The following is a 71,549-nucleotide window of genomic DNA, read 5'->3' as shown; positions in this document are numbered from 1 at the left end:
TCGATGTAGGTGCATCTAGGGCCGTATGCGCGTTGCATCGGTGTATTCAAACAGACGCAGCAATTTAGACGGCTCGAATCTTCGAGCTTCGAGACTCGAGCGTTAAGGAATCTAACATCGAGTAATTCGAACCCAGAGGGTTCTCGCGTTCACGGTTCCTTCGAAGCTCGAGATCCGGAGCTCGTTTCAACGCGAGCCTGATTCAAATAGCTGCGAATTTTCCACGTATTTCGAGCTCGGATTTACGTACGCGGAGATCGACGAAAGATCGCACGACTATCACCAGACAATTAAAATCAAACCTTCGTCGTAAATCTCTTTCGCATTTTCCATCGACTTTCGCGTACCTCGAAAACATTCCGTGTTGATAAAAAACAAAAAAGGGTTGCAACAACCGTGAGCTTCGTCCCGGACAAACTCTCGTCCCTTTCGTGTCTCCCGGCGAATTGTTTTCATCGTGCAAACGATGTTTTATTTAACTGAATGATATTTAATCGAAAACCTGCAGCAGAATTTCAAACGCGACACCCTCCGCTGGATACGTTTCACAAATAATTCCAATTTCGCTTGAACAACGCGCGAAAATAATAATGCGTTCCCGGTAAATTAAATGTAAACCGAGTTACCCCATCCCTGACCCGATACGGCCGTCGATTTTTAATACGAGAGTTTTCCTTTTTTTTTTTTGTTTTTTTTTCCTTTCGGAAAACCAGTTTCACGATCCCAGTTGTAACTTTTCGAGCGGCCATTACACCTGCTGAAATATGAACTTCGTGTAAAAATAGGTCGATACTTGGACGAGTGTTAGCTGAACCGTGGGTAGGGGCATCAATTGCGAAAAATCGCGACGGATAAATAAAATGCGAATTTTCCGGGTTGCTCGCACGATGACCGCGACGAATCGCGATCCGCGCGATTCTCGTTTATTCGTTTACATTTATTCGATCGTGTCGCGACACGGCTCGGGTCACGTTTCCTTCGCGTGTAAATAAATTTAATAAACGCGACGGAGAGGAAGGGGCGGCCGCGTTCAGCGTCGTCCCTGGAGATTACGGGGCCCGTTATTCCGATACGATTAAAAAGTTTTTCAGCCGTTGGTCGCCACGGTGTACGACGTACTTTGAAAACCGTGATTTTTCGGGTAACTACGTTTCGCGGCACGCTCCAATTCCCTTCAGATAGTTCGCGACTTAAATTCAGCTGTGAGAGCAGCTCGAAAAGTATCCGCGTCGATGGAAGAACGAACGATCGGTACAATTGCACCGGTTTGCCCTTTTTTCTTTTTTCTTACGAAACGCGGAAGTAAGTAACGATAAACACGAAGCAAGCGCACCGTTCGCCCGTTGGTGTTAAGGTAGGTGGCGATGATACTCGCGAGTGAGAATCCTAAAGGGGTTCAATGGGGGAATCTGCCTGCAAGTTGCAGGGGTATTGCGTCGTTTGCTCGTCGATGGCACTTCGTGCATGGAAATCCACCCTTCTACCGTCCACGGTCTCGCTTTCGTTCGAATATACCGATCGTTGGCCGATTCCTCGCGCGTCCTCGTCGCTCGGAACACGGTGAACGCGAAATCGGGACCAACGAACGTTAACCGTGTAACGTGATTTTTCAGAGGTTGTAACGCGGGTTTTAATTTCAAATTCCCACCCCCCTCAGGGCGGGGTGGTTGCGTCCGTATATAAATGATGCAATTGCCTTCGGTGCAGACGGGCGAAAATAAATTACGTTCACCCTAGCCGACAGAATCCAGCGCGTGCAGGTTGGGAACGATCGTGCAAATTTATTTGCGCGAACCAACACGAAAGAGTGAGCCAACCGACCTTCCCTCGTACCGAACGCCCGACAATAAAGGGATCACTCGGCTCGGGTTAAGACGATTTATCGTCTAGGTAAGTTCGCCATATTCCATCAAAAAAGGAAACCGGTGGAGGGGAGAGGGAAAAAAAGGAACCATCGCGTATTCGCCGCTACAGGCTGTAAAGGAGGGCCTCGTGCGAGAGGGTGCAGATAAAGTCAATAATTTCTCGACTTTGACGCGCGACTTATTGCCTCGGTCGTCGTGGTATCGCCAGACTCCGGACGATCTATTTGTCATGAATTTATGCGTGAAATTTCGTGCGTTTCCAGTCCCGTGTAAATCGTGTTTCGTTCGATTCGTGTTCCCTCGAGGGGGAACGCCGCGTCTCCAAAGAGGAAGATCACGCTTCGGAATTTTTTCCAACGATACGGAACCTCTCACGTGAACGTTCCCTTGCATAAAATTACAGAGCACGGGATTGCGTACAGAGTGTGCGTCGCGCGATTCGGACGGTTTTGCGTTTCACGGTGAGTAGAAAATAATTGTACTGGGAGGTGTCGATCGGTAGTGTAACCTTTATTTTTCGACGATTCTGTATTTCTTTTCTCGGATCGATTCCTCGAGACTTTCGTACCAAATTCGAGACACAAACCGTCCTAATTCCTAACTTAGGAAAAGCATCGAGTTCTCGTACCGTGACATTGAAATTTCATAATCGTACGATAACGGAGCGGAGTTCTGAATTTAGAATTTTTTCGAAAGTGGACGAACCTCGCTCGATTCGAGTTCCGAAATCGATGCTTAAAATATTACACCCGCTTGCCGGATTCATGGAATTTCTATCGAAGAGGGACTCCGTTGTGCTAAAATTGAAATACGAAACGATCGAGAATTCAATTTAGTGTCGCTCGACGTGTCTACTTGCCAAACATAGATACACGTCGGAAGAAAACAGAACGGAACATGTTTCACGTAGATTCTATCGTATGATGTGTATCGATGGATTTTATTTTATTTGAATTGTGTAGACACACGCGTCAATATCGTTCGTCACTTTTTCTACAGAATTCATACGTAGGTAGAATTTATCGCACGGAGAGAATTTTAACAGGGTTCCCTCTTGTTGAGCGATAAATCTACGATGACCATCGATCAGGGAAAGTCAATCAACCAGTAGCTCCGCGCCGGGGTTATATAAAAACAAACGGCGGTGTAAGATTTATTGTGCGTCTATCTCGAGTGTCAATCGTGTAAATTGCAATCGACATAATGTAGAACGATGCCTACGGTTGCAACGGATGATTCTTGCTCGTTCTTTGGTAAAGTCTATGAACCAATGGAGAAGATAAAATCGTAATTGCGTTAAATAAGTATCGAGGTAATGCGAAATATAATATATGCGAAGACGAACGTTTCCATTGAATTTTTATTCCAAAGAGTGATCGTTATTAACGTTTACGTATGCTCCGAATGTTATCATTACAATCCGCATTTATTTACGCAATACAAATCGTTGATTAATCTACAGAAATGAATTTTGATCGGGAATCGAAGTAAAGTATCGTTACTGATATGTTTCTTAAATATGTGATACGGTCTATTCATTCGTTATAACGTTATTATTAATTACGGGACTTTTGCAACAAACTGTCAAAAGAATTTCACCAAGACGAACATCCACAATAACAGAGCTCAATTGTAGATTATTTAAATTCAAATTTAAATCGATTTTACTAAAGATAATATCTTCTTTAACAAAACGAACAATACCACCTCCTTTGTTTTTAACTCTATTAAATCCAACTACATTGAAATCTGTTAATAAAAAACAACTTTTGCATTTCAACCATGTCCTTCAAGTAGTGGTAACATGATATTCATGAAAGTGCAACTGTAAATCCAACTTATTTTTATACTTCTACAATTCTATTGTAAAACTAAAAAAATATTATTTTTTCATTTACTAGGTAGTGAAGATAATACTTGTTTCGACATCTAACGACCCAAGTAAAAATTATTCCTCGACAAACTTGGACGATTCGCTACGGATGGCGCCACATGTATTATATGTGCACAAAATTATTTTATTAAATAATTTTATAAACAATTGTTAGAAATTTTCTGTACATATATAATAATATATAATAAAGTCTCCTACAAAGATCAGAATTCTGTTTCCTTTGTACAAGGATAGACAAATTTGAAATTCCACAATAGATTCTTCTGTAGGTGCTCACGAAGATAAATCTCATGTTTAGCAAAGTAATTAATCATATTTTTTTTATCGATATTTCACAATATCTCGATGTTTATTTATCATAATTATTAACAATCGTGGTAGGACCATTCTTTAAACAATTATCAACAATGCCCTGGTATAAATAATGGCATAAAATATCATTTAGTTCAAGTATTCTTTGTCCACGAAGGAATTTTTCGTTCGGAACCAACTGACATTCTCAAGGCTACACGTATTGATTATCGATTCACAAGTATACATTGCAATGATTTTTCTATCTAAAAATGCGATTTTTTGAATTGCGGCCCTTTTAAGTAAAAAACACAACTCTTACGCGTATTGTGTATATTATAAAAATTAAATAAAAGTTAAATTAATGCACCTAATGAACAATTATTACTTTCCACGCTTTAAAACATTAAGACACACGTTTTTACGTCGATTCTCGATCGAAATCAATTTCGACAAGTTACTTAATAATTTTTAATGCATAAATAAAATACACATTGTCCGATTGATATTGGGAACATGCGTAAATGTTAATAACAATCGCGGAAATGAATAAACATTCAACGATATCGTTCGCCTTCATAGATTTCGCAATATCTCGACGTTTATTTATCATAATTATTAACAATCGTGGTAGGACCATTCTTTGAACAATTATCAATAATGTCCTCGTATAAATAATGGCATAAAATATCATTTAGTTGAAGTATTCTTTGTCCACGAAGGAATTTTTCGTTGGGAACCAACTGACATTCTCAAGGCTACATGTATCGATTATCGATTCACAAGTATTCGTTGCAATGATTTTTCTATTTATGAAAGCGATTTATTGAATTGCGACACTTTTAACTAAAAAACACAACTCTTACGCGTATTGTGTATATTATAAAAATTAAATAAAAGTTAAATTAATGCACCTAATGAACAATTATTACTTTCCACGCTTTAAAACATTAAGACACACGTTTTTACGTCGATTCTCGATCGAAAATAATTTCGACAAGTTACTTAATAATTTTTAATGCATAAATAAGATGCACATTGTTCGATTAATTTTGGAAACATGCGTAAATATTAATAACAATCGCGGAAATGAACAAACATTCAACGATATCGTTCGCCTTCACAGATTTTGCAATATCTCGACGTTTATTCATCCTAATTATTAACAATCGTTATAGGACCATTGTTTAAACAATTATCAACAATGTTCTGGTATAAATAATGGCATAAAATATCATTTAGTTGAAGTATTCTTTGTCCACGAAGGAATTTTTCGTTGGGAACCAACTGACATTCTCAAGGCTACATGTATCGATTATCGATTCACAAGTATTCGTTGCAATGATTTTTCTATTTATGAAAGCGATTTATTGAATTGCGACGCTTTTAACTAAAAAACACAACTCTTACGCGTATTGTGTATATTATAAAAATTAAATAAAAGTTAAATTAATGCACCTAATGAACAATTATTACTTTCCACGCTTTAAAACATTAAGACACACGTTTTTACGTCGATTCTCGATCGAAATCAATTTCGACAAGTTACTTAATAATTTTTAATGCATAAATAAGATACACATTGTCCGATTGATATTGGGAACATGCGTAAATGTTAATAACAATCGCGGAAATGAATAAACATTCAACGATATCGTTCGCCTTCATAGATTTCGCAATATCTCGACGTTTATTTATCATAATTATTAACAATCGTGGTAGGACCATTCTTTGAACAATTATCAATAATGTCCTCGTATAAATAATGGCATAAAATATCATTTAGTTCAAGTATTCTTTGTCCACGAAGGAATTTTTCGTTGGGAACCAACTGACATTCTCAAGGCTACATGTATCGATTATCGATTCACAAGTATTCGTTGCAATGATTTTTCTATTTATGAAAGCGATTTATTGAATTGCGGCGCTTTTAACTAAAAAACACAACTCTTACGCGTATTGTGTATATTATAACAATTAAATAAAAGTTAAATTAATGCACCTAATGAACAATTATTACTTTCCACGCTTTAAAACATTAAGACACACGTTTTTACGTCGATTCTCGATCGAAAATAATTTCGACAAGTTACTTAATAATTTTTAATGCATAAATAAGATGCACATTGTTCGATTGATATTGGAAACATGCGTAAATATTAATAACAATCGCGGAAATGAACAAACATTCAACGATATCGTTCGCCTTCACAGATTTTGCAATATCTCGACGTTTATTCATCCTAATTATTAACAATCGTTATAGGACCATTGTTTAAACAATTATCAACAATGTCCTGGTATAAATAATGGCATAAAATATCATTTAGTTGAAGTATTCTTTGTCCACGAAGGAATTTTTCGTTGGGAACCAACTGACATTCTCAAGGCTACATGTATCGATTATCGATTCACAAGTATTCGTTGCAATGATTTTTCTATTTATGAAAGCGATTTATTGAATTGCGGCGCTTTTAACTAAAAAACAGAACTCTTACGCGTATTGTGTATATTATAACAATTAAATAAAAGTTAAATTAATGCACCTAATGAACAATTATTACTTTCCACGCTTTAAAACATTAAGACACATGTTTTTACGTCGATTCTCGATCGAAATCAATTTCAACAAGTTACTTAATAATTTTTAATGCATAAATAAGATGCACATTGTTCGATTAATATTGAGAACATGTATAAATGTTAGTAACGATCGTGGAAATGAATAAACATTCACTGAAACCGTTCGTCTTCGCAGATTTCGCAATATATTGACGTTTATTTATCATAATTATTAACAACCGTCGTAGGACCGTAGATTATACAATTATTAACAATGTTCTAGTATAAATAATGGCTGAAAAGCCATCAATTCGTTGCAATATTCGATTAAATTCGAACAAAGACAATCGAAGTAACGGTAAGAAACTGAGTGACCTTGTGGTGGGTATATAAGGAGCCCCCCGGTTGTTTAAAATTTCATTGTTCCTGGAGCCTCCGAGGTGGACGGACGTCTTCGTTTTAGGTTCACGGAAGGGGGACCCCCCACCCTGGTAACCGGTACTGACTACCGATAGGCGGTGGTCAGTACTGGCGACCTACTCTCTTAATGCTTTCTTTTTTTTTTTTTTTTTATTTTTCCCTTTGTTTAATTTATTTTATTTGTTCTCTGATTTTAATTTCTACTTGTTTTTCCATATATATTTTTTTCCACTAACCAACTTCATTTCTATCTTCTATCGTGTCTTGACTTTAGGTTTCTCTTAGGTTTTTCTCGTCGCAACCGGGGATCTTTAGGAGGACCCCTCACTCGTGGGATCTTTCGTTAAGCTTAGACTAAGTTAGTTTTAAGGCCACCATGTACGAATATCTGTGATCTGCCGAGCAATTATCCAATCTTTAGCTTCTTTTTGCTCGCTTGCTCGTTTCTCAGTCCGGCCACCTCTGCTTGTTGCATAAGCAAGTGACCGGCCGTGGAGGTGGACCGAACGCTCGATCGCCGTCTCTTCTGGTGCGTCCGCTTTGAGAGAGAAAATGCTGCGAACACAGGGGCAGGTGTTCGCACCGGTCCCTGCGGAAGCCCTTGTTCCACAAGACCCTCTCTTCGTCATCCTCCGTGAGTCAGGTCCACGCTCTGCGTGGCTCCTGGCTGCGGAGTTGGGAGAAACGGGGCACTCCTCTAGAGGAGTGGACGGCGTCGCGCATTTCCTTGAGAATCTGGCCCACTGAGGGGAAACGGGACCGACCTAGTAGGAACAACTCCACGGTTCGCGTCGCGTATTTCCCAATTTTGCCTCATTTTACCATAACGTAATTGCTCGGCAGAATTAAACGAGGTGATCGAAGGAACATTGATTCCTTCTATCTCTGCAGTTAGAATAAGTTAGTTTTAAGGCTGTGCTCTGCCAAGCAATTATCCAATCTTTAGCTCAATTTTGCTCGCTTGCTCGTTTCTCAGTCCGGTCACCACTGCTTTTTGTAAAAGCAAGTGGCCGGCCGTGTAGGTGGTCCGAACGGTCTATCGCCGTCTCTTCCGGTGTGTCTGCTTCCATAGGGGACACGTTGCGAGCACAGGAGCAGGCATTTTTGCCGGTCCCTGCGAAAGCCGCCAAAATAAGACCCTCTCGTCGTAAAGATGGAGAAACGGGGCACTCCTCTAGGGGAGTGGATGGCGTCGCTCGTTTTCTATGGAATCGGACCCACTGAAGAGAAACGGGATAGACCTAGTAGGATCAACCGCACGGTTCGTGTCGCGTCTTTCACAATTTTGCCTAATTTTTCCATAATGTAATTGCTCGGCAGAACTAAACGAGGAGATCGAAGGAACATCGATTCCTTCTATCTCTGGAGTTTAGTAATTTCGTTTGTACCGCGTATCGAGGGAGATCGATGGAACTTTGATTCCATCTATCTCTCTCCGGGTCTCCGCTCGCAACAACCTCCACGTGGTGAGACCTGGTAATCGGTATTACTCGCGGTGAACGATAAGTATTCGTCGCGGGTAGTACCGAGCTAATTGGTTGCGAATTCAGAATAGTTAGATAGTATATAAAGAAAAATTGAATTCTTCGTTACAAAACATTGTTGTAACGCCCATAAAGAAATTAATACTTTTATCGAATTTAAGCATACGAATGTCAGTCTAATGCATTTCGATAAGTTCATTGAGTATAACATGAGCTCCACTTATTCCCATACATTGCTCTCATTCCCTCCACCTGAACCTGAATACTAAATCAAAAGACGAGGTTTGCAAGTTCAAGCTTGCGGAACTCTTTGAAAATTACGTCATTTTGAAATCTCTACCGAAAAATGAATACCTCCTCGTCGATAATGTTCTCCTGATACCAGACTCTCAAATTCAGTCAAAAATTTTAGAAAATGTTCAATTTTGGGACTCTTGGTATCAGGAGCATATAATATGCGAGGACGTGACACGATTTCGCGAATTCTTGGAAATTACGTCAATTTCCAAGAATTTCCATAAATTGAGATTTTGCGGAATTTTCGAACGAACCTCTGAACTTTTGCTCGAATTGTTCGAGGTCACTGGATTGTCCCAGTATAAGTAATAGCCTAAAATATTATAAATTAAATTATTTTTATGCTTTGTACTCCTGCACACAATTAGGAGTCAAAAATTAATTTATTATGCTTATATCTTTTTTCTCATTATTTAATAGAAATTTATAATTTTTTATCCTAACATTGTAACAAGCTTTCTAAGTTGAACTATTGAAATAAAATTTATTCCTCATTATTAAGGGAAAATTACATTTTGATATTGACATTATAATACATGTTAAAAGTACAACTCGAGTTAAAAGGTTTCGTTTTCTTAAAGAATATGTTATTTATTGGACTTCATTGTTTATTGGATACATCGATTGAATAATTGTTTAATTCTTGTTTTATCGACAGTACACGTAGTCATGGCACGTGTTGAATAATGAAGTCAAAATATGATGTATTACTTTGCTAAACGTACAATTTATTTTCGTGATCACCTGCAGAATAATCTATCGTGGAACTTTAAATTTGTCTATCGTTTTACAAAGAAAACGTAATTTTAACGACAAAAATGTAATTTAGAAGTTGAAGATTTTACACGTATGGTGCGCTTAATCAGAATAAAATAAATGTTAAATTAACGTGTCTAGTAAACAATTATTATTCTCCACGTTTTAAAATTTTAAGAAACATGTCAAAAACCAGCTTTCACTTGGAATCTCGACCAAAATTAATTTGTATAGGTAAATTAATCATTTATAGTGCATAGAATGGATGCGTATCGTAACATTAACATTCGGAACATGCAAAAAGGTTAAGAACAATTGCGGCAATAAACAAACATTCACCGAAACCATTTGCCTCCGCAGATTTCGCAATATCTTGATGTTTATGTATCGTAATTATTTACAACCGTCGTAGGACCACAGCTTCAACAATTATTAACATTGTCCTACTATAAATAATGGCTTAAAATATCATTTCGTTGAAGTATTCTTCGTTCGCGTTGTAATTGTTGTCAATGAGATCCAACCGACATTGTCAAGGCTACACATGTCGATTATCGATTTACAAGTGTTCATTACGATAATTTTTCTATCTAGAAAAGCAATTTATTGAATTTCGACGCTTTTTAGTTAAAAATACAACTTCTACGCGTATTGTGTTAATTATAAGAATTAAACAAATGTTGAATTAATGTATCGAATAAACAATTGCTACTTTCCATGCTTTAAAACTTTACGAAACACGTTTTATTATGAATCTCGATCAAAATCAATTTCTATAAGTTACTTAATCATTTGTGATGCACAAATAAGATGCACATTGTACGATTAATATTGGGGACACGCGTAAATGTTAATAACAATCGCGGAATTAAACAATCATTCACCGAAACAGTTCCCCTTAGCAGATTTCGCAATATCTTGACGTTTATTTATCATAATTATTAACAACCGTCGTTGGACCGTAGATTAAACAATTGTTAATAATGTTCCGGTACAAATAATAGCTAAAAAGCTATAAATTTATTGAAATATTCGTTAGATGGAGCAATGACAATCGAAGTAACCGTGCGATAAAATAAATGAATATTTCTCTACATATCGGAATTATAGTTTGCATGTATGCAAATATATTTTGAACCCGCAATTACAAATCCCTGTAACGTGGTAATTACATGGATTGCCATCTGTTGGAGAAAGGGTTAAACTACACTTAAGGTGTGAAAACACCTGGCGGAGAAACGCCCAAGTTTGTCGAAGAATTGTTTTGACCTTCATCAATAGATGGCTCCACAAGCATTATCTATCGACATTACAGATAAGTATCTGCTTTCGAATAATATTCCCTACCGTTCGATAAAATAAATAAATATTTCTTTACGTTTCGAAATTATAGTTCGTATGTATGCAAATATATTCTGAATGCGCAATTTCAAATATTTGTGACGTGGTAATAACATGGGTTGCCATCAATTGTTGAACGGGTTAAACTACACTTGAGGTATGATAACCCTTGGCGGAGAAACGCTCAGGTTTTTTGCGTTACCATTATGCTTATGGTGCCATCTATTGATGAAGATCAAAACAATTCTGCGACAAACTTGAGCGTTTCTCCGCCAGGTGTTTTCACCCCTTAAGTATAGTTTAACCCCTTCTCCAATAGATGGCAATCCATTTAAATACACGTCACAAATGTTTGGAAGCGCGCGTGCAGAATATATTTATCGATATTTACCGATACCACATATAAGTAATTCCATTTGTATGTTATTCCCAACCGTGCGATCGAATATGTAAATATTTCTGTACAAAATTTGATATGTATCATCTTTCGAATAAAGGTAAAATTAAACGATATCAGCGTAATGTAATTTCCCTGCATTCCAACCTTCCTTTATACATTTAAGGAAATCTTTAATACCTCGAAATCAAGGCTAGACATATCGATTATCGACTCACATGTCTTTATCGCGATAGTTTTTCTATCTAGAAAAGCGATTAATAGAATTTCAGCACTTTTGAGTAAAAAATGCAAATTCCACGCGTATTATGAAAATTATAAGAATTAAACAAACTTTAAATTCATGTCCCAAATAGACAATGATTACTTTTCATGCTTTAAAACTTTATGAAATACGTTTTAACATCGAACCTCGATGAAAATTAATTTCTATAAGTTTCTTAATCATTTGTGATGCATAAATAACATGCACATTGTTCGATTAATATTGGGAACATGCATGAATGTTAGTAAAACTCGCGGATATGAACAAACATTCACGAAAACTATTCGCCTTCACAGATTTTGCAATGTCTTGACGTTTATTTATCATAATTATTAACAACCGTCGTTGGATCGTAAATTAAACAATTATTGACAATGTTCCGGTATAAATAATGGCTAGAAAGCCATCAATTTCTTGAAATATTTGGTTAGATCGAACAAATACAATCGAAGAATCCGTTCGATAAAATAAATGAATATTTCTCTACATATCGAAATTATACTTTGCATGCCGGCATATATGTTCTGAACGCTCAGTGACACACATATGTCACACGGCTCTGATGTGAGTTGCCATCTACTGGAGAATTGGTAAACTACACATAAGGTGTGAAAACCTCTGGCGGAAAAACGCTCAAGTTTGTCGAGGAATTGTTCTAACTTTCATCAATAGATGGCGCAACAAGAATATTTTACCGATAATATGGATAAGTAATTCTACTTGAATGAAATTCCCTACCGTGCGATAAAATAAATAAATATTTATATACAAACTTTTGTATGTATCATCTGTCGAATAAATGTAAAATTAAACGAAATCCGCATAATTTAACTTCCCTGTATTCTAGCCTTCCTTTATAATTTAAAAAAATTTTCAATACGTCGAAATTAAGACTATACATATCTATAATCGAATCACAAGTGTTCATCGCGACGGTTTTCCTATTTAATAAACCAATTGATTGAATTTTTGTACTTTTGAGTAAAAAATGCAACTTCTACGCGTATTGTGTAAATTATAATAATTAAACAAATGTTAAATTAATGTATCTAATAAACAATTGTTACTTTCCATGCTTAAAAACTTTCCGAAACACGTTTTACTATAAATCTCGATCAAAATCAATTTCTATAAGTTACATAATCATTTGTGATGCATAAATGAGATGCATATTGTTCGATTAATATTGGGAACATGGGTAAATATTAATAACAATCACGGAAATGAACAAACATTCACTAAAACCGTTCGCCTTCGCCGATTTCGCAAAATCTTGATGTTTATTTATCATAATTATCAACAATCGTCGTAAGACCATAGTTTAAACAAATATTAACAATGTCCTAGTATAAATGATGGCTTAAAAGCCAACAATTGCTTAAATTTGCGTTAGATCGAACAAAGCCAATCGAAGTAACTGTGCGATAAAATAAATGAATATTTCTCAACATATTGATATTATACTTTGTATATATGCAAATATAATATATTGTGACCAGGCAATTCAAAATATTTCTGGCGGGGTAATTACATGGGTTGCCATCTATTATAGAAAGGGTTAAACTACACTTAAGGTGTGAAAACACCTGGCGGAGATTCGCTCAAGTTTGTCGAAGAATTGTTTTGACTTTCATCAATAGATGCCTCCACAAGCATTATTTACCGACATTACAGATAAGTATCTGCTTTCAAACAATATTCCCTATCGCTGGCGCCATCTATTGATGACAGTCCGAACAATTCTTCGACAAACTTGAGCGTTTCTCCACCAGGTGTTTTCCCACCTTAAGCGTAGTTCAACCCTTTCTCCAATAGATGGCAACCCATGTAATTATTACGTCACAAATGTTTGGAAAGCGCGTTCAGAATATATTTACCGGTATTTACCGATATCATATATAAGTAATTCCATTTGTATGATATTCCCTACCGTACGATAAAATAAATAAATATTTCTGTACAAACTTTTGTATTTATCATAAAATCGAAATCAAGGCTGCACATCGATTATCGATTCACAAGTATTCATCGCGATGATTTTTCTATCCAGAAGAGCAATTAATTGAACATTGGTACTTTTATGTAAAAAATACCACTTCGATGCGTATTGTGTAAATTATAAAAATTAAACAAATGTTAAATTAATGTATCTAAAAAACAATTGTTACTTTCCATGCTTTGGAACATTAAGAAACACGTTTATACTTTGAAGCTCAATCAAAATTAATTGTTGTAGGCCAATCGATAATTTTTAATGTATAAATAAGATGCACATTGTTCGATTAATATTGGGAACATACATAAATGTTAGTAACAATCGCGGAAATGAACAAACATTATAATTTATAATGAACATTTATAATTTTTTACCTTAACATTGTAACAAGCTTTCTAAATTGAACTATTCAAATAAAATTTATTCCTCATTATTAAGGGAAAATTACATTTTGATATTGACATTGTAATACAGGTTTTAAGTACAACTCGAGTTAAAAGGTTTCGTTTTCTTAAAGAATACATTATTTATTGGACTTCATTGTTTATTGGATACATCGATTGAATAATTGTTTAATTCTTGTTATTTCGACAGTACACGTAGTCATGGCACGTGTTGAATAATGGAGTCAAAATATGATTAATTGCTTTCCTAAATATAAAGTTTATTTTCGTGAGCATTTGCATAGAATCTATCGTTGAATTTTAAATCTGTCTATTGTTTTACAAAGGAAACACAATTCTAACCGTCGTAGGAGACTTCGTACATTATTATATATGTACAGAGGATTTCTAACAATTGCTTAAACGAAGTCCAATAAATAATGCATAATTATTCTTTAAGAAAACAAAATCTTTTAACATGAGTTGTATTTAAAACATGTATTGCAATGTAAATATCGAAATGTAATTTTGCCTTAATAATGAGGAATAAATTTTAGTTTAATAGTTAAACTTACAAAACTTGTTACAATATTAAAGTCAAAAATTATAAATCTCCATTTAATAATCGGAAAAATCATTTAAGCATAGTAAATTAATTGTTGACTCATAATTTCGTGTAGAAGTACAAAGCATAAAAATAATTAAATTTGTTCAAAATTTAAATAATCCGAAAAGCACAGATTGTGCCATCTACGACAAGACGCCCAAGTTTGTCGAGAAATAGTTCGTTCGCGAAGCGCTAGATGTTGGTATAGGTACTGCTAGACCGCGTAATTGAATGTAGTATACGAATGTAGAAATAATAACTTTAGGTCATGTCCCCTCTGATTTTAGGTAATTAAAATGGAAACAGTGTTAGCTGATTCGAAATTGGGTATCGTTTGTCTATGTCTTTACGCGATTCTGTTACCGCAGGAAGTAGAGAATCGGAAATGACACCTTTAGGCCACGCCATCTCCCACTTCGGCCACACCCCTACCCCTTTGGACCACACCCCTTGACCAATCGGGGCCCTTCCCGTCCCCTAGGGTCAAGCCGCTTCCAACATTACATCATGCCCCTTTTCATTTTCGGTGAAATAGATAGATAAGTATATAAATCGATAGATAGATAATAGCTAATATTATAGATAAAGCTATATACGTTATGCCACGCCCCGCTCCGACTCGCCCCGGCGCACGGCCTCGGCGCGGCCCGCATCGCCCCGCCTCGCCCCGGCCCGCTCCGCCCAGCCCGCCCCGCCCAGCCCGCTCCGCCCAGCCCGCTCCGCCCAGCCCATTCCACCCCGCCTCACCCCGCCCGCTCCGCCCGCACCGGCTCGCTCTGCCTCGCCCCGGCCCACACCGGCACGTCCCGCCTTAAACCGCCCCACCGCGCTCCGCTCCGCTCCGTCTCGCACCGCCACGCCCGGCCCCGCCTCACCCCACCTCGCCCGGCTCCGCTCAGCCTTGCTCCGAACGCCCCGCCTTAAACCGCCCCACCTCGCCCGGCCCCGCTCCGACCCGCCCCACCTCACTCGGCCCCGCTTCGCCCCGCCCTGCTCCACCCCACCTCGCCCGGCCCCGCTCTGCCCCGCCCCGCTCCGCCCCGCTACGCCCCGCCTTAGACCGCCCCACCTCGTCCGGTCCCGCTCCGCCCCGCCCCGCCCTGCTCCGCCCCGCTCCGCCCCGCTCCGCCCTGCTTTATTACAGAATATGGATCTGAGAATAAATTAGATACGAACATTTTTATCGATTTTTAATGATAATTGAAGCATTAATAGTTTTCTTAGTTTTGGGATGTTATATTGTTTCAAGTTCCATCTGTTAGAACGAATGAAACTTATTGTTACAATATTGTTTGCGATTGATGCGCTCAAGAGAAGCACAAATGATCTATGAAGACGAGTTTTCTACGTTTACCAGCTTTACCGACTTCCATGAATCGGTCGAATATAGTTCTCAGAATCTCCGTCTCGAAATGCGGAGTATGCTACAAAACCACGGGTTTTTCACGGCGTCGGCACTTCAGTTCATGGAACAAATTCGTATGTAATGTTCCGTCGGCCCTCGTCTGTCTTACGAGTGTTGTTTCGCAAAGAATACTTCGGTAGACCATTGTTGGGTTTTACTATAAACGTATATTGAATTTTTTCCTCGATATAGATGAATTTGATAAACTTCTTCCGGCAGTCGTATGCCAATGGTACGACAAGTAACGTAATTACAAAATTTTACGAGTGAAATTTGTGAATACAATTTGAACAATACCGGCGCTAATAATTCTTTTCTCTCGATTTACGAGAATCGTTAAGATTGATCCATAGTAGGAAGCGTTACCTGATTTTATTAAGTGGTGAAAAGTTTTATATTTCAACTTGCAATCGTTCGCATAAATTAGTCGCGGTAGTATCAACGCGTAAAATAAAGTTAAAACGTAAGGAATCTTTTAAAGTCTCTCGACTCGAAGTACTTTGTATCGCTGTTAGATCATAAATCGTTCCATCCGATTACGATTTTATCCGTATAGTACGATTCACGTTTAGTTCGTTGCATGTTTTTCAGAAACTGTTTCGAAGCTATTACAATGTCGCGTACATTCGAAAATCGTCTCGAATTATACGAACCGAATATACGGTGGATATCGCGAGGAATCAAATGTACAATACATATTTAGCCGATCTCGACACTCGGTGTACCCTTCGGGGATTCGATTCACGTTTCGGTCTGCGAAATCGAGATTCCACGATTCCATTAAACTGTACTCGGAGCATGGAAACGGGCGCTAAGAGGTCTTCGATGACCAAAGAACTTCTTTCGAACAAAGAAAGACGCGAAACGTGGATCAGGCTCACGATCTCGAAGCAGCCCGTATTCTTATTTCGGTTCGAGGAGAAAATTCACGATCGATCCCTTCCTCGTTCTCTTTTCCCTCGCAATTTTCCCAGAGTCAGGGACAGCGCGCCTTCGACGGGATATCGACGACACGAACAGGGGACGAACGTCGCGTCTATTCGCCTGCTACGCGCGAGGAGAGCCAACGCGGGCTCGGCTCGAGGCTGAAAATAGCCGCGTAGAGCCGCTCGTTCGCTCCATTCCGCTCGGCACCGCGCTCCGGCAGAACCGCTCGAGCCTCGATACGAATTTCGTCGGAAGGGGCCCGATAGAAGAACCGAGGGATCCCAGCCACCCCGAACGAACTCTCTCGCTCGAATTGAACGACGACCTCCTTGGTCTCGATCGTGATCGAACCACGGTAATACGAGTCGCAAGTGCGCGCACCGAAACACAGTGAAGGGAGGTGTTTACACCGGTAAGGTGAATCTCAAAAATGTGTTAATCCGTTTGCTTCTCCTCGGGGAAAAGAAACCAGTGAATCGCGTATACAGTGGCTGAGAATCGTGAAGTGCGAAGGTAACGCGGAGTGCGTTACCGGTTGCATTGCGGACTGGTCGAGTAGACCAATCGACCTCGATGCATTTGCATTATGATACGCATCTAAGAGTGTGTACGTACGTGCGTGCGTCCGTGCGTGCCTGCGTGCCTGCGTGCGTGCGTGCGTACGGGTGGGCGCGATACCGTGGGGCGGTTTCTCGAAAGTGACTGTTTAATTACGGACACGATCGAGCGGTTTTCCTCGAGTCTGAATCCGATCGGGTGTTACCCGTATCGATAGTGGAAATTGCAACCGCGTTGATAATTCGACGCGTGCTTCGACACGGTGTTCGACACGGGACGACTCGGTGCTCCGTGATCGGTGTAAAAAAATTCGATAACCATCCCAGTTCCCGGTCGATCAATTTATGTAACCAGCCGCGCGAAAAGTCTCAATTTTTCGTCTGGCAACGAGTTTGTCCGAGGAATTGCGAAACGTCGTCGCTCGCGAGGCGACGAAGCGGCGTCCACAATCGACGCTTTACGCTCAATGACAAAGTGTATTTTCTCGACGTCGAGGACCGCCCGAGGAGATATTTAGACCCCGCGGGTGAACAATATTTACCGTTGATCCGTTGCCAGTCGGTCGCTTTTTCGGCCGCGAACGATTCGTCGCCCCCGCTGGTGACGCGTAGCGGTTACGCTGGGCGCGAAAACCGCGAATCGTTTCGTCGCGCTCGTCTCGCGGCGAGAGATCCTGGACACGCCGGATACGGAACGATCGCGATTATCCTTAACCTTCGATCAACCGCGTTACCGTTTCTAATTCGAGCGGAAACACGGCCAAGCGCGTACGTAGATCTCGGTGGCGAGAGTGGTCGTAAATGCATCTATTTCTGCCGCGTTGCTGGAAATAGACGCGAGAATGAAATAGGTCCGGCACGTTGGCTGGTGTAGCTTCGTCTACGTGTTCGTGTACCCGTGCGTCGCGTTGTCATCGTTGTTATTTAATTAGTCGATTAACGCTCGAGCGACGCTCGCTCGCGGATATCGATCGAAACGAAGTGCGCGTAATTGAAACGTTGGCGCCTCTATCCATCCCCCTCCTCCCCTCCTCCCTTTTACGCTTCCGACCCGTGGAATCGAATAGAACCCGGCCAACCCGGGAGCCATTCCCAACCAACTCGATTATTCGCGTGTTTCGATGCAGCTTTCGAATTTCTGAATGCAACTTTCCAGCCCGTGCGGGGGTGGAGGCCAGAGAGGGAGTAGGCTATCCATTCAGTGAGTCACGTCGTTGAGCCTTAAATTACTCCGGAAGTAACGCGGGGGATGGGTGGGCGCTTCGAACTATTTTTACGTGAACCCAACAAGCGGCGGATTCGTAACTAAATATACGGGGGTATGTACGCGCGAGCCGTTACCGGGCTAATCGTTGTACACAATACGCGTCGCGATGACAATCACGGGCCCGGTGAAACAACGGTACAACGTTGTTAACGTACGCGAATCGATGCCCGGTGCAATTAATACCGCGAACGAACGAACGAACGAACGTCGCGTGTCTTTCGAACGATCGCATCGTGGCTTCGTGGTCGCGTTCCACCTCGGTCCTCGTTGGACGATTCTCGTTGTAATTGTTCCCATCGAATCGTAAATACACGGCTCGCGGTCTCGAGACGCGGCCAGACACAGCCGCCGATTCTAGGTCACCGTAATTACCCGCCTCTGACCGTGCCTAACCGGATCCAAACCGTTTCTGCACACCGGAGACTCGTTCTTTCGCCTCCTGCATCTCTCATATTGATCTCGGGATTCAACGCTTAGAACGCAATACTTTTCCGCTCCTCCCTTCGCCGGGCAGGGGATCCGTTTCAACGCTCGTTCGTCGTCGCTGAACGCGACGATGCCCGGGAAACGGCTTCGAAATCTTCGAACATTTTTACGTAGCCGCGAACGTAATCGGGATGCTTCGAGAAATTTTTACACCTCGAGTAGTGGAATTTTTGAAAAACCAACGACGCGAACGTTATCGGGATGCTTCGAGAAATTTTTACACCTCGAGTAGTGGAATTTTTGTAAAATCAGCGACGCGAACGTAATCGCCGGACAATTTAAAATATTCTTTCGTTCGTTGGGAGACGTTTCTTTACAATCGCTGAACAATCCGAGCTGTTTTGTATTTATTACGTATCAGATACGATCGCGGGTAAATACGAAAGATTCGATATTTGTTTTATATTTTATGTTTGCTTTTAAACGGATTCAAACATTGGAATATTTTGCTCCGGATCGCGCTTCTATCGAGCACCGTCCTATTGACCTATCCAGCCGGATACACGTACACTGGGTGTACATTAATATTCTCCGAAACTCCTCTATATCCGTGCTAATTAAATCCTCGGAACCTCTCGCGATAGATGGTGATCGTAAAACCGACACCGTGGATCGTAAATTGAATCGAAACGGTACCAAACGATCCACCTTTGTCTCGAATGAAACGGAAACCTCGATTATTTCGTTAACATTCTCGCGATTCACCGGGTCGATTCCCTCGTTCACCGGAAGATTTCATCTCTTCGCGATACACGTGGATTCTGTTTCTAAGAATTCCGTTAAATACACCACCGTTGGGCACCGAAAAGTTTCGTCGATCGTTGAATCTGGTTCTCGGCATGCGATCGATCTCGAATGAAAATAATTGCGCGATCGCGGTGTCGTCGCGAGTACGTGTCGCGATTCGCGACGCGTGAAACCGAGACGATCGGTAGAAAAAGAAACTAATCCGAGGATATTGTAGGACGCTGGGTATCGTTGGGTGGTTGGGTGGTTGGGTGGTTGGGTGGTCGAGCAGCGGCATCGCGGCCGTAACGACGGAATTTCGAGCATGCGGAATTTGATTGAAGGGAACGGGCGCTTGCGCAGGGGCTGTCGGCGTTCGCGCGAGGCAACCTCGGGCCAGTAGTGACTGGCTGATCATCGGTGCATCGTCGGAGGTTAGGACGTCGTCGACACCACCGTGGTCGTCGTCTTCGTCGTCGACGGGGCGTAACGTTCTGCACCGGTCCGAGAGAGCTGCGGGAGCGAAGCGGGGGGCGAGGAGGACAAAACATGTCGAACCGTGACCGCGTGTGACCATCCGCACCCCTATCGACTACGAGGTGGGCTCGGTCGACCAGTGGAGCCGAGAACCGCAGCGGATACGAGGCGAGGAGGAATACGAGGCGGCGAAGGAGCTCGTCCAGGTCCCGTGAAACTTTACCGACAGGATGGCTGACAGCGAGGGCGGCTCCGAGCAGGATGACGTATCCTTCCTACGTACGGTGAGTCCACGATTCTACTTGTTTCGAGAACTATCCGCGAGACTCGTTTCATCGTCGAAAGGAGATTTTTAGTTAAAAAAAAGAAAAATAACGTTCTCGTGCGAGCACTGATCGGTCGAATATCGTTGGAAAAAATTTGAGAACGCACGGGAAGAGCGGAACGATCGAATTTTCGGCGCGAAGCTCGCGCGTGTAAACTCGTCCGTCATCACGTGGGAACGTAGAAAAGCGCGGTTCGATATCGAAGGACAACGTCGTTGTTCGGATTCGAGCGCGTTCCATTCGTGAAAATGAGCACCGCCCGAGGGGGCGAATCCTCTTACGCGGGGATTTCAAAGTTCGGTTCGCGAGCTGAATGTTTACCCCTCGTCGTCGTCGTCGTCGTCGTCGTCGTCGTTGGAACCCTCCCCGTTCCCACCCCCCGCGTTTATAAATCTCTCGCCCGCGGCTAGAAACGATAAATGCACTCACCGACGACGCAAACGGTACCGGAATTCAATGAATCGTGGAAGCACTTAAAGTTCTCGCGCCGAACGACCTTGACCCCGTTCGGCCCCGCAAGGATCAAGAGGGTAGCACGGTGACCGAGAGGGTAGCCGCAGCCTTGAGCTTCCGTAAGCTGCACGCGCTTGATGCTCGACTCTTTAATACCCGCCCCTAATAAAAATACATACCCCGCCGGGTTGCGATGCACGCGGTTTTTCCGTTATCGGAACGGTTCGCGAACACCCCGCGGGCGCGCGTGTCTATCGATCTCTCTCCTCCCCTTTCTTTCTTTTTTCTAACATTACCGAACGAAAACATACACATTCGTCCCGTGAAAAAGCGTCGAGATCGAAACGGTAGCTCCGTACCTACGAAACTCTCGATTCTACGGAACGGGTCTCGAATTCGCCAAGAAACGTTCGACTCGGTTATCCCTTGAAGGGAGTTGAAAGTTCTATGTTTTCTTTTTCTGTTTTTTTTTTTTTTTAACATTACTGGACGAAAACGCGTACATTTTTCTCGCGCGAAAGGTACAAGTTCGAATCGGGAAACGGTTGCATTTCACGATTCGGTGATACGGATTGTTTCGAGTTCACTGTGACACGTTCGACTGGGTTACCATTGGCAGGGATGGTTGTCGTTAGGATGATCGCTTGGATCCCGATCAGTTCCCGCGACGAGCGTCTCTTCCGTCGAGGGACACCCTACCGTCTCTCGTGTGGTTTATCAGCGACATTTCGATTTCTTTTTGCTTTTCCCGCATATACATCTCACGCGAGCCGCCAGTCGTATGTACTTCTCCTTCTGTTGAGAGGACATGGAGCACCATTTTTTGCCGGCCTCGCGTGCCACCTTGGTCACCTTCTTCCCGGGGCATTTGAAGTACGTCTCCAGATAGAAGATGATGAACGGATTGTTCGATAGACGGAGTTTTTTGCGTTTTCTCTTGCTCCTCTTCGACTTGCAGATGCACCCTTTTCGTTTCTGGGAGCGCCGTCTGGAACGTCGTCCGCATCTTCGACGCGACGAGGCCCGTTTCTCGACTACTGGCCGGTTGGTGATGATGTTGGGTTCTGGATTATCGCACGGCAACGGTATCTCTTTCCTGTCGAAAAGTTACAGGAGCGTTAATTCGCGAGATCGAATCCGATCTGGCACCGAGAGCCACCGAGTTGAAAGATCGTGCTCGTGTCGAGCCACGTGTATCGTCTATTCGTTCGGTGAGATCCACGCTGTGTGGCTCTCCGTGGAATCTTTCGGAAAAGTTGCTCCATTTTCCACCGGAAACGAAGCTCCAAGATCTCCCGGAAAATTACCGCGAAATTTCCAAAAACGGTCGCGATATTCGATAATCGACGATCGTTGCGTAAACGTGAACTGCGATTGACAATTCGGTGTATCGAAGAAAGTAAAACCTTCTCGTTAACGATATTCTAGGATATCGGTAAGGTCCTCTCTTGTTAATTTTTCGCTTGGGTCTTTTCGGACCCTGAGACGCTTTCGCATCGCTGGACTGTATCGTTGCGACGAGAAAAGTGCAATTCGTTGGAATAATCTTCGTTCGAAAGTCGAGTGACGGGTCCGTTTGGACCCAGGCGTGGTCTCTTTCGCGGTGGCTCGAGCCTCTCGTATCGGGAGGGTTGAACAACTGCGAATCGTTCCGGAAACGTAACCAGGGTATACGTACACACTGATGGGAAAAAATACGGTTTATCGATCCCCTTTCCAAATTTCCTGTTTTCCCAGGACCAAGCGGAGTACATGTATCGCGAACGAACGAACAACAGAGGGTAAAGTTTACGAGCTTCGAATGGCCGCAAGTTCGGCGTGGTAAACAACGCCCGAATCGATCGTACGGACGAAGAAAATGTATCACCGGGTAGCTACTTGCACGACCCGCTCTACACGGGGTTAAATGGGCTAACCAGGTTGCCGGGTTTATCTTTGGCGTCTCGGAGCACGGTGATTATTTTTTTGTCCCGATTCAACGACCCGTGCCAGCCTCGTTCTTTGGACCGAGCACGGAAAAACGTGAATTTTATTCCGGTTTATTCTCCGTTGCTATCGCGCGGAAGGAAAAGGCATTTTTGTATTTGTTTCGTTGCGTCCTGTCCCACGAAGCGTCGGAGAGAGAAAAAAAAATCTTTGGCGATTCAACGATCGATCGTTTCGCGTTTATCGCGTGAGAAACGCGGCTCTGTTAGATTCGCGAACCGATAAAATTCGATCTGGCTTGCCGGAAGAAGGCTCGATGTTGTTCCGCGGGGAACGATCGGGCCGAGTTCCGTACCAGCAACGTATTTTCCGGAATCGAATGAAATCGGGCCGCGTTTATCGATTCCAGAAATCTCACCTCGCTTCCCCGGTGTTCCCATAATCGTACAGCTCTTCCATGTTATCGTCACCGTAATTTTTGTGTTAAATTTTACTTGATAATTTGACGGGTATGACCGAAAACTAAAATGTCCGAACGACCGAAAACATGTGAAAGTTTGGTCGGCTGGTTTCGCTTGGTAAATCGAAACGATTCGATCGCAAGGAACGAACGTTACGTCGTTACCGATCCTCGTATGTTTTCGTTTCCCGTTCGGTTGCCGATTCTTTGTTTCAACCGATCTCTCCCAAAGGTTCCCGTAAACGCGTCGGATGGTTTTATCTCTCCGTACGGATGAGAATCGATAAGCTCTTTTTAAAGTTCCCGTTAACCTTGCTCTATATGATCCGCCAGGAACGAAAGTACGTCAATTTTATCTCATTTAAAAAAAGAAAGCGCGAGTAACTCGATTCCCGCCTTTTTCATCGTGCGCCAATCTCGTCTCTCGAGAGCTCGTAGGATAGAAACCGGAGACTCGAAGGAACGTGGCGTTAAACGTATACGTATACATAAGAACGTATACTCGCGTACATAAGTACGTACGTGGATGCACTGTATTAAATATAATCGCTCGATATATTCGAGAAGAGAAATGCCTCGAGCGGAACAAAGTTGCGTAGGAAATTGTGTCGTCGAGGGCGCTTCGCAGCTCGGTAATGATCATTAATTAAGTCAACAACAGTTGGCATCGTGGCTCGCCACTCAAAATTACCGTCCACCTTCCCGAGTCACTCGTAACCCGTTTCTTTTACTCGAGTGCGGTGAAAACGGACGTGGGTAATTAAAAAATGTAATTATTAATTACGGTACGAAACCGGTCGCGTACGTCACTCGACGCGGCTCTAACCGGCGCTCTTCTTTAAGAGCGCAACGACAATGGTTAATTTTAGCAATCGACGTTGCATTGTTCCGTATGATCAATACGTGTTGCGTTCGTGTACGCGTACGTGGCCGGCTCTTCGTTAAAGATTCCGCGTCGAGAAACAGTCTGGCGAGCTAACAACACGGCTGACTCGGTGAGTGCTCGCCCACCGCCGATGAAAGTATCCAATAACGGTTACAGAAGCGTTTACGGAAGGTTTCCGCTCGCCTGTAACGCGGATGACACACGACCGACGCAATTGCGTACAACCGTTCGAAAAAGCTCGTTACGATGATATCGATCCATAATCGGTCGATTCGTGGCACGTTATTTCTTCGTTCCGTTCTCCGAAGCCGGACAACGATAGTCGTCATCGGCGTAAACATTATTTCGTTTCGTTTCGTCGATGAGTAATCTACGCGACGCGATGATCGTCCAAGGGAGACGGAAACGAGGGAAGAATTTTCTCCTCGTTTCCTCGAATCTGCCCTCTCGGTCTACGTGCGTTCGTTCGTTCGTTTTTAATAAACGTTTCTCGGGGCCACGAGAAGCTTAATTTCCCGTCACGGACCCAGAAGTCGAGATGATTTACGTCGACATTACCGCTGGGACAAAATTGCACCGGATTATCCGGCGAAGAAAATATAGATGTACCCTTGACCTATACCGCAACACGTTGCAGCTTCGATCGCGCTTGATTCCGCGGACGGCGGAAATAATCGGTTTGTTTGGTTCGTTAAATGCACGTTCGTAGCCTTGTTCGGATAGTTGCGTATCGTATGCAAGAATTCCCGAATCGGAGGGTCGCTGAAATTCGCGCGACGATCGATCGCGACGGACCCGGTGATTCGACGGTCGTTCCGTTCGAGCGGAAATTGATCGACGCTTCGTTAAACATCGGGAGGGAAAGATTCGGAGTCGAAGAAAAGTCATTAACGTTCCGCTCGAGCGAATATCCGGGAAACTCTCGACGTGTTCGGGGATGGTCGAGGATCATAACCGATGTACGGATGAGTCTCGTGCCACTTTCGTAGCTACGACCCGGTAACGCGGTTTATGTTAATTCGTCCTCTAACGGGCATTCATTTATGCGAGTTCGCCGCGCGGCGCTCGTTATTTCCAGCGTGCTCGGGAACGGACACGCGCGTGTCGGTTTCGTCCGCGTGAAAGTATGCAAAACAGTACCCTCTCGTCGAGGGTGAGGGACGGAACCGAAGCAACGTTTCGCGACGGTGCGAATTGTAAATTGAGAAACGACACGGAATTTCAGAAACGATATCCACGACACGATCGTTCGGCTCGTCGACAGAGGTAACCTTGTTGCGCGTTTACGCCGTTCAACGACTATCGCGATTACATTTCGCGAGCTGGTAATCGCGTTATCGCGCGTACCGTACACCCTCGTCGATCGACACCGTTCGTACGAAGCGATGCGTTAATTTCGAACGCACGCGGAGGGAATTCGTATCGTTCGCGACGCGATCGAAATTCTAAATCCGTCGACGATGCAAATAATCGTCGATTGACAAAAAAAAAAAAAAGAAAAATAACACTCGACCACCTTGCGGCCCCGTGACGACTCCACGTGCAGCAGTTTCCTTCGATCACCCCGATACCATCGTGGAACGATGGGAATGCAGAATGTCACCGAAAGCTGCTGCTGCTACCGCAACTCGTGATAAAAATAAAGTAGGGACGAACCGTCGTTGTAAAATAATTACGAGTCCTCTTTTTACGCAATATGCACCAACCGGATCAATTTTTCAAGTCGTCCTACCCGTCCCTCGGGCCACGCAAAATTTACGTTACCCTGAGGTACGTCCCCTCGTAGATACACGTGAACACGGACGTATCTATGTGCTCCCGCGACACTACGGAAACACGGGAAACGGTTTACAAGTACACCTACTTGAAACCAAAGGACGCGTGTCCGTTTCTCTGGAGCACGTTGAACGTATTACCCGGTATTATAATATTGTACGGTAGGTACGATTTAACCGACCCCGAAATTCGTCATACGGTAACGCGTCTTTATTTTAAACAGAGGAGTGTTTCAACGCGACAAGACCGAGACGCGTTTCGCGATATTATAATATTGTGCAAGGTGGTGGTTATTTATTCGAGCTCGAAATTTGTCAAGAGGTAATGCATCTTTCCTTCGAATAGAAAGGTTCTTATTTTATTTCAACAGCACTCGGGTGTATAAACTTCGCGATACCATAATACTACGCGGAGCGGTAGATTGATTTATCCAAGATCCGAAATTTGTCAGGAGATAACGTATCTGTATTTCAAATATAAGGGTTCTCGTTTCATTTTAACACCGCTCGCGCGTACCTCGCGATATTATAATATTCTACAGGTTAGTAGGTATTTATTTAAACCGGAATTTTTTAAGAAGATGCATCTATATTTTAAATAAGTCCTCCCTTTACTTTACAGCGCTTTGAAGTACTTTGCCTGTTTATTTGATCTTGAATTTTCCAAGAACCCAATGCATCAAATATTTTAAACGGAAGTGTTCCCTTTTCGTTTTAACGGCCATTCGGGCGTACATCGCGCGGAGTGGTAGGTGTTTATTTGGAGCGGAATTTTTAAGAACGTAATTCATCGATATTTTAAACGGAAGAATTCTCGTGTTATTTTAACGCCAAATCTCGCGATGGCTCGTTAGAGCACGATCTGACTCATAGCCACCGTTTATGCCGAAGAGTGGCATTGCAGCCTCTTAAGTAACACGTTGCGATCGTCTGAGCGGCGAAAACAGTCTCGTCGACGATCCGTCGTCGAAAATCTCGCGAAGCGTTTCCCAGTATGCTTGTGTAAACCCGTTCGCGCATTCCTGACCGGGTCCAAATTGGTTTTGGCACCGTGCGTAACATCTGCCGTTTGGCTCACATCATATTTCGACGTTTCGCAAAGGTCGTCGTTGTGCTCCCCGTGTTTCCAACGCATCAATGAATCGAATATCTCGACTGTAATTCTTGATCGCGAAACTCGCGCTTCGAACGTATCGCGTACGAATGCGTAATTGCTCTCCACAGGATGCGTCACCGCCGCCAGAGACGCCACCCCTCCTTCGTTGAACGAATTATATTTCTTAAACGAGTTGCAACGTCTACCCCGAATCAAATTTTCGATTATAATTCTTAATCCCGATCGACGAGAAATTCTGAAATTTGCCCTTTAAATGCACAGCGGCGAGTTTACTTTAAACGAAATTGGTTGCTAGAAATCTCTCCGTAGTAGTAGTAGTAGTAGTTGGAGTTTAACGAAATATATTTTTTAAACGAGTTACAACCTCCTCCGCTGTTCATCGGAAATTTCGCTCCGATGCAATTTCGAAGACTGATCAGTGTTTGCCGAGAAACAGCGAAATCGAATCAACGGTGGCGCGGAACGATGTTACAGGGACGGAAAGAAGGGAACGAAACTGAATTCCGAAATTGAATTTTTCAGGAGGACATGGTGTGTCTGTCTTGCACCGCAACGGGCGAAAGGGTTTGTCTCGCTGCCGAGGGTTTCGGTAACAGACACTGTTTCCTCGAGAACATCGCCGACAAGGTAATCCCTATCGATTGTGACCATCGAGGCGTCGATTGACGGATTAATCACAGACGTGAGACAACAACAAGAAGGTTTTAAAGTGTCCGACACGGCTGATCAAAATCCGACAAATCCTCGTAAACCGTGTTCGATCGACACTCTTTAAAAATAATAATTTTATTATCGTGTTAACTTTACATTCGTTCGTAAATTAAATCTGCTATTTCATTTCATACAGGAAATCGCGTTACGGATATTAATAGTTAAAATTCCAAGTTCGAAGATACAAAGGAGTATCGACTCTAAGATGAATTTTAAAAAATACGGAGTATCGTTTAGAAAAAACTTTTGTGTAAAGTCTACTCGTAGGTAGCACCGCGTTGGATAAGGGAAACGAGATAATTAAGGAATATTTAACATTGAATTGTGAACTTTGAAACCATTTTGAGTCGTACGATCGGTGGGAATTCGTTCGTCGATTACGCGAATCGCGTGGCTTAACACCGGTCCTTTGTTTTATGGTTTTAGAACATACCTCCGGACCTGTCGCAATGCGTATTCGTAATAGAACAAGCTCTCTCGGTGAGAGCGCTGCAGGAATTGGTTACCGCTGCCGGTTCCGAGACGGTAACGTACCACTTCTTTATCGCCCTACACCCTACGAAGATTCTCATACATCGCCAACTTAATCAACGAGATTCTTTGAAACGATTCGCGGACTCTCTTGTTCGCAAATTCCAGTGAATTTCAGCGTTGTTTTTCCTGTGCAGACGTTCGTGCTAATATTTTTACTGCAATTTTTCTCTCTTGTTAGCTAACGACGACAAGAGACAAAAAGAAACACGGTTTTACAGGATTTTTAAGCGCGAACTTTTCTAACCGCGCGACGAACAGGACTCTCCTCTGCATCACGCGTTTGATGCTAAACAGAAAAAAAAAAGAAATAAAAAAAGAAAAAAAGAAAGAAAAGAAAAGAATCAGAGAAAGCCACTGTACGTAGATCACCTGCATAGGAGTGGGCCATAAAGTCTTGTTCGATCGCACGTCGAACGCAGGAGAGTTTAATCAACAAAACCGCTGTCCTCATTTTTTTTTTTTTGTAAAAATGTATTCCACTAAACTTGAACGATGCACTTAGAAAGTAGACACTGTCGCGGTATGTCCGATCTTTGTCCAGTATATTTTTTCCCTGGCAAAACGGCTCGCACCGGATTTTTCCTTTTTTTCTTTTTTGAAAAAAAAAAAAAAAGAGAAACGGTGTTAAAACGATTTTCTGAATGCATCCGCACGCACCCTCTGTCCAATAATTGTGGCATGCGTCCATGTAGCCGTGTAACAATCACGAATTTGTCTTTCATTATTCGCATTGTCTTTGTCCCCCACATTGTTGTCCAACTTTTTTATTTCTCTTTTTTTTTTCGTTGCGCTCATCGAAGCGTGTACGCAACTCGCAATACGAGAATCATCCGCAAAGCGATTCTTTACCTATCGAACGACATCGTAGGCGTGTTTTACCATTCTCCACCATTCTCTACTCTCACAATCGGCAAAGAACGAGATTTACAACTCTTATGTTTCTCTTTGCAGCAGCAAGAAAGTTTAGTAAGTATACCTTCCGTTATCACTTCAGGACACCGTTTATGTTCGTGCTTAGGTAACATCATTCGCTTGCGTTCTCTGTATTTATTTCCTCACTCTATCTCTCTCTATCTCTATCTTTTCTCTCTCTCTCTCTCTCTCTCTCTCTCTCTCTCTCTCTCTCTTTCTGTCTTTCTCTCTTTGTTGTTTCTTTATTTTTTGAACGTTCGTTACTTTTCAGTTCGATTGTGTTTCTTGTGCTTTTTATGTTGACGCTGACACATTGTATGATACTGTTACATGCATTCTGCGTATACTTTTACGTTTCATTCGTTTAACAATGTAACACGCTCGACATTTCTTACTTCAGCTTGTTCGTTAGCGATCGTTACTTATGGCCTCCTCTTATCAGTACGCTTATTTACTTTTATTTATTTTTTTTTTTTTCTCTTTTTTCTTTAATCGATTTTCGATCTATGAACATCTCAGGTGAACCCGACGGCCGCGTAACGATATTTACAATCAGTGCTTGTATTTCTAGGGGAAAGGCACTGGATCCGGGCACAGAACGTTATTGTACGGTAATGCTATTTTGTTGAGGCATCAGAACAGCGATATGGTAAATATTTGTTCAACCGGCGACTTTCACGTTGGCGATATTTAACAACTTTTGTTACAGGATTGAATAACACTGTGCTCTCGTTACAGTATTTGGCTTGTCTATCGACCAGTTCGTCCAACGACAAGTTGGCTTTCGACGTCGGTCTGCAACAACATTCTCAAGGTTGGCTAAAGAAATATTACCGCTTAGAATTCACATTGGTTAACGCCTGTAAATTCAACCACGATGTCGCTCGTTTAGGGGAGGCCTGTTGGTGGACGGTGCATCCGGCGTCGAAACAGAGGTCCGAGGGTGAGAAGGTCCGAGTCGGTGATGATCTCATTCTGGTGTCCGTGGCCACCGAAAGATATTTGGTAAACGATTATTTAAAACACTGCGTTACGCGTGTTTGAAATTCATCGACGATAACGAAAGAATCGATGTGTTTCATTGGCTGGCTGCCCGCACGCAACCACTTCTCTAATGATCCATCAAAGTTTCTGTCGTGCCAGACATTTCGTGCTATCGATCAACGTACCTGGTTTCTTTCAGCACACCACGAAAGAGAACGATCTGTCGGTCGTGAACGCCTCGTTCCACGTGACCCATTGGTCGGTGCAGCCATACGGTACTGGAATCAGTCGAATGAAGTACGTCGGTTATGTGTTCGGTGGTGATGTCCTGCGATTCTTCCACGGTGGCGACGAGTGCCTCACTATACCGTCATCGTGGAGCACAGCGGCTGCTCAAAAGTAAATTTTCACCATCGTTTCGATCCCCTTAACCGAAAAATGCCCACTTCCATTTATTCACCGACGATCGAAGAACTTTGCCGAACCTCGAGCTCCTCGGTGTGAAATTTTCGGGAAATTTTCACGGTTGTCGTTTTCGTTAACCGTAGAGATTATTTCGACATCCATCTTCTTATCGTGGAACACCTCCTTGCTATTTAATTACCGAGGATCGGAGAACTTCGTTGAACCTCGAGTCCCTCGGTATAAAATTTTCAAGAAATTCTCACGGCTATCGTTTTCATCGCTCCGTAGAGATTATTTCGATATCCCTCTTCGTACCACGGAACACCTCCTTACCATTTAATTACCGAGAATCGAAGAACTTCTCGAAACTTGATCCCCTTCGTTGCACAATTTCAAAAACTTCCGACAGTTGTCGTCGGTATTTCCACCGTCCGCCGAGATTGTTATTTCGATAACACGGAATGCCATCTTACCCCTTTAATTATCGAAGATCAAAGAACTTCGGTGAACCTGTACCTCGTCTTTGTAAAATTTCAAAAAGTCCTCGCAACTATTCGTCAGTCATTCGTCGAGATTGTCAATATCCCACCCCGTACCGTAAGAAGTTTTCTTTCCGCTTAATTACCGAGGATCAAAGACCTTCTCCGAACGTCTTTCCTTTGTGGAAAATTTCAGAAAATTTTCACGGCTATCGTTGTTCTCGTTACCGTTCGAGATAGCCGTTTTTACCCGTAACCCGATTAGAACGGTTCGAATCTCGTAAGGCTTCCGATGCTTAATTTACATTGTTTACAGTATAGTGATCTACGAAGGTGGCAGCGTAATGAGCCAAGCGCGATCTTTGTGGCGGCTAGAATTGGCGAGAACGAAATGGGCGGGTGGGTTCATCAATTGGCTGCACCCGATGAGAATCAGGCACCTGACCACCGGGCGTTATCTCGGCGTGAAGGAAAACAACGAACTATACCTGGTCGATAGGTGAATACTTATTTTTAGTTAAAAGTTCAAGGTTCACGGCGAATGTCGTGCTAATGGCGTGGCTTGTCGCGAACGAATATCGTTTTTCGGTTCGAAGGAACGAGGCGACGATCGAGACGTCGACGTTTTGGCTGCGTCAGGAGAAAGACGACCAGAAGATCATTCTCGAGGACAAGGATCTCGAGGTGATCGGTATGCCGATCATCAAGTACGGTGACTCGACCGTCATCATGCAACACGCCACCACGTGTCTCTGGGTCTCGTACAAGGTAAGTATCAGGTGTCTTTCCATTGCGAGAAGGTTTAATATTGTCTTCGACGGCAATGCAGTCGTACGAGACGAAGAAAAAGGGTGTGGGTAAAGTGGAGGAGAAACAAGCAGTCCTTCACGAAGAGGGGAAGATGGACGACGGTCTAGACTTCTCCAGGTCGCAGGAAGAGGAGTCCCGTACGGCCCGCGTGATCAGGAAATGCAGCAGCTTGTTCACCCAGTTCATTACGTAAGTGTTTATCGATCAGTCGTACTGGATTCGTTCGCATTAAAATATGAAATTCAAAATGGTAGAGGCTTGGATGGAACCGTACAGAGCCGTTACAAAACCGAATGATAAATTAACAATGGACAAGCAGATCGCTAAAAGGACCGAATATGTTTTAGAGGCCTAGAGACGCTGCAAGTAGATAGAAGAGCGTCTATGTTCTTCCAAAATGTCAATCTGAACGAAATGGTGATGTGTCTGGAAGACTTGATTAATTATTTTGCTCAACCCGAGGACGACATGGGTAAGGAAAACGTTCCGATCCCGTCACACCTTTCTCCGAGGTCTCGATCTCGGCCTGGATCGTGAGCGATGAAATGCCTAAATTTTTGCAGAACACGAGGAGAAACAAAACAGGTTCCGTGCGCTGAGAAACCGTCAGGATCTGTTCCAAGAAGAGGGTATACTGAATCTGATTCTGGAGGCGATCGACAAGATCAACGTGATCACGTCACAGGGTTTCCTCGTGGCGTTATCGGGCGACGAGAGTGGCCAGGCCTGGGACCAAATATCCGGATACTTGTATCAGTTACTGGCGGCTATCATCAAAGGGAATCACACGAATTGCGCGCAGTTCGCCAACAGTAATCGTCTAAACTGGCTGTTCAGCCGACTGGGCTCGCAAGCTTCCAGCGAGGGTACCGGAATGTTGGACGTGCTTCATTGTGTCCTCATCGACTCGCCCGAAGCTTTGAACATGATGAGGGTAAGCACGAGAATAATCCGAGTTGTCCCGTTCTTCAAAAGCGATCCTCTGAATATAGTAGAACGTTGATTATCAAAGAGAAATCCGTCAAGAATAAAACAATTTTGAAGTACGGTTGTTTGTCGCACAAGAGAGAAATGTATTATTAAGAAATCATTTTTAGAATAAACATCCGTAGAGTACTTATTTTTGTCGTTTCCGTTCGTTGTAATGTAACATCCAATGCATACGTTGGTACAGTACCTGAGCTAGTACGTCCCATAGTGTCTTCATCCGTGTCATCATTTTTATTAAGAACGGATCAAATATTACCATCGTCGCTCATAATTTTACATCCTGGATCACTGTCTGTGTCTAACCATTCCCGAGTATCGTCGGTACTATAATTTCTAAATCTCAAATGCACGCATCCTCGATTGCAACGATGACTCGTTCCACGTTGGACAACCGAATTTGGATAATCGACGTTCTACTGTATAAAGGATTTTTCTCCTCGCAGGACGAGCACATCAAAGTGATCATCTCGCTACTCGAAAAACACGGAAGGGATCCCAAAGTGTTGGACGTTCTTTGCTCGCTTTGCGTGGGTAACGGGGTGGCGGTTCGCTCGTCGCAGAACAACATATGCGACTTCCTGCTACCTGGGAAGAATCTTCTACTCCAGACGCAACTGGTCGACCATGTGGCCAGCGTCAGGCCCAACATATTCGTAGGCAGAGTCGAAGGTTCGGCGCTTTATCAGAAGTGGTACTTCGAAGTCACCGTGGATCACATCGAGCAGACGACTCACATGATGCCTCACTTGAGAATCGGCTGGGCGAATACAGCAGGGTAAGTTGATCTCTCCTTAGAGTCTTATTCGATGTTCGTAATCTCCTATCTCCTCGATTAGCTACATGCCGTATCCTGGAGGCGGTGAAAAGTGGGGTGGAAACGGTGTTGGCGACGACCTCTACTCTTTCGGGTTCGACGGTGCTCATCTATGGACCGGTGGCAGGAAGATCCAGGTCGTCATCAACGCCACCGAGCCTTACATCAGGAAAAGCGACGTGATCGGTTGTGCTTTGGATCTGACCGTACCCGTGATCACGTTCACCTTCAACGGAGCACCTATTTTGGGTTCCTTCAGGAATTTCAACCTGGACGGCATGTTCTTCCCCGCGATCAGCTGTTCCTCGAAACTGTCCTGCAGATTCCTTCTGGGCGGTGATCACGGTCGACTCAAGTTCCAACCACCCGATGAATTCTCACCCCTGGTGGAGAGTCTCCTGCCTCAACAAATTCTATCGCTAGACCCTTGCTTCTACTTCGGTAACATGAACAAGGTCGTATTGGCCGGCCCGTGGCTGGTCGAAGACGACACTGCCTTCGTTCCCGCTCCTGTCGACACATCCATGATCAATCTGCCATCCTACGTCGAGCAAATTAGGGACAAGCTGGCGGAGAACATCCACGAGATGTGGGCCATGAACAAGATCGAGGCTGGATGGATCTACGGGGAGCACAGGGACGACTTGAGGAAGATTCATCCTTGCATAGTGCAGTTCGAGAGGTTACCAGCTGCAGAGAAACGTTACGACACCCAGCTGGCTGTGCAGACGTTGAAGACCATCTTGGCTTTGGGTTACTACATCACCATGGACAAACCACCGTCCAGGATAAAGACGTTGAGGCTTCCAAACGAGCCCTTCATGCAGAGCAGCGGATACAAACCGGCTCCTCTGGATCTCACGGCTATCACGCTCACACCGAAGATGGAGGAATTGGTGGATCAGCTCGCGGAGAACACTCACAATTTGTGGGCGAAAGAGAGGATCAGTCAGGGCTGGACCTACGGTCTCAATGAAGATTCGGAGATGAGAAGGAGTCCCCACTTGGTACCGTATCCCAAAGTCGACGAGGCGATCAAGAAAGCTAATCGCGACACCGCCAGCGAAACTGTCAGGACACTGTTGGTATACGGGTACATGTTGGAACCACCTACCGGAGAGCAGCACGAAGGTATTTTTTCGAGAGGATTTTTTTTACTTTTGTAAAAGCAGAAACGCGAGAAGAGATTCGATTATATTTTTACAGCGTTACTGTTGGAGGCGAGCAGATTACGACAATCGTCCTTCAGGACTTATCGAGTCGAGAAACACTACGCCGTAAGCAGCGGAAAATGGTACTTCGAGTTCGAGGTATTGACCGCGGGTCCAATGCGAGTTGGTTGGGCAAAAGCCGATTGCATGCCTGGAAGCATGCTGGGAAGCGACGAGAATACATGGGCTTTCGACGGTTACAACGTAAGTCCTCCGTATCGTGTTTTTTTTTCGTACCTTGATCAAAATAACGTACGTTTATGCGTACGTATGTTTAACAATTCGCGGTAAAAGAATTTAGAGTTCGAAAATGTTAACTTTTCACGACGGTTAGAATTTTTAATCGAATGCAATTTTGCGATCAACAGCGTTCACGGTAAGATAATGTTGTCAGTAAGTTAATTGTCGCGCGTCGTTAACGACGGTTGCGTGAGAAAGGTCATGAATAATTGATACCTATCCGTGAACATCAGGTGACTAAAGTACACGCTGGTAGCCACGAGTCGTTTGGCCACAAATATCAAGTGGGCGACATAGTTGGATGTTTCATTGACGTCGCGGACAGAACGATCAGTAAGAGTCCAATTTTTTCAATAGCCGATCTAGAAGGTCCACTATTTTTTGAGTTTTCACGTCTACTACTATTGTCTTTGTCTCTATATGTTTCTTTCATGTTGACTTGGTTGTTTTTTTCTGCATCCTTGTCCCCGATGTGAATGAAATCGATGGAACTTTCATTCGAAACGTGTGGCTTGATTTCAATCGACGTCGACGGGATCTGCAGTGATTCGTTTCTCAAAGCTACTTGTACAGTGTACCGATTAAGTGTGTATGTCTTCTCCTCATTTCGTTCGAATTCTCGATTACATTGCGCGCACACACACGATACCAACGTTGAATGGAGAGTAGCTTTATCGTTAAGTAACGTCCACGGTTCACGTTGCGTCGCAAATGGAGAAGTGTTGAATTGGTGAAATTTTATTTTAAAGGAGGAAAAAGTATACTCGGGCACAGCCGAAACATTTGGCAAACAATGGCAGGTTGGAGACGTTGTCGGGGTATTCCTGGATCTAATTGACCGAACGATTAGTAAGACGGAATCTTTAAGCGAACGCTTCAGCTGCCATTTCAAGCTACATACACGTATAATTTGAGTCAAGAGATAGACTACTGGATACAGACTTTCTAAACATGCCACAATTTACGATTAAAAAAGAACGGAAATCGGACGAATCCATGATCGACACACGATTAGACGCTCGAAAGTAATTGTTTCCTTTTGACAAAATCTCCTACGGTTGTTACCGATAAAAGAAAAAAAAACAAAAACAAAAAATGAATTTTCTTTCGATATTATTTGATCAGTTCATCGTGTTTTGTACAGTCGACACGAGTGTTGCTCGCTTGATCGCCCAAACTTAGCAGCAAAACCATAAGGAAAGGAAAAATACATTCTGAGAATCGCTTTCGCAAAACAATTACTCATTGTTATCGATTTTATTATTTCATCCATTCACGTCATCGCAGCAGCGCTTTCGTTGACGTCTCATCGCACAATCAACCTGTTACAGCTGGTGTTCTCATTGTTAATAAAATCATACCAGTTCGTCTTAGCGTCACATTAGCTCTTGTCTTTTTTTGGTATCCAGTATTCTACTCATTGTCAGTGTTGTATAGTCAGCCGACAACAGCGCTTTCGTAATTCATACAAATCATACATACTAACTACGTACTAGCAAAGGGTGACCCCGAATTACTATTAAATTTTCACGCGCTCATTTACGCTTGCTTGCTCTAGAACGATATTAAAGTAATAATAATGAAAAAAAAAGAGGCAACAACGGTGAATAATATCTGGGGACGGATTTAACGTAACAAAACGTTCAAAAATATTCCCACGCCAAAACCAACCATTAATCATCCTTCTACTTCTTCGTTGTATCTTCTCCTACGAATTTTATTATTAATTTTTTTTCTCTTCTTACGTACCCTGCTAACAGAACCATCCTTTATATATATATATTTTTTTTTATATTATTTCATTCCACTATCGTCCGCATGCGAGAACGTATTCTACTTGATTAATTTCTGCACCCGCTTTGCATAGTTTTTTGCGTAGATGTATTATATTTATGTTTTAACGATCGTTGCTCGATACAAATTACTAATTAATCGGACATATATATATATATATATATATATATATAATGCTTGAGTACCATTGAGTGCCATCTCTAGAAAATAAATTAGTTCTTTCCACAGTATTGAATTTACCTACGTTAATTAGAATATTCTCTTGCTAATGGTAACTTTCTTATACGCTTCGATATTCGATCGTCAATTGCGTCAGTATAGTGTAATGTTATCCAGGCTTCTCTCTGAACGGAGAATTATTGATGGACGCGTTGGGCGGAGAAACGTCTTTCGCCGATGTTCAAGGCGATTGCTTTGTCCCGGCTTTCACGCTGGGGGTTGGCCAAAAGGCGAAATTAACTTTTGGACAGGACGTGAACACGCTCAAGTTCTTCACCACGTGTGGTTTGCAAGAAGGATACGAGCCGTTCTGCGTGTAAGCGATATTATTACACCGCGTGCTATTCGTCAACGTCTCGCTCGTATTTTCAAAAAAAAACTTATCCATCGTACGTTCGTCCTCGATCTTTCAGAAACATGAATCGTCCGGTGACATACTGGTTCACGAAAGATCAACCGATCTTCGAAAACACCGACGACATGGCCGACACGAGGATAGACGTTGCCAGAATACCAGCTGGTTCCGATACACCGCCTTGTCTGAAGATCTCCCACAACACGTTCGAGACTATGGAAAAAGCGAACTGGGAATTCCTACGATTGTCGTTGCCAGTTATCTGTCAGTCCACGTTCGTCTCCGAGAGCGAGAAATTACGCAGATGGCAGGAGATCAAGATGCGTCAGAACAGGCTGTTGTGCGAGCAGGTGGAACAAGCCCAGCAGGCCGCGCCTTCGGCACACATGGAGCAGATCATGAAGTCTGGTTTCAGTATGAGTGACATTAAAGGTATATGCGTTATTCTTAATACCAGTCAATGTTCCGCTCTTTTAATTAACCGATCAGAGAGAGTGATCGAATCTCTGCAATTTTAGGATTACAAAGAAACTATTCCGAGGATGCGGTAGAAGCGGAAGACATGATGAAGGAGTCGCCTCTTCCCACCCAAAGAAACAAACCATCCAGGCCACCGAGGAAAGGTTCGATCTACGGTTCACGGGGTGGAAACATGGAGAACGCCATCAGCGAGGGTGAAATAAACGGATACGGCGACATGAACGGCGACGTGAAAGACGACAAGAAGAAACGTGGGCGATCACCGTTCCGGTTAGTACGAAAGATCGATTAAAATTGTCCCAATGAAATCTTGGGACGAATTGATTCTGATATTTGAACCTTCCTAGCGAGCATAGCAAAGAGACGGAGGATGCCTCGTAAGTTGAATCAGCAATCCTTTACAGACGATTTGTATTTCCCGACGTTAGTGGTTCGATAGCACACAATTGTTCAGAGAAAGACGCCTCGTTCGTTCGATTTTTCTTCCAACGCCCGTTTCGATTTTACCCTGGCCAATTGGAGCGGGACAGACACGGAGGCTAATTTTCCCGTAAAATTTTTCAGGTTCTTCTCGCGCAAAGCGAAATCTCCGGATGCGAAAGCGAAAACGCCCGAACCACCGGTACGATCCGACGTCTCCGACAAGAGCACCAAGACACTGCAGATGAACAAAGCAAGTAGCCGGCCTCCCCAAGTTCGCATATCAAATGTAAAAACATTTATTTCATTTATTTATCTCGACGATCCGGATCCAACCTGCTTCGTAACATCGGTCCCCGTTCGAGCGCTCAGAGACTAATTACTTGAATCTTTCTCCAGACGGATTTGAAGGTGGTTCCACCTCAAATTCCGGAACGCAACGCGCCGAAAGCGATGTCGGTTCTGAGCGGGTCGGGAGTCGAGGCGATTGGAAACGAAATATACGACTCGGAGTGTCTGAAGCTGATGAACGAGTACTTCTACGGGGTGAGGATCTTCCCTGGACAGGACCCGACTCACGTCTACGTCGGTTGGGTCACCTCCCAGTACCATCTTCACACGAAAGACTTCAATCTGTCGCGCGTGAGGAAAGGATCCGTGGTCATCACCGACGACTACGATCGTCCTGTGGAACAGTACGTTTGAATCGTCTACTTTCGTTATTCTGGACAACCGATTGTCAACTTAGCAGGCTAGAGAATCGACGATTCGATATCTATCTACACCGACAGAGTACTCGATAATCTTTTACGATAGAGTATACTCGATCTAACCGAAGATCTCGAATTATCCTGCTGATTGTTTCTATGTGTAATGATAACTTTATGGAACTATCGCCTGGATATAAATCCTTCTTCTCGTTGCGATCACAGGGTCGACAGACAGAGCTGTTACATGGTGAGAGCGGACGAGCTCTACAACGAAGTAACGCAGGACGCTTCTGGCAAAGGTGCGTCTCAAGGGATGTTCGTCGGATGTTTCGTGGACACGGCGACCGGTTGGGTCTCCTTCACCTGCGAGGGCAAGGAAACGAGCCACAAGTTCAAGATGGAGCCCGACACGAAACTGTTCCCCGCCATCTTCGTGGAGGCTACCAGCAAGGAGATCCTTCAGATCGAACTCGGGAGGACCTCCACGACGTTGCCGTTGTCCGCGGCTGTTCTGCAGAACTCGGAACGTCACGTCATACCGCAGTTCCCGCCCAGATTGAAGGTTCAGTGTCTGAAACCTCATCAATGGGCCAGAGTGCCCAATCAGTCGCTTCAGGTGCACGCTTTGAAGCTGTCCGACATCAGAGGTTGGTCCATGTTGTGCGAGGACGCGATATCGATGCTGGCTCTGCACATTCCAGAAGAGGACAGGTGCATCGACATATTGGAACTCATCGAAATGGACAAATTGCTGAGGTAAACTGTTCGAGACTGTCGAAGCATTGAACAACGATCAATGATATCGATTCCGCTCGATAATTCTGTACTATCCGCTCGCGTTCACTCGATGACGTTCGATTGTTTCCTTTGCTACAGTTTCCACGCGCACACCCTCACCCTGTACGCAGCCCTCTGCTACCAATCCAATTATAGAGCTGCCCACGCTCTGTGCCAACACGTAGACCAGAAACAATTGTTGTACGCGATCCGAGCAGAGTACATGTCCGGGCCCCTACGACAAGGATTCTACGATTTGCTGATCGCTCTGCATCTCGAATCGCACGCAACGACGATGGAAGTGTGCAAGAACGAGTATATCATTCCTTTAGGTAAGATTTCTACCGTAGCGAGTACGAGACCACGTCTCTTGCAACAAGATTGCAACGTGTATTTAATTTGACCGGTCGTTTGCAGGTCAAGAGTTGAACAAGTTATACGAAAACGAAGAAATGAGGCACAGCCTCAGGTACCTAGAAACCGAGTCCGTTCGTCCGCAGATGAAAATGACGGATATCAGGTAAGTGTATAAAAACAAAAATTAAATGTGAACCACCTAACTAATAGTCGACATCAAGGGAAATTCCTTCCAGCGACCAAACGATCGAAAACATAAGGAGCCTCTACAGTCCGTACTTCCCGCTGGACGTGGTACGAGATTACGTGATGCAGGCTTTAAACGAGGCCGTCGAGGTCAATCAAGTACACAATCGAGATCCGATCGGTGGCAGCAATGAGAATCTTTTCCTGTATGTACGATTGTGAACGCGGCGCGCACACGCCTGGGCTATATGTCTGCATGATTAAAGTCTCCGTCGACCGATATCGCGTCAAGAAGAAGATGCTTTCAGGATAATTTACGCTGCTTACTGCTACAGGCTCCCGGATCCGTTTGTACGCTTTTCACTGATACAATGATTTTGCTTTACAGGCCACTTTTGAAACTCGTAGATAGACTACTCCTAGTTGGAATGCTTAGGAACGAAGATATCATGAAGCTTCTCATCATGATTCATCCTGAAACTTGGGACCCAACATTCGACAAAGGTAATGGAAATGCTTCTGGTGTATTTGGATCGTTCACGGTCCAGTGTGACCTAACGTTAACGATCGATTTCAGAGGGAAAAGACGAGCACAAGAAGGGATTGATGCACATGAAAATGGCGGAAGGAGCCAAGCTGCAGATGTGCTACCTTCTTCATCACCTGAACGACATCCAGCTCCGACATCGCGTTGAATCCATCATAGCTTTCAGCCACGACTTCGTCGGCGATCTGCAATCGGATCAGCTTCGTCGTTACATCGAGATCAAGCAGTCCGATTTACCATCGGCGGTGGCAGCGAAGAAGACCAGAGAGTTCCGGTGTCCGCCTCGCGAGCAGATGAACGCGATCTTGAGTTTCAAGAACATGGACTTTGCGGACGATCCGGACAATATCCCCTGCGGGGAAGATTTGATAACCAGGATGAACGAGTTCCACAACAATCTGATGTCCTACGTGTCTCTGCACGCTCTTCAGGAAGCAGCGGATGCCGCCAACGAACCGGAGGAAGAGGTTCAGAAACCTGGCGCGATGAAGAGACTGTTCAATTTCATCAACGCTGTGAAAGAGTTGGAGGAGGAGCCTAAACCGGAACCTGAGCCAGAGAAGAAGACTCCGGAAGGTGAGATCGCGACGCAATGTATCCGTGACGTCCTGTATCGATTCCAAGACCGTTGAAACACTGTATATACTTTCTTGCAGAGGTGTTCCGCAAAGTCCTTATATCGACGATCGTCAGCTGGGCCGAGGAATCCCAAATCGAAACTCCGAAATTGGTACGCGAGATGTTCAGTCTGCTGGTTCGTCAGTACGACACAGTGGGCGAATTGATCAGAGCCCTGGAGAAGACTTACGTGACCAACAGCAAAACGAGGGAAGACGCTGCTTTGATGTGGGTCGGTCTGAGCCAAATTCGCGCGTTACTGCCCGTACAGATGTCCCAGGAGGAGGAGGAGCTGGTCAGAGAGCGTCTCTGGAAGCTGGTGAACAATCACACTTTCTTCCAACATCCTGATCTGATCCGGGTACTGAGGATTCACGAGAACGTCATGGCGATCATGATGAACACGTTGGGTAGACGAGCGCAGGCGCAGTCGGACGCTCAAACTCAGCCCCAGACTACAGAGGGTGAGCCAGCTTCCAAGGAAAAGGACACCTCCCACGAGATGGTGGTGGCGTGTTGCAGATTCCTCTGTTACTTCTGTCGTACGTCCAGGCAGAATCAAAAGGCGATGTTCGATCACTTTGACTTCCTGCTAGAGAACAGTAATATTCTGTTGTCGAGACCGTCTCTGAGAGGATCAACGCCTCTGGACGTGGCTTACTCCTCTCTCATGGAGAACACAGAGCTGGCCTTGGCCCTCAGAGAACATTACCTCGAGAAAATCGCCATTTACTTGTCCCGTTGCGGTTTACAATCGAACTCCGAATTGGTGGAGAAAGGTTATCCTGATCTGGGATGGGATCCGGTGGAGGGTGAACGATATTTGGATTTCTTGAGATTTTGCGTTTGGGTTAATGGTGAGCTTCGAATTTACATCGATGTTGAGCAACGACTAATAGGATCAAATTCCATTCTGAACGACTCGTTTGTCATTTCAGGCGAAAGCGTCGAGGAGAACGCAAACTTGGTGATACGTTTGCTGATCAGAAGACCAGAATGTTTGGGACCAGCGCTCCGTGGTGAGGGCGAGGGTCTATTAAGGGCCATTATAGATGCCAACAAGATGTCCGAACGCATCGCCGACCGACGAAAAGTAAGTTGCGATGTCCAATTGCTAACCACCTCGGGTGAGAGAAAGTAGATTAAAATTTCGACTAACGTTCGATCGACTCGTGAAACAGGTACACGATGAAACGGAGGGCACAGGCGTGATGCAATTCGAGCATCCTCTTCCAGAATCGGACGACGACGAAGACTACATAGACACCGGTGCCGCGATCTTGAATTTCTATTGTACTCTGGTAGATCTATTAGGTCGCTGTGCTCCAGACTCCTCTGTCATCGAGCAAGGTAAGTGAACCTGGAGTTACTTTCATCCTCCCCCCTGAACCACAGTACTATAAATTTAATAGAAACATTCAACGCCACGGTCGTAAGTATCATCGCTTAATGGTAGTACATGCTTCATTTTTTCATCAAAATTCAAAACATTGAAAGCCATAGACGCGGTTATTTTCATTTATAAATTGTGACCCTTATTTATCACGTTTATCCTTAATGATTTCACAGAAAAACGTAACTGGAAAGAATTATTTATCTAATAAGAGTGTTTATTTTTTACCGAGCAACAGAGGCTTCTACAGAATCCGTCGGTAATATATACGAAATAAAAGTTTTTCTTTGCTTTGAGATTGTGTTTTGCGAAAGGGATTAAATTCGAGGACAATTTTCAGGGAAGAACGAGTCTCTGCGAGCGAGAGCTATTCTACGTTCGTTGGTGCCACTTGACGATCTACAGGGTGTCCTGTCGTTGAGGTTCACTCTGCTGAACCCCGCCGCTGGCGAGGAGAAGCCAAAGAGCGACATGCCATCTGGTTTGATACCAGGACACAAGCAAAGTGTCGTCCTATTTCTGGAGCGGGTTTACGGCATCGAAACGCAAGAATTGTTCTTCAAGATACTCGAGGAAGCATTCTTACCCGATCTTCGAGCCGCTACTATGCTCGACAGAGTGAGTAACGACGAACTTTCATCGTTCTATTATTTACCAGACACACTAGACATTGAAAGCAAAGTTTCTGTGGCCTGACGTCCAACGATTGCCGTGTTCCAAAATTGTGATCTCTTCAGAACGACGGATACGAGTCCGACATGGCCCTGGCGATGAATCGTTACATCGGGAACAGTATTCTACCTCTGCTGATCAAGCATTCCAAGTTCTACAACGAGGCGGACAATTATGCCAGTTTACTGGACGCCACCCTACACACCGTCTATCGACTGAGCAAGAACAGAATGCTAACGAAGGGTCAACGTGAAGCTGTGTCGGACTTCCTAGTAGCTCTGACCAGGTAAACACAAACTTCTTTGAAACATGATTAAAATAATTAACGGAATCGTTTTGTTGCTTAACAAGAGAAGTCCACGAGTTAAATGTCTCGTAAGTTCTATCAATATTATTTTAAACCGCTTACCCCCTGCCTACGACAATCGTCACAGATAATAAGCTATGAGGGCAATCGGCGCTTATAGTATTCGTTATTATCGATACACTCTGGTCACAATTCGCTACTAATTTTCTCTTCTTTTTAGCCAAATGCAACCCAGCATGCTGTTGAAACTTCTTCGAAAGTTAACCGTAGACGTGTCCAAGCTGTCGGAGTACACCACCGTTGCTCTAAGGGTGAGTTCGATCGTTTCATAATGTTCGAGAAATATGGATCGTGATCAAGTCTTGTCTAAAGAATACTGAAAATTTCTATTTCGTACAAATGACCAGCGTTCAACTTTACTTTGTAGTTGTTGACACTGCATTACGATCGTTGCGCAAAATACTACGGATCAACCGGTGGTCAAGGTGCATACGGCGCTTCAAGCGACGAAGAGAAGCGTCTGACCATGGTCCTCTTCAGCAACATCTTCGATTCGTTATCCAAGATGGATTACGAGCCAGAGTTGTTTGGAAAGGCTTTGCCTTGCCTCACGGCCATTGGTTGCGCTCTGCCGCCCGATTACTCGTTATCCAAGAACTACGACGACGAGTGGTATGGGAGCAAATCAGCATCCACGCAGTCACCGGATGGACCCTACAATCCACAGCCAATCAATACATCGAGGTAATTCTTCCCTCCAAATCCGCGCAAAACGATAATCAATTTTGAATCACATTTATTTCTCTCCATCTTCGACAGCGTGGTCCTCAACAACGACCTCAATCAAATAGTGCAAAAGTTCTCGGAGCATTATCACGACGCTTGGGCTAGTCGGAAGTTAGAAAACGGTTGGACTTACGGTGATCAGTGGTCGGACGCGAATAAAACTCATCCCAGATTGAAGCCCTACAACATGCTGAACGATTACGAGAGGGAACGTTACAAAGAGCCAGTTAGGGAAAGCTTAAAGGCTTTGTTGGCTATAGGATGGAGCGTGGAGCACGCAGAGGTGGACGTACCTTCGACCAATCGCAGTTCTATGAGAAGATCATCAAAAAGTCAAGTAAGTCGACGCTCCGTTTCGAGAATACGTAGCTCGATGGATCAACGTTTATTCTATGTCGCTGTGACAACATTTTAGGGTGATTCGGCAAATCCATTCAATTACAATCCTCACCCGGTCGATATGACCAACTTGACACTCAGCAGAGAAATGCAGAACATGGCCGAACGGCTTGCGGACAACGCACACGACATCTGGGCTAAGAAGAAAAAGGAGGAACTCATCACTTGCGGTGAGTACCAACGAAAAGTAGACAGGAATTTCGTTCGTCAACATTAGGGTTTTAATCGAAACACTCCATCGTCTTTACCAGGAGGTGGTATTCATCCTCAGTTGGTACCGTACGACCTACTCACCGACAAAGAGAAACGGAAGGATCGCGAACGTTCCCAGGAATTCCTCAAGTACTTGCAGTACCAAGGTTACAAGCTACATAAACCGAATCGAGGCGGAGAATCAGAGGTAGCCACGGCTGGAGCATCTGTGGAGCTACGATTCGCCTACTCGTTGTTGGAGAAACTGATAGCCTACTTGGACAAGGCAACGATCAACATGAAGCTGTTGAAACCTTCCGATACGTTCAGTCGACGTAACAGCTTCAAGACCTCCACGCAGGACATCAAGTTCTTTAGCAAGGTGGTCCTGCCGTTAATGGAGAAATATTTCAGCACCCATAGGAATTATTTCATCGCGGTAGCCACAGCGACCAACAACGTCGGTGCTGCGTCCTTGAAGGAGAAGGAAATGGTGGCGGCTCTTTTCTGCAAACTGGCCAGTCTGTTGAGATCCAGATTCGCTGCCTTTGGCCCGGACGTCAGGATCACCGTTCGTTGTCTTCAAGTATTGGTCAAGGGCATAGACGCGAAGAGCTTGGTGAAGAATTGCCCCGAGTTCATTCGAACGTCTATGCTGACCTTCTTTAATAACACTGCCGACGATCTGGGACACACGATTCTGAATCTTCAAGAGGGTAAATACAGCTATCTGAGAGGCACGCATTTGAAGACCTCGACGTCCTTGTCGTACATCGACAGCGTCATTCTACCGGTACTCACGGCCATGTTCGATCATTTGGCTGCATGCGAGTACGGCAGTGACCTGTTACGTAAGTAGAACGATCTTCGAATTGGATCCATTTGCGTGTTGATCGCGATTTAATCTCCGTGTTTTATCGTCGACAGTGGATGAAATTCAAGTGGCGTCCTACAAAATGCTGGCGTCTCTGTACACACTCGGTGTGGACTCCACCCTGACCCACGACAGGAAGTACTTGAAGACGGAAATCGAACGTCACAAGCCCAACTTGGGTTCCTGTTTGGGTGCGTTTTCGAGTTGCTTCCCCGTAGCCTTCCTGGAACCGCATCTGAACAAGCACAATCAGTATTCCCTTCTAAATCGTATCGCCGATCATTCCTTGGAAGCGCAGGACATAATGACGAAAATGGAGTCGAGTATGCCGACCTTAGAAACGATCCTGACGGAAGTGGACCAATTCGTCGAATCCGAGAAGACCTACAACGATCTTCCACACGTCGTTGACGTCATCCTGCCTCTACTTTGCTCTTATTTGCCATTCTGGTGGGCCCAGGGCCCTGACAACGTGAATCCAACGGAGGGGACGTACGTCAGTATGGTCACCAGCGATCACATGAATCAACTTCTGAAGAACGTGCTGAAGTTGATCAAGAAGAATATCGGCAACGAGAACGCCCCGTGGATGACGCGAATCGCCGCCTACACCCAACAGATCATCATCAATTCGTCCGAGGAGTTGTTGAAGGATCCCTTCTTGCCGCTCGCCGAACGCGTCAGAAAGCGTACCGATAACATGTTCCACAAGGAAGAGTCTCTACGTGGTTTCATCAAATCGTCCACCGACGACACGTCGCAGGTCGAAGCGCAGATCCAGGAAGACTGGCAACTCCTTGTCCGCGATATCTACTCGTTCTATCCCCTCCTGATCAAATACGTCGATCTGCAAAGGAATCACTGGCTGAGGAACAACATCCCCGAAGCCGAGGACCTTTACAATCACGTGGCAGCGATATTCAACATCTGGTCCAAGTCGCAGTACTTCTTGCGCGAGGAGCAGAACTTCATATCCGCCAACGAGATCGACAACATGGTGCTCATCATGCCGACAGCGACCAGAAGACCGGCCGCCATCTCAGATGGTACCGCACCTTCTGGCGGTGGCAAGGTAGGTAAAGATGACAAGTCGATCGCGCAGGGACGTGTCTTAATATTACGATTCGACCCACAGAAAAAAAAGAAACATCGCGACAAGAAGAGAGACAAGGACAAAGAGGTGCAAGCATCCCTGATGGTGGCTTGCTTGAAGAGGTTGCTACCGGTAGGTTTGAACCTGTTCGCTGGTCGTGAGCAGGAACTGGTGCAGCACTGCAAAGACAGATTCCTGAAGAAGATGCCCGAGTACGACATCGCCGAATTCGCGAAGACACAGCTGACATTGCCCGACAAGATCGACCCGGCGGACGAGATGTCTTGGCAGCATTATTTGTATTCGAAGTTAGGTCAGAAGAAGGACTGTATGGAACTGGTGAAGGCGCAACAGTTGGAGGAAGTCGTTGCAAGGATCACCGACATGGCCAAAGTTCTCTACGGTCTACACATGGTAAGTGGAGGTGTCCATGGTCGCTACTAATCGTTGAATTTAACATATTTCACGATCACTGTTTCTCAGATAAGTAAAGTTGCTCCGTTGGAGGATTCGATCGATTCATTTAGCAATTTTGTGTTCTCGAGTAGATAGATCATCCGCAACAGCAGAGCAAGGGTCAATATCGATCCGTGGTGTCGATACAACGTAAACGAGCCGTGATCGCTTGTTTCCGTCAAACTTCCCTACATTCCTTGCCCAGGTATCCTCTTTTGGTTTGATCGCGTTAACTGGTGTTCCGCGAGAGTTGCGTTTGCTTCGGACGCGATCGACGCGAAATCGGTTTCATCGTCCGCTCCTTAAGCTTTCGTTGCATCGATTTAATCACACTTATCGTTTTGTTTTACGTTCGATTATGTTTTGCATTACGTTTACCGTTAACCGTGAACCAGTAACCGGTACTTGGTTTGGTTCGGTGTTTTCCACGAGGGCTTGTATACGAGCTGGGACGATTAACGTCGATGTAATCGACGTCGTGTACCTTGATTGTTTCGTTAGTGGTCTAACAACGATAGTTGTGTGTGCATGCTGCTAAAAGGCAACGAAACCTCCACCATCTCGGGATGGATGGAAGCGTGTGTTGTGCGCGGCCAGAAAGAGGGCAGCAATTGCATGTCTACGTAGCGAGCCGCTTTACAAGTTACGAAGGTAAGGTAACATTTTCATCGCGGCGTAACGCGGTCCCGTTTTGAGTAATCGTTGCCATTTTGTCGTTTCAGGCATCGAGCTATAAATATTTTCGCACGAACGTACTACGAGCTCTGGTTGCAGGACGAGAACGTCGGTCAGGAAGTGATGATTGAAGACCTTACGGTAAACAATCGTCGATTTTGATTTTCGAACACGTTCGATCGAGCAAGTTGTCGCGATCGTCGCCCTGATCGATCTCTCTTCGTTTGCCCCGTAGCAATCTTTCGAGGACGCTGAACTGAAGAAAATGGACAAAGACGAAGATGAGAGTAAACCAGACCCGCTCACGCAATTGGTAACAACGTTCTGTCGGGGTGCGATGACAGAACGGTCCGGTGCTCTTCAAGAAGATCCTTTGTATATGAGCTACGCGCGAATCATATCGAAATCTTGCGGCGAGGAAGAGGAGGAAGGGGAAGAGGAAGGTGGGGGTGGTGAAGAGGAAGGGGGTGCCTCGATCCACGTAAGTATCCGTTCGCAGACTCTGCTCTCGGAAACTCTCGTTAAACGGATCTAATGCCAAAACGTACTTACACGATGCATAAGGAAAGTGAGAGTTACGAAAAAACTATCCGCTGTATTTCTAAACTTATTAACAACTTCCTGTATTTTTCTTGCGCACTAACCTTGTAGCCGGCACATAAGCTACTTTTGGTAAGAATAGATAATTATCGCGGAAATTCATTCGCATCCATATGTACTGGCCCTGACTCAGACTTGGAAATGCAATGCAACGGTTGCTGAGTACAACCTTCTCTGTGTAGTTTCCCCAATTACAATTTAAATGTGTACGGTCAAACACACCCACACACACATATGTACGTAACGATATGTAAATATGCTTGCGTCGAAGATGTCCGAATCCTCGATCGTTAGTAAAGCAACTTCCACTGTGTTCCACACTGTGTGTCCTCTGTTGTGTTCCTTGTTGCTGTTCCTCGTGTCACCCAAGCCATTGATTATTGCCGACGATCTTGACCGACTAATACTTTTTTAATGCTCTCCTGAAGCGACCAATGTATAAACTCATGGTAAGACACTTGTGTACGCGCTTGGATTTCACGATTCAAGGATGCATCCATTGTTTGTTTTGTTTTCGCAGGAACAAGAAATGGAGAAGCAGAAGCTCCTCTTCCATCAAGCGCGTCTGGCGAATCGCGGTGTAGCGGAGATGGTGTTGCTTCACATATCGGCCTGCAAGGGTTTGCCCAGCGAGATGGTCATGAAGACCTTGGAACTAGGAATCTCCATCTTGCGGGGCGGTAACATCGAGATCCAACGAGGAATGCTGAACCACTTGAAGGAGAAGAAGGATGTGGGTTTCTTCACCTCGATAGCCGGTCTGATGAACTCGTGCAGTGTCCTGGACCTGGACGCTTTCGAGAGGAACACAAAAGCGGAGGGATTGGGCGTGGGTTCCGAGGGCGCAGCAGGCGAGAAGAACATGCACGATGCGGAGTTCACGTGTGCCCTGTTTCGGTTCATCCAACTCACCTGCGAGGGCCACAATCTCGGTAGGCTGTTTCATTCTCGAAGATCACGCGCGATAATGAAAATTATACAGGGCAATTCTCTCAGCAGTGGACTCGAGAACAGTGTTGAAACAGGATCTAAATGCTTCAACGATTATCCAGTGTTTGTGTACAGTGACGAAATAGCCAATACCTCCGTTGGAGTGTTTAGGCCCTGTTTTTAAGTCCACTGGCAAAAGAATCACCCTGTACGCAGTAGGTACACGGTGATAAAAAATGTCCCATCTCGACAGACTGGCAGAACTATCTAAGAACACAGGCCGGTAACACGACGACGGTGAACGTGGTCATCTGCACCGTCGATTACCTTCTGCGACTCCAGGAGTCGATCATGGATTTCTACTGGCACTACTCTAGCAAAGAGCTCATCGACCCGGCCGGCAAAGCCAACTTCTTCAAAGCTATAGGCGTTGCCAGTCAAGTCTTCAACACCCTCACCGAAGTGATTCAGGGACCCTGCGCGCAGAATCAACAGGCCTTGGCGCACTCCCGATTGTGGGACGCGGTCGGTGGTTTCCTCTTTCTGTTCTCTCACATGCAGGACAAGCTGTCGAAACACTCGAGTCAGGTGGATCTTCTCAAGGAGTTGCTGAACCTGCAGAAGGACATGATCACCATGATGCTCTCCATGCTGGAAGGTATTTCTCCTCGATTCCAGAATGTGCTCCACACTGTTCGAGTTACGTTAGTTGTTACTTCATGGCGTTCTCTCGTCGCAGGTAACGTTGTTAACGGAACGATCGGAAAGCAGATGGTGGACACCCTGGTGGAATCGGCGGGCAACGTCGAATTGATTCTCAAGTACTTCGACATGTTCTTGAAGCTGAAAGATCTGGTATCGTCGCCGAGCTTTTTGGAAGTGGATCTCAATAGCGATGGCTGGGTGTACCCGAAGGATTTCAAAGAGAAAATGGAACAACAGAAGAGCTACACCAAGTAAGTTCTTCCAGGCGTGTAAAATCGTTCGGGTATTCACGAAGGGGACACACGGTGACATCATTTTTTCAGCGAGGAGATCGAGTTTCTACTGGCCTGTTGCGAGACGAATCACGATGGCAAAATCGACTATGTGGCTTTCATGGACCGGTTCCACGAGCCAGCGAAAGAGATCGGTTTTAATCTCGCAGTTCTTCTCACTAACTTGTCCGAGCACATGCCGAACGAGCCCAGACTGGCGAGGTTCCTCGAGACAGCTGGTTCCGTATTGAACTACTTCGAGCCCTTCCTAGGTCGAATCGAGATCTTAGGCGGTAACAAGAAGATCGAGCGGGTGTACTTCGAGATCAAGGAATCGAACATCGAGCAATGGGAGAAACCACAGATCAAGGAGTCGAAGAGAACCTACTTCTACAACACCGTCGTGGAGGCCGGCGAGAAAGAGAAACTGGAGACGTTCATAAACTTCTGCGAGGACGCCATCTTTGAGATGCAACACGCTAGCGCGTTGATGGCCGTGGAGGAGAGCGGGGGAATCGGTAAAGCCAGGGAGTCCTCTTACACCTACATGACGGACGACGACGAGGAGAGGAACAAGGATCCGATCAGGAGGGGTATTCAAACGTTCAAGGACAGTATTTACTTCTTCTTCTCCATATTCTCGCCGAGCAACATCAAGCACAAGATCGCCGAGATGCAACAGATGACGTTCCTGGAACTCTTTGTCGGTTTCTTCAAAATAATATTCTACGCGTTCTACTATTCCGGATTCAGCTTCGGCTACGTGATCGGTTACTTCATGAGGTTGCTGTTGGCGCTGATGAAAGGACCGCACGTGGAGGAACCTGTGGTGGAGGTGAAGGAGGAGGAAGAGAAACCGTCGAGACATCTGCCTGCCCTGCCACCGACACCGGACGAATCCAATTTACAGGTTTGTTCGCTCGTTTGTTTCGACAACGAACGTACCGATGATTAAACTCTGATCATTGTGCAGGTGCAAGCCTTCGGAATGGACATAACGAAAGAGGAAGGCGGACAGATAAAGATCGTGCCCCACGAATCGGCCGCCTCGACCCCGCAGTCGAGCATCGAAGAAACCGGTGAAAGCACACCGGAAGAGGCGGCTGGTGAAGAGGGTGCGAGGACCGAAGGTCCCACTGGCGGAGACTCGGAGTCACCTGTTTCCTTGGCCGACTTGCTAGGGTACGATAGAGTCTTCCGTAGTTTCTATATCGATTATCGGTGTCGTATGTAAATTACGACGTCGCGGCCAAATATATACAGCAGAAGTTAATTTTACGGAGGAAGGATCGATCGTGGAACCTATGTTAACGTTTCTCCATTTCTCTCGAACGTGTTCTCTTTTGCGTATCACCCTGTACACACCTTCGATGCAATCTTCTTCTTTTCTTTGCCAGATCGTTGTACGCAACTTTCCTCTCTCCGTTCACTGTACTCGTTGCAAAACGACTCGCGTTCGTACATTAATATTACTATTGAATATTTAAACAGCGGTGAACAGGCCAGAGCTCAGGCTGCAGCCGCTGCCGAAGCAGCTGCTGCGCAACAGGCAGCAATGGCCGCGGTCGAAGCCGAGGCGAAACAGGAAACGACCACGGAGACATCGTCTTCCAGTATTGATTTCTCCGAGTACACTCACCGAGTGGTGTCCTTCCTCGCCCGAAACTTCTACAACTTGAAATACGTCGCTCTGGTTCTAGCTTTCTGCATCAATTTCATGTTGTTGTTCTACAAGGCAAGGATGATTTCTTTTTTACGCGCCGGGGACCTTGAGCACCGAAAATCTCGTCACGCGTTACGCTATAAATTGTTTCACAGGTGTCGTCCTTGGCTGGCGATTCGGACGAGGAAGGCAGCGGTGAGGCAATGGTGGATATATTGGCAGAGATGTCTGGCGAAGGTCCATCTGGTTCCGGAAGCGGCAGCGGGATGGAAATGGGAAGCGGTAGCGGGGAAAATGAATCGGAAGAGGAGGAGGACGCGTACGCTCTGGAGTACGTGGAGGTGGCCGAGGATTTCTACTACATGGCTCACGTTATGAGGCTCATGGCTGCTCTACATTCGATCGTCTCGCTCGCTATGCTGGTCGCCTATTACCATCTGAAGGTACCAAGAGCTTTGCCTCTAGAGTCTCGATACCCGACTGTCTTTACGAGTTGCAATGTCTTTTCTATGGACTACTCTACCTCGCCAACAGTGCTTTTACCAACAATGTTTCGGTACCGACACCGAGCACGACTGTGCTTCGAAATATGTGTTATTCCATTATAGTTGCAATAATATAAGTTACTTCTGTATTTGCAGTTTTTTTGAATACGAAGACAACGAATCTTTAATTTTCCATAAGTAGAGGAAATAAGACACGCTACTCAGTTCACGATTCGTAGACCGTGTATCAAAGTCTCGAGTCACGAGAATATCTATTGATGAAAATGTGCACGATTCAGGTACCACTGGCCATCTTCAAACGGGAGAAGGAAATCGCGCGAAGAGTGGAATTCGATGGTCTGTATATTGCCGAGACACCGGAAGAGGACGACATCAAGGCGCATTGGGACAAAATGGTGATATCGGCGAAAACGTTCCCGGTGAACTATTGGGACAAGTTCGTGAAGAAGAAAGTAAGACAGAAGTACAGCGAGACGTACGATTTCGACTACATCAGCAATTTGCTCGGTATGGAGAAGACTTCGTTCAGCCAGCAGGAAGAAGAGGGTTCCGGTTTGGTGCACTTGTAAGTAAAAAGTGGCACGATCGATCTGTATACGACCATTTTTACTGACATCTCGTGTGCTTTCAGCATTGTAAATATCGACTGGAGGTATCAAGTTTGGAAGGCTGGTGTCACCATCACGGACAATGTGAGTGACCTTCGATCGTTAATGTACACGTCATCGACTCCACTCTGTTACATCGCGTTTCTGTTGTTTCTTTCCAGGCATTTTTGTACAGTTTGTGGTACTTCATATTCTCGATTCTCGGCAATTACAACAACTTCTTCTTCGCGGCTCATTTGCTGGACGTTGCGGTCGGATTCAAGACGCTACGTACGATCTTGCAATCCGTGACGCACAACGGCAAACAATTGGTGTTGACGGTGATGCTACTGACAATCGTTGTCTATATATACACGGTCATAGCGTTCAACTTCTTTAGGAAATTTTATATTCAAGAGGAAGACGACGAGGTGGACAAAAAGTGTCACGACATGTTAACGGTACGAATTGGAAGAAGGTTTTCGCGTTTGGTGGTCCCTCGCGCGTATGAATTTCAATCGAGTGAAATTTTTCTCGCAGTGCTTCGTGTTCCATCTGTACAAAGGCGTCAGAGCTGGCGGCGGTATCGGTGACGAAATTGGCGAGCCTGACGGCGATGACTACGAGGTCTATCGTATCATGTTCGACATCACCTTCTTCTTCTTCGTCATTGTCATTCTGCTGGCTATTATTCAGGGTAAGTCACTTTAGATTTCCAAATCCTCTCGCGAATCCCGTTCTATTGCTATTTTAATTTCTTTCTTTCTCTCGTCAGGTTTGATTATCGACGCGTTCGGTGAACTTCGAGACCAGCTCGAGAACGTGAAAACGAATATGGAGAGCAATTGCTTCATCTGTGGCTTGGGAAAGGAATATTTCGACACGGTTCCCCATGGTTTCGACACGCACGTTCAACAGGAACATAATCTTGCTAATTATATGTAAGCGGTTGACTGGAGCGTTCGCGATCGTTCTCGGTACGTGGTATCCTTTCGGTGGAATATCGAACCCCTATTTACGTTCACAGGTTCTTCCTCATGCACTTGATCAACAAACCGGACACCGAGTATACCGGTCAGGAGACGTACGTGTGGAACATGTATCAGCAAAGGTGTTGGGACTTCTTCCCTGTCGGTGACTGCTTCCGCAAACAGAACGAGGCGGTGGAGGAAGAAGCAAAGAAGAAATAATGATTCTTCGTCTCGCGTCGTTGTACACGCGTCTGAACGACCAATCGATCGTTACTCGACCTGAAACGTCTTCGATAATCGTAGTCTCTAATTTCTACACGCAAAACGGATGCATTAATAACATTTGACTACCTAAGATCGAACTTTTGGACGGCTGGTACTCGCTCGTACGCTGGAACGTCGAACGCGTGTGTACTTTTTACATTCGACATTTATCGTTATTCCAAGTCTTACGCAAAGTTTTTAAGCCGCGAATAGGGCGCGTTATCGTATAGGAATTCTTCCGAGTCGCACGCGTTTCGGTCGAAATCCGCTAGCAAGCGCGAACGAGCGAACAGGCTAGGGAGACTGGTGAAATATTTTTCCAACCTATTTTTCCAACTTTGTAAAGGTAACTGGATCGTATAACCAACAGTTTCCTCCTTAGATAGGTAATTGCAAAATGTTGTTAATCATTGATCACGGAAACCGACTGCACAAATTCTTACATTATCATAAACGTTACGATTGCCTTCTTTTCATACGTCGGGCGACCACACTTGTGCATAAATAATTTAATTCATTAACACGTAATGTTTGAGGTATACATACATAAGATAATTACGTAAGTTGAAGGTGTTTAAAGTTTATATAAATTGCGAAAAGAATCTCTACGATTACGTGGATACTTTTTAATGATCATTGACGACTGAAATTGCGATATAATCAAAGATGTCAATACGTTGTAAATAACGATCTACGACGAGATTACCTGAGAATAAAGAAAGACATACTTCTTTACACCGTTTTCGAGATTCGAATCGAACGAACCGCATCCTTATCACACGCCGGTGTCCTCTCCCAACGATAAGAGATTACCGATCACGAACGAGGACAAGTGTATCGATTAACCCTCGAGACTTCCAACAACCACGTGACGCTCGATACGTTTCTCTCGAATACGTCCGATCGAAGAACCATGATTTTTTATCAATCTCTTCGCCCGATGAAAAATCTGGAAATCGTTGCGAAATCTCTCGATCTCTTAACGACTCGAGAAACCTTCTTACGAATCGTCGACGATCGATCGAACGCGTATCGGTGCATCGACGGTTGCAACGGGACGCGTAAAGGGATGCACCGTCGAACACGTTCATCGATCTTCGGTTCGGTTAACGCGGGGTGTGCGCGATCGATGAACGACTCGAGAACAACGAAAAGACGTCGTCGCGGTGGAACACGACGGTGCGGTGTACCGTTTCCCGGTGTACGCAGTTTCTCATTCGCGTTTGTAAAAACGAAAAAATCGCGGTCCTACCTCCTTGCGGGATGCCCGATGGAGGGAAAGAGGTCGCGCAAGCGCCCCTATTCTAACGCCGGCGGTTAAGAGCCTCGGGGCGAAAATGCACCATGCCATGGGAGTGTCAGCGGGTGAACGTCGCTGCGGTCAAAATACTGTGATGCAGGCGAGGAACGGGATTTGCGACAAAATCGAGAACTACATATCCGAGCTCGGACAGTGGTACGTAAACGCGTGAGGATCGCTCCAGGTGCGAAACCATCGAGGGAAACCGTTTCCGCCCACGAACCGGCTAAACGGCGGCAATCATCGTCAACCGGGAGGGGGTGGTTCCTGGTATAAAAGTGGCGGGTGTTCGCGACAAATTTTCTCATCGTAACCTCTACCACCCCCTCCCCTCTCGATACGTAAACGATGATCTCGTTTGTTCTCAGTGCAGCGAGTTTGTGCACCGTTTCTCAACAAATACAATTCTCTTTCAACCTAACACCGAGAAAGTAACGGGATACTTTCGACGAGTTAATTTTCGCGTTTAAAAATTTCTCGAATTCATCGATTCGTCGATCGATCGCTGTTTCGTCCGCTCGAACGCGTTCTCGTTGAGATTCTTTCTACGAGAAATTTTCCGGGGGTTGATTCAAGTTTGTCGACTCGTCGAGTACACGCGCGCGGATACGCAGAGAACGTTGCGACCCGATGTGACCGAGTCTCGTGAAACGTACTCCCCGGTTGTCGATTACGTAAATACTCGTACGGACGATTATCGTCGTCGAATCGTTATCTTCTGTTCTTTGTTCGCAGGGCGGTATGGAGAGCGATAATAATGGGGCAATTCTTGTCCCTGGTGTTGTGTTTCATGACGCTCGCGAATCATCACATCAACACCGAGTATCAACTCTCGCTTCCGACCGGTAAGTGATTATCGAGCGATCGGTGCCCGCCCGGTGCTAATTTCTCGCCAGATGAAAACGGATCGCGATGTTATCACGGGACGATATGGTTTCTGCGAGACAGGACAAAATCTTCCCCATTACGTTCTGATGTGCCTTGTATACACAACCTGGATGTCCTGCCGAGGGGTGGGGAACGGCCTAATTTCGGTCATAAAGGCCCGCGGATGGAGGTACTTGTTGTTGGCACTCATTGACGTCGAAGCATGCACACTTGTAACATCCGCGCATCAATTCACCAGCCTGGCTAGCATACAGGTACGCGCTAATGATGTCACGTCGGAGATTTCGGCGTCGCGTCTCGCTAGAAAACGATGACGAAGTTCTTTACCACGAACGGTACTTGCAACGCGAGTAACCTCTGGAACGAGTATTCGTTCCGGTGAAAATTAGAATGAATACATATCGTTCGTATATTTAAAAATTTTCCAAATTTCTAAATCCTTGGTTCTTCGAATGGAAATCAATTTCGAATCAATCTCGAGAATACAAACGTAGAAATTCGAACAAAAACGAAATTCAATTTTCCTCGATACGCTAAAGAATCACGAGAAAATCCACGCAGCCCTTGATCCATCGTTGATCGTGCTAGAATTGAAAATCACCTTTTTTTATTCTATTTTTTTCTTTTACGAATATTTTACCAAACTCGAAACTAAATTCTATCGAGGACGGATGCATCTTATTTGCGATCAGCGTCCAAGATTTCTGTCCCCGTGGAGCAATACGCCGCGCGGTTAATCGGCGCGCGACTTGTAGCGAAATGTTGGTCACTGAGCAGTCAATCGAAGCAGCGTAGTATTCGTGGGGACATGAATGACACGGAACGTCCACTGTATCGAATGTACAACCACCGGGTGAAAGGAGGCCACCGGGTCTTCGACCCGATACACACTTACCCCGCGGCGGCTATTCTTGATCCGCGCGAGATGGAGACCGTGCAAACTTCGTCATTGTCATTCGCACGGCATTGAAGCCTCGTACGAGGCGAACGACACGTCCCGATGGATCGTATCGAGAAATCTGTTTCAGTTGCTCTACTGCGTGGCGATACCGGTCGCGTTGGCGTTATCGTGCTTGGTCCTCGGGGTGAGGTACCGGATGGTGCACATCGTCGGTGTTTCCGTTTGCCTGATGGGCGTGGGATGTTTGGTCTGGGCGGGAATCGACGACAATAAAGATCCTGCGTCCACAGGTGATCACGTTACGCCTACGTACCGATGTTTAACGTATTTCGAACGGTCGTCGATCCCCGAAATTTGTTGAAATCTCGTGCTTCCTATGCGAAGGAAAGAATCAGCTGGTCGGCGACATGCTGTGCCTCGGCGGGGCTGTATTGTTCTCGGTGACCACCGTGCTCCAGGAACTGGCCGTGAAAACCGTCGATATTATCGAGTATCTGGGCATGATCGGTTTCTTCGGCACGATCCTGAGCTGCATGCAAACGTGAGTCAACGACGAACGAATAATCGAGATCTCGTACCGGCGGAACGTTTATCGTTGATTACAGGGCCGTGTTGGAGAGCTTGAAATTGGAAACGTTTCATTGGAACAACGCACCGGTGATCACGTTCCTGGTGGTCTACTGTATCGCGCAGTTCGTCTTTTTCTCGTTGGTACCGGTCATATTGCACGAATCTGGCGCAACGGCTTTACAGCTGGCGTTGCTGACAGCGGACTCGTTCAACGTATTATCTGGCATGTTGATTCACGAGTACAAGGTATCCATTTAATTCGAGGGGCGGTGACGATTCTCGAACGTTGTAACCCACGGAGAGATCCTTCACGCGCTTCTCTTAATTCGTTCGGTTGTCCGTGCCGGCAATTGTACGCTCTGATACACTCCTTCCTCCTGTTCCAGTTTCACGTATTGTATTTCGTCTCGTACACGCTCACGGTGACCGGCATATACATCTACGCGATAAAAAGAACGTCGATATCGTCGAACTCGCGGAGACAGCACGTTGAACTCCCCGCTCCGGACTACAGGTAACATTTGTACTACGAACGATTGTATCTTCAGAGATCTACCTCGAATCGGATTAATTGAACACGGAGGGGAGAACGGGGTCGAAGGTGATCGACATCGATCGTTCGTCCATTTTCGAACGCCGCGTTCAATACATTTTCGATGACAAGATCGTAACGAGACGAATGGAGAACGCAGGCGACCTTGAAACGTCCTTGGCGTCGACGTCGATCATCCTCGTCCCGTCGCGACATTTTAACGTCACCTTCCACGTTCGTTGACTCTCGTGTGTATAATTTTGTTTGCAGCAAGAGCGCAACCTCGATCAAATTTTCCACTAATACATCATTCTTGGAATCCCTTGCACGTTTCAGAAATAGTTTCTCCCCTACCTAACTCCCACTACTATTAATGGTCCTCTACGGCTGACGAGAAAATTAACAAAGAATTGACTGTGAATTAAAGAGACGTCATTTTAAGACACATGTCTCATCCCGACGTCGGGGAGGTGGAAATGGCCCGACGCCCCTCGACGAACTCGTGTTCGGGGATATCCGGCGTGAGCGGCGCCCTGGACGCTAGGGCGCCGAACCACGGGAACGAGATGAAAACGATGGACACGATGGACGCGACCAGTTTGCCACCGAGCGTGAGCTTTGACACGGCCTTCACCTCGTTCTACGAAAGCTACTACGACGATTGAAGCACCGTGAGAAACCGCGACTGAGCGAACGGGAAACGTACACGCGTACAATGTACGATGTATGTACATTCTCCGCGACTGGTTCGCTCGTGTTAATGTTTTACACGAAATTTTAAATCGGCGACGAGGGAAACGTTGCCCCGCGTACACGATGTTAATCAATAAACGGCAAATAGATATATCTACCCGTCGATTAAGTTTGCAACGCACGGATAACGTGTCTCGATTAATCGAAAGGTTTTTTCCAAGAATTTCACCGTTTTAATATCCAGCAGTGATACGAACGCGATCTTCGTTGTTAATTTGTATATTTATCGAGAATACGAGTACCTATTATACATATATCCTTGTTGCTCAAAATAGTTTCTAACGTGTAAGAGTAATACAACCGATTGTTATTAGATTCGAATAATAGATCCGGTGACGAACGTTGACTAATTTCTCGTTGTACTAATAAGTAAGAATCGTTGATACTTCTTTTGTTAATTCTATCGATCGATTTCATTCGCAAGTATGTTGCGCCGAACTTACATTATATCGTCCATGCACGTGTCGAAACGTTGTTTCATGTATTGTGTATATTTTTTTGAAATAAAGTAATAAACGAACGTAAAAACCGATTCAAATTCTACCTCAACTTTTAACGTATTTTTATGTTAGGTATTATAATTGGGGCGCTGCCTGATGTACATACTATTGGTTTCGTAGATTTTAAACGAACCGCGTGCTTCGACGTGTTTATCATTCGTTTAATGGGACATCTGTTGGCCACGCTTCGTGAAAATCAGTGACGATGCCGCAATGGCGGGTTCTATAGAGATTCCACTTCGTGACACAGACGAGGTGAATATTTTTGTTTCCGACTCCGAAATTTATTATTATTAATATACTGAGGGAAACTTAAGGGTGTTCTCTATCCGTCTATTGAGTGCAACTGAAATTTTGTTCGGCAATCGTGATAAAAGGACGTTTCAGTGAACCTAACCTCTACAAGGGATACTTGTGCAATAAAGCGTACACATACGATGTAGCTGTACACAGAATGTTAATTTAATACATCAAAATTTATTCTATAATACGATACATAGATGGCTATCGTTTTACGTGTTTTGATTGAATTATTTTTATCCTGTTGGTTTTATTTTATTCATGTTGTTTTCAGTATGTCTAGTTTGTAACGTGTACGATAAAATGTCGGACGCTAGCCATTTGTTAATTAAAAATTTTCAATAAATCAAATGTTTTACCTACTCTTTGTCTAATTAAATGCCTCACCATGCCATTGTATTAATTCATTTTTTATAGATAATTGTTTTAATTCGTAAATTGCATTCTGTTAGGTAATAGAACTCTACCTTGATCAGTTACCAGAAGGAGATGAAGTTCTTGGAATTTTACGCCAAGAACATGCCCAACTTAATATCTGGGTCAATTTGGCCGTATGTATCTTCGATATATAAAGTTGCGATAATTGCGATAGGATAGTGAGAGAAAGTGAAACATATTGCTTTTCGTTCCAGCTTGAATATTACAAACAACATAAAATCGAAGATTTTATTAAAATACTTGAATCTTCTCGGATTGATGCAAATATTGATTACCGTGACTATGAGAAAGATCAAATGCGAGCATTGGACATGTTGGCTGCGTACTATGTCCAAGAAGCCAACAGAGAGAAAAATAAGGATAAGAAAAGAGACCTTTTTACAAAAGCCACATTATTGTATACAACTGCTGATAAAATCATTATGTATGACCAGGTATATGTATTGTTTGTACTAATTTTGTCGGTATTTCAAAATATTCAGACGTCTTACGTAAATATAATTTATTTTAAAGAATCATTTGCTTGGCCGAGCTTACTTTTGCCTCTTGGAAGGAGACAAAATGGATCAAGCCGATGCTCAATTCAATTTTGTACTGAATCAATCTCCGAATAATATTCCTTCTCTACTTGGTAAAGCTTGTATAGCTTTCAACAAAAAAGATTACCGTGGTGCACTTGCCTTTTACAAAAAAGCTTTGAGAACAAATCCAAACTGTCCAGCTGCTGTTAGATTGGGAATGGGCCACTGCTTTATGAAGTTGAGTAACCAAGAAAAAGCACGTCTAGCCTTTGAAAGAGCTTTACAATTAGACGGCCAATGCGTGGGAGCATTAGTCGGACTTTCGGTTTTAAAACTGAATCAGCAACAGCCTGACAGTATCAGAACCGGAGTGCAAATGTTGTCGAAAGCTTATACAATCGATTCTACAAATCCTATGGTGTTAAACCACTTAGCGAATCATTTTTTCTTTAAAAAAGATTACAATAAAGTGCAACACTTGGCACTCCATGCATTTCACAATACTGAAAACGAAGCTATGCGCGCAGAAAGTTGCTACCAGTTAGCCAGAGCATTTCACGTTCAAGTAAGCGCATTTACGTGTAGACTGAATACAAGTGATGCAGCTTTAATAAAAAGTTAAACTGTTTTAGGGTGATTATGATCAAGCATTTCAATACTATTATCAGGCAACTCAATTTGCACCTCCAGTTTTCGTGCTACCACACTTTGGTTTAGGTCAAATGTACGTTTATCGCGGTGATGCAGAAAATGTAAGTTTGACTAATTATTTAAAAAAATAGTACATATTGCGTAAAATAGATTTAAAAAAATCCATTTGTTGTTGCAGGCAGCACAATGTTTTGAAAAAGTTTTAAAAGCTCAACCGGGTAATTACGAAACAATGAAAATTCTCGGATCGTTATATGCAAATTCGAGTTCTCAATCAAAACGCGATATCGCCAAAAATCATCTTAGGAAGGTAACTGAACAATTTCCTGATGATGTTGAGGCATGGATCGAGCTGGCACAAATATTAGAACAAAGTGACCTTAATGCAGCCTTAAACGCATACGGTACTGCAACTAGAATTTTAAAAGAAAAAGTTCAAGCGGATATACCACCCGAAATTCTCAATAACGTTGGAGCTTTACACTATAGGTTTGTACCTTGTTTTATCTTCTAAATTTGATTTTTATTTTCGAATTAATATTTTTAACATTTGTCATTGTTCAAGGCTTGGAAATTTAGAAGAAGCTAGAAAAAATTTGGAAGAATCTTTGGCACGTTCTAAAGCTGATGCCTTACACGATTCTGTGTATTATAATTCTATTGCTGTTACAACAACGTATAATTTGGCACGCCTAAGCGAAGCTTTATGTATCTTTGATAAAGCAGAAAAATTGTACAAAGATATTTTAAAAGAGCATCCAAATTATGTAGATTGTTATTTACGACTTGGTTGTATGGCTCGAGATAAAGGACAAATTTACGAAGCATCCGATTGGTTTAAAGATGCTTTGAGAATTAACAATGAACATCCAGATGCGTGGTCTCTTCTGGGTAATTTACATTTAGCTAAGATGGAGTGGGGACCTGGCCAAAAGAAATTTGAGAGAATTCTTAAAAATCCAACAACAAGTACAGATGCATATTCTTTGATAGCTTTGGGTAATATTTGGTTGCAGACTCTACATCAAAGTGGAAAAGATAAAGATCGAGAAAAACGTCATCAAGATAGAGCATTAGCTATGTATAAACAGGTATAATACGAAATATTAGAAATTTGTGTTTAGTTGTTCGAACGTATATTATTGTGTACGTAATATCTGTAGGTTTTGCGAAACGATCCTAAAAATATTTGGGCAGCAAATGGAATTGGAGCGGTATTAGCACACAAAGGATGTGTGAACGAAGCCAGAGATATTTTTGCTCAAGTTAGAGAAGCGACGGCAGAATTTTGCGATGTTTGGTTAAATATTGCCCATATTTATGTGGAACAAAAACAATTTGTTAGCGCTATTCAAATGGTAATTCGTTGTTTCATGATCAGTATTGCAAATTAATTCGCAATAAAGACAGTGTACTATTTCATAAATATGTTTCTACAGTACGAAAATTGTCTTCGCAAATTCTATAAATATCATCACGTTGAAGTTCTGCAATATCTTGGAAGGGCTTACTTTAAGGCTGGTAAATTAAAGGAAGCAAAATTGACATTATTGAAGGTAAATCTTAGCGATATTTTTATTATATTTGTGCCCGTTAAAATAGTGAAATAACGAATGTTACTACTTTTAGGCGCGCAGAGTAGCCCCACAAGATACTGTTTTATTGTACAATATCGCACTTGTACTTCAACGTTTAGCAACGTATATTTTAAAAGATGAAAAATCGACTCTGACAACTGTACTGCAGGCAGTTCATGAATTGGGACTTTCCCATAAATATTTCCAATATTTGTCAACTCATGGAGACAGAATGGAACAACTCGCGGAAGCAGAAGCCAGAAGGTGTCAAGATTTATTGTCCCAAGCACAATATCACGTCGCCCGAGCTAGACGATTGGACGAAGAGGAGAAGATGCTCAGAAGGAAACAAGAAGAAGAAAGGTAGTAATACGAATGAAACGAAATTGATCCAACGTGACCAACGATTTTAAAATATTTTATAGGCAAGCGTTCAAAATGCGTCAGACCGAAGAACAACGAAAACTCGAAGAAATGCGACGCCAGAAAGAAGAAGAGATGTTACAAAAACGACAAGAGTACGTTGAAAAGACCAAAAATGCCTTGGTGTTTGGAGATATGCCCTCAGAGAAGCCCGGGAAGAAAGGGAAGAAGGCACGTACAGATCAGTACGTTAGCGACAGTGGTGGTTCCGGAAGGGACGAAGGGAGGGAGGAAACTCCAAGAGAACGAAAGCCTCGCAAAAGGAAAGCTAGTGGCGAACATAAAGAAAAGAAGGGCAAAGGCAAAGGAAGACGCAAGAAGGACATGGGAAGTGGTGAAAGTGGTAAGACGATGGTCTATATGATGTTCAATTAAATTGCTAATTTTGAGTGACCAAAATCTGTTAGGTCTACTATGGAAAGTATTCAAGGGTTTAAACGAAAAAATTTTGCAACTTAATACTCAGGTTCGGAGAGTGATCGACCCAAGGCGAAACGTGGAAGAAAAATGGGAGGTACTAAAAGGGACAAGGGATCTCGTAAAAGTACAGCCGAAACTTCAAAGGGTAAAAGTAGTTTCCTGTCGAAGGAAACTATATCGACCAGCGAATCCGACAGCGATTCGGGAGGTCTTAAAATTGCCAGCGGGTAAGAACGCGTTTTAGAAACGGAGTATCTCGAAACTACACGATGTCGAGCGTATCGATGACACGCGGTTTAATTTATTTCCCAGTGGTGAAAGCGGAAACGAGAGTCGTCCACGTGGTAGCCGAAGAATCGCATCCGACTCCGAGGGTTCACGAGCCTCGCGTTCCAGATCCCGTTCCAGATCCAAATCCAGGAGTCGTTCCAGAAGTAGCTCGCGTTCCCGTTCTCGTTCTCGTTCTCAGTCCAGATCGCAATCTCGTTCGCGATCCAGATCTCGATCGGGATCGAAATCCAGAAGCCCGTCGCGATCAAGGAGCCGATCCAGATCGAGATCGGGTTCAGCGAAGAGCGGATCGCGTTCGAGGTCGGGTTCTCGATCGAGATCAGGATCGAGGAAGAGTCAGTCACGGTCAAGGTCGCGCAGCGGTTCGAGAAAGAGCGGATCCCAGGCGAGATCAAGATCGGGATCGAGATCGCCCAGCGGATCCAGAAAAGCAATGTCCAGGTCCAGGTCAAGATCGAGGTCAAAATCGAGATCGAGGTCAAAGTCAAGATCGAGATCAAAGTCAAGGTCGAGATCCAGATCAAGAAGCGCTTCGCAATCTGGCAGAGAGGAACGCAGATCCAGAAGCAAGAGCCGATCGAAATCCAAGTCTGTCTCGAGATCGAGATCGCGTTCGGGTTCTAGATCAAAGAGTGGATCTCGAAGTCGCAGCCCGAGTGGATCGGCACGGTGAGTAATATATCTTATATTCGTTTTATCGAGAATATTTGTCGTCGTTTGAAATTTTCTCTCTCTCTCTCTCTGTCTTTCTTTCTTTCTTTCCCCCTTCCCCCACATCTTTGAAAACCATTTCAGTGTGCACATAGACGTACTTACCTCGTTGAATGCAGAACTCGTCGACGATCCGATCCGCCTCCTGTATCGTGAAAATCGTAACTCGTTTCTTCCAGATCTGCTACTCCAGAATCCAGAAAATCGGTTTCAGGCAGCGACGTTGGTTCCCGTCATTCGAGTTCGGACAGAGCCGGCGGGAGAAACGAAAGTGAATAAATCCGATGTTCGAGCGAAGATAACTGTCGGTACGCGTGAAAGATTCACTATATCGGTGAACTACACGGTATATATATACATACACACACACACACACACACACACATATATATATATATATATACTTTTTTGTAAGAGTGAATTTACATATGAAATATACAATTTTCGCGATATTTCTCAACGAACGTTTCGAACGCGACGGGGAGAAACCGTTACAAAAAGATGGCGCGCGTGACGTACTGACAACCGTTCGAGATCACGATTACACTTCGATCATCCTTCGATTATCGAAACACGCTTTCAACGCGGCTAAAACGATCTCGAGATCGAACGAGTTACATAGAAACATAGATGCACATCAAAGTAATTTCTGTTCCGCGCACGTATTTTGTCACGATATTGTTTAGTTACAGTGATTCAACGTCAAATACACCGTACGTGTTTTTATTCTCGTAACTGTATTTAAAACTTCCGGACGTATGGCGATTAATCATTTTACGCAAAATTACTACGATTTCATATGTAAATTAGTTCAATTTCTAAACAGACATTACTCTTCCTCATTATTAGTCTGTTGATACTTTGTACAATAAACAGATAGTTTTAATCGATATTAAACATTGAAGTTGATTATTATTATTAAACGATGAGCAAAAGAATTGTAGTAGAACAATCCTTTCGATTATGTTAGCCATCGCTGTGCAAGCAAAGTGTAACAAGGTTGTGCTAACAACGAACGAATCGTTTTATATTAAAAACTCACAAATAAAGAGATATTGAAATTAATTCGCTGTTGTGTTCGTATTGACCGTGGCGACGTGTACGATTAAGATATTGCACTTGCACACGGTACGTGTTCCTTATGCGCTATATGTTCCCGTATCGATCGTAACGGTCATTTAAAATAAATTATGAACGTTCTCTTGAAGTGAACAAAACGCCTATAGAGTCGCTATTTACAACTCCCGTAACGGTTGCCCCCTGATTTTAGCTTCAATGTTCCAGCGTTTATACACGCGGTAATCTTTCACGTTTCTCTCGTACGTTTTCTGCTCGCTGTAGTTTTTACAGTTACAAAATACTCGACACTGCGACCCAATCGTGTTATCACCTGTCGTCTCTTGGCAAACACGAATTATTCAATTATTTAGACCTTCCGTTCGCAATCGTTGAATTCGATCGTTACGCATAGCACGAATACACGTTACAATGTACACGTAGGGCATTGTTCAAATCTTTGGTAAAAAATTACGAGGATATTGCATAGAGTTAACGGGAAAATTCAAACATCCGAATAAATTGAACGGACAAACATCATTCGCACGTATTGGTGGGTTCTTTATATAATTTTGTAAACGAGTTTGGTTTGCTCGGTTTAATGTCCGTTAAATAAATGATAAAAAAATCTACAGTCGCGTCTAAGGAAATTTTTTATAAAGGCTCACCAGTTGTGTTGTAGAGAGTTATAGTTTGACAAGAAAACACAAGTTTCGTCGATTAGTTTTAAAGCACACTTCTACGTACTGTCTTCGGTGCCATTTTCTTATACTCTCTATACTTTTCTAACATTGAAATGATTCTCTCAGTGTACATTTCAGATTGTTTCTTTGCTCGATCAAATTCAATAGTTACCATCTTGAACAAAATTTCCTTTGCGTAATAAAATTCAACGAACTCTGTCGCCTCGTACAATTTTTATATTCGGTAAGTTTCTTTGTTTCTTTATCGAGGACTGGATGTTTTCTTTTTAAATTTCGTATATTTTAAATTTAACGCAATACCGACGCGATCAAAATGAATTTATCGTTGGCGCATATAGATCACGGCTATAGCTTGGTATATCGATTGGTAATTTATAGCCACGACGAGGGAAAAATTACCGGGGGAACACAATCTGTTGGAACGAAAGCAAGAATAATATTCAGTTGCGGAATCGTTTCGAACGTGAAGCTTCTTGATCCCTTGGGGACATCAGATAGCGAAACCGTTTTGTTGCTCATCTCGTACGCCAGTTCGTGCACCGTTTACAGCGAAACGACCCTCTCTCACCCCCTTTGAATTCCTGCTAAACAATTTCATCGAGCACAAGCTCAGACCTGGCGTCCGTTATTTGCTGGCAAAATTCCTAGCCCAGAACAACTGTAGTTTATCGCAGCTGCTTTAATCCCGGTGGTGCATAAACCTCGGTAAATCTCACCGTGTATACCAGCCAAGATTATACTCTGTACACGCGTAACAACGTTGTCCGACAATATCGGCTATAGAGTCAATTCTCTGAACTGAATTTCCCGCGTGCGGGAATTAGAGCCGACTGGGATCCGTTCAAAGATTCAATCTCGACACTCTTCGTGTTCCTTTCCTCGATAATCGTAATCGTAACGAATAATCTTTGAGCATCGATCGGTATTGCTCGTCTTTTAGCCTCAGAATATAGTAGTTTCAGAGCGTGGCTATAACGTTGGAAAAATCGGTACACGGTGGAGTGGAGTGTCTACCTTGGGACATCGCTGCCACTTATCGTTCCATTATAGTAACGTTTAAACCATTGAGTATACCCGGTGCGTATAGTACACGTTGCGTACACAGCGAAATCTCGAAGCAGTTTGCAGAGAAAGCAACAGTGAAAAGAGTAAAAAGGGAATACAACGAGACGGAAAGAGGGACACCAGCTCTATCCGAACTACGGAGATTCTGAGAGCTCAAAATGTTTGCCCTTTTGATCCGACTCTCAGGAGTGTGGATTTATTTCTCGTACCTCCCTCACGTCTGCTAAACCCTGATCCTCATCGTTTCTCATCGAATAGCGCGCTCCGTTCTCCCGTACCTACGAATCTCGGTTACCAACGCATCGCTCAATTACCCTAATCCGATGCTTCTCGTTGTCCACGTTTCGCGTCCTCGTCGCGCGATAATTTCGTTTCTATTTTTTTTCTTTTTTTTTCTACGCAGACCGTAACGAAGACCTTCACCAGTTCTCTACGCTTTTTTTCCCCCATCGGTTCTCTACGCTTTCCACGAATACTGTATCTCCAGTTGTTGTTCACGGAATGATAATTCTCATCTTTCTTAATTAACGCAGTTCCGCTCGAAGGTCGCGTTGTAATTAAAACGAGAAATATTACTCGTGAAACTTTTCGCTCGTTTAACGCGCGATTTTTCAATTCGGTCGGTTGCGATTATTATCGTAGCACGGTAGATTCGTGTGTATATATATATACATAAAGAAATTTTCTTGGCAGTCTTTGGTCGACAAAGTCGCTCAGAGTATATCGGAAGGAACAGAAGTTTTAATCAGGCTTCGTGAATTTTCACGCGATAACTTATAATATATGACGGATATTCGAGAATTACTAGCTTCGTTGGTAAGTCTGGAACTTTTGGTACAGAATTATTTACTATCTCCGGTACCTTGAAACCGGCTAATAGAATAGTCTCGCCGACTTCGAGTTTTGATTAGTTTTCCGCATTTGCATGTTCAACTCTTCACCTACTTAGAATGCTCCTTTAAAGAAATTTCTAAAAACCGGAGAAAAATCGTCCATCCGCGATTCGATTTTCATTCCCGTGAAACATAATTCGATGACTGGTTCGTTACCGATTCAGGAATATGAATCTTACGAACGTTATTTTCGTGCTCTCTGGATCGGGAGTAAATCGGAATTATTTTTAACGTGGAAACGGGCGACTGATCCAATTCGCTGTTGCGAACTTAACTCTTTTATCTTTATTTATTCGGAAAAGGCGAGACCCTGTGGAACGTTGAAACATTTTGTTAGAAATGTAGGTCAACTGCGTGTATTGCCAATTGTTAAATACCGAGAATAATTACTCGAGAGAGGAACAAGGTCGATTGAGCAAAAGTCCGTGTTATTTAAAATTCCGCGACATTGTGTTCCGTTTCGTGGCGCACAATTCGTACAATCGATCCTCATTGGTAACATTCTGGCTCGAAACATCTCTCCCCTGGTTCTCGATTCGGAAGACGTAAATTATTTCCGTTAATCGTGCTCGGATATAATTCCTCGAATACTCGCCCGGGGATGTTCGATAATCCCCCGTAAGATTTCGCGGTAACTTTTTAATCTCTCCGTATACCCTTGAAAAGTACAGTTGCATTTTTCGTTCGGCTCTTTCACCGGTACCGTTAAGTATACGTGAAAGTTCTCCGTCGGAAGAAGAAGCGTCGTCCATTATTCACGGGTTGCACGGTACTCCATTACGTATCCGTAGGATAACAATGAGTTCACGAAATCCAGGAAACCTGCACCTTCTATAACTCCCTAGCTTACGTTCGACCCCGTTTTTAAAAGATGCGGAATGCAATATTTCTTCCGCACGGAGGGAATCGAGCGATATTATGCAGACGCCAGTGACCCACTTATAAAGGGAAGGGGGGTGAAAGATGGGCGTTTTCTTGAACGATCCCTTCGAATCGACGTTACCTTTCGCGAACCATTGCGGCGTGTAGTCCAAAAATTCCCTCGCTTCCACGGTTGGTACCGTTCGATGCAGTTTCACTGTTATCCGATCGAAACGTTACGGTTGAACGAGTACCCGGAATTAACGTATCGAGAATTTCGACGATAAGTTGTGTTCCATCGGAATTGACAACCCACCGAAATTCATCGATCTTCAAATTTGATTTTCGATACCGGAAATCTCTGGATACCGACAACCAAGGTAGGTGGTATCGGTCCCCCACCCTCACCCCATATCGCGTATGGACATTAACGTGCATCGATAACCATTTCGAATGTCACTCCACGAAACGATGATCGTTTAATTTCAGAAATATAGGAACGTAACAGGGATATTCAATTTCAAACAGACGACTCGAAATGATTTTCTATCGAATACCCGAACGTTCGTCGCGTGAATATTTACGTGATTTTTTAAATTATTCCTACGCGTGAAATTCACCGTGGAAACGTTGATCGGGTTTCAGTTTTCATCACCGGTGTGTAGCGTTAACGAAAATGCAACAGAGCTGGAAGGAACCCTGACTTCCTTAATTCTCGGTGTGAAAAATAAATGAAGTCTTCGGTCGCTCCGGAATCTCGAGTGTTTTTCAACGAAAGAATTAAGAAGGCCCCCGGAGGTTCTCGTCCACTTGGTTTCTGCGGCTCGTAAATTAACGACCGTCCCTTTCTCGTCTTAGATTAACTTTCGTCGAACGTACAACATTTCACACGGATCCACCGAGTCCGTTCTCGATTCGACAACGACTCGATACGTTCGATATTCTTCCGC

General features: G+C 44.1%; 3 protein-coding genes across 17 annotated transcripts; all 3 read left to right on the top strand.

Moving 5' to 3' along the window:
- Positions 1–17,087: 17,087 nt before the first annotated feature.
- On the top strand, positions 17,088–55,979 carry Ryr (Ryanodine receptor). 14 transcript variants are annotated; one of them, XM_076319776.1, is made up of 60 exons: positions 17,089–17,302; positions 20,290–20,687; positions 27,869–27,973; positions 28,484–28,582; positions 29,543–29,557; positions 30,075–30,152; positions 30,242–30,317; positions 30,396–30,508; positions 30,687–30,886; positions 31,688–31,870; positions 31,968–32,139; positions 32,201–32,370; positions 32,529–32,653; positions 32,745–33,115; positions 33,615–33,946; positions 34,008–35,116; positions 35,192–35,400; positions 36,186–36,285; positions 37,567–37,765; positions 37,863–38,236; positions 38,323–38,554; positions 38,849–38,993; positions 39,104–39,399; positions 39,637–40,170; positions 40,291–40,523; positions 40,609–40,711; positions 40,770–40,940; positions 41,123–41,238; positions 41,312–41,857; positions 41,938–42,756; positions 42,838–42,992; positions 43,081–43,249; positions 43,531–43,551; positions 43,633–43,910; positions 44,030–44,250; positions 44,492–44,582; positions 44,699–45,015; positions 45,091–45,394; positions 45,473–45,626; positions 45,708–46,499; positions 46,576–47,594; positions 47,658–48,029; positions 48,164–48,276; positions 48,794–48,887; positions 48,982–49,227; positions 49,398–49,418; positions 49,775–49,795; positions 49,867–50,278; positions 50,530–50,934; positions 51,016–51,232; positions 51,305–52,163; positions 52,227–52,435; positions 52,745–52,988; positions 53,072–53,359; positions 53,701–53,987; positions 54,054–54,114; positions 54,192–54,470; positions 54,550–54,706; positions 54,785–54,950; positions 55,037–55,979. In XM_076319776.1, the coding sequence occupies exons 2-60, from the start codon at positions 20,634–20,636 to the stop codon at positions 55,197–55,199; spliced, it is 15,414 nt and encodes a 5,137-aa protein (XP_076175891.1). In that variant the 5' UTR covers positions 17,089–17,302; positions 20,290–20,633; the 3' UTR covers positions 55,200–55,979. The 14 variants fall into 14 exon arrangements, with proteins under 14 accessions (XP_076175897.1, XP_076175892.1, XP_076175903.1 ...); XM_076319781.1 differs by lacking the exon at positions 36,186–36,285 and adding an exon at positions 35,670–35,769; XM_076319782.1 differs by lacking the exons at positions 43,531–43,551; positions 48,164–48,276 and adding an exon at positions 48,613–48,722 and having other exon boundaries at positions 17,088–17,302; positions 40,785–40,940.
- Positions 55,980–56,401: 422 nt separating this feature from the next.
- Positions 56,402–60,635, top strand: LOC143151046 (solute carrier family 35 member F1). 2 transcript variants are annotated; one of them, XM_076319791.1, is made up of 8 exons: positions 56,402–56,700; positions 57,280–57,389; positions 57,493–57,686; positions 58,461–58,623; positions 58,718–58,874; positions 58,939–59,149; positions 59,290–59,417; positions 59,863–60,635. In XM_076319791.1, the coding sequence occupies exons 1-8, from the start codon at positions 56,582–56,584 to the stop codon at positions 60,098–60,100; spliced, it is 1,320 nt and encodes a 439-aa protein (XP_076175906.1). In that variant the 5' UTR covers positions 56,402–56,581; the 3' UTR covers positions 60,101–60,635. The 2 variants fall into 2 exon arrangements, with proteins under 2 accessions (XP_076175906.1, XP_076175907.1); XM_076319792.1 differs by having other exon boundaries at positions 59,772–59,932.
- A 266-nt stretch (positions 60,636–60,901) lies between these two features.
- On the top strand, positions 60,902–66,425 carry Ctr9 (RNA polymerase-associated protein Ctr9). Its single transcript, XM_076319790.1, has 14 exons — positions 60,902–60,943; positions 61,441–61,539; positions 61,621–61,860; positions 61,940–62,512; positions 62,580–62,699; positions 62,777–63,087; positions 63,164–63,689; positions 63,762–63,956; positions 64,038–64,154; positions 64,228–64,538; positions 64,601–64,941; positions 65,065–65,245; positions 65,331–65,978; positions 66,200–66,425. The coding sequence occupies exons 1-14, from the start codon at positions 60,902–60,904 to the stop codon at positions 66,297–66,299; spliced, it is 3,804 nt and encodes a 1,267-aa protein (XP_076175905.1). The 3' UTR covers positions 66,300–66,425.
- Positions 66,426–71,549: the final 5,124 nt, after the last annotated feature.

The sequence above is a fragment of the Ptiloglossa arizonensis genome, chromosome 9 (genome assembly GCF_051014685.1).
Source record: "Ptiloglossa arizonensis isolate GNS036 chromosome 9, iyPtiAriz1_principal, whole genome shotgun sequence".
NCBI lineage: Eukaryota > Metazoa > Arthropoda > Insecta > Hymenoptera > Colletidae > Ptiloglossa > Ptiloglossa arizonensis.
Note: the sequence above shows the minus strand (reverse complement) of the source record. Positions and strands in the feature narration are given on the sequence as shown.

Excerpts from the sequence above, each read along its gene's own strand:
- LOC143151046 (XM_076319791.1), top strand. The coding sequence starts at position 56,582 with ATGCACCATGCCATGGGAGTGTCAGCGGGTGAACGTCGCTGCGGTCAA. Across the intron at positions 59,150-59,289 it reads TGTTGATTCACGAGTACAAG|TTTCACGTATTGTATTTCGT; the intron begins GTATCCATTTAA and ends CTCCTGTTCCAG. Across the intron at positions 59,418-59,862 it reads CTCCCCGCTCCGGACTACAG|AGACGTCATTTTAAGACACA; the intron begins GTAACATTTGTA and ends TGTGAATTAAAG.
- Ryr (XM_076319777.1), top strand. The coding sequence starts at position 20,634 with ATGGCTGACAGCGAGGGCGGCTCCGAGCAGGATGACGTATCCTTCCTA. Across the intron at positions 48,030-48,163 it reads TTCTCTACGGTCTACACATG|ATAGATCATCCGCAACAGCA; the intron begins GTAAGTGGAGGT and ends GTTCTCGAGTAG. Across the intron at positions 50,279-50,529 it reads CTGCGAGGGCCACAATCTCG|ACTGGCAGAACTATCTAAGA; the intron begins GTAGGCTGTTTC and ends CCATCTCGACAG.
- Ctr9 (XM_076319790.1), top strand. The coding sequence starts at position 60,902 with ATGGCGGGTTCTATAGAGATTCCACTTCGTGACACAGACGAG. Across the intron at positions 64,539-64,600 it reads AGGAAACAAGAAGAAGAAAG|GCAAGCGTTCAAAATGCGTC; the intron begins GTAGTAATACGA and ends AATATTTTATAG. Across the intron at positions 64,942-65,064 it reads CATGGGAAGTGGTGAAAGTG|GTTCGGAGAGTGATCGACCC; the intron begins GTAAGACGATGG and ends CTTAATACTCAG.